Source organism: Bufo gargarizans, chromosome 6, assembly GCF_014858855.1.
Source record: "Bufo gargarizans isolate SCDJY-AF-19 chromosome 6, ASM1485885v1, whole genome shotgun sequence".
Classification (NCBI taxonomy): domain Eukaryota; kingdom Metazoa; phylum Chordata; class Amphibia; order Anura; family Bufonidae; genus Bufo; species Bufo gargarizans.
The window spans coordinates 334,633,105-334,705,193 of NC_058085.1; the positions used below are offsets into that span (position 1 = coordinate 334,633,105).

Here is a 72,089-nt window from a genome sequence, read left to right on the forward strand (position 1 = left end):
GCAGTTTTGGCATCTCGGATGCGGACCCATTCACTGCAATGGGGCCGCAAAAGATGTGGACAGCACTCCGTGTGCTGTCCGCAAAACCGAACGGAGCGACGGATGCAGTTATATCAATGGCTGTCCGTGCCGTTTGCGCAAATTGCGCAAAACACGCAACGGTCGTGTGCAGGAGGCCTTCACCTAGGGGGGGGGGGGGGGAAAAAGTATGGCTCTTAAAATGCAATAATCAACAAAGAAAAAAATTCTTTGATCGCTTATTAGTATTGTTGTTCTTGTCATAAAAATGTTATTGTTATAATTATTACTATAGTTTCTTTCATTATCATTTTTATTATTGCTGTTATAATTGTTTTTTCTGTCATTATCACTGTTATGAGGAGGATGTTCGATGTTATTGTTCTCCTTATCACAATTGTTCTTATCATACCAGATGTTATTGTTATTCTTGCTGTCGTTATGATTCCTGCGATCACTATCATCCTTATTTATTACTGTTTTCATTATTACTGTTCTTATTATGATTATTGTTGTTGTTCTTCTTCTTGGTTGATCTTCCTTCTCTTTCTTCCCTCTAGTCCTTACATGCCTCCCTCTTCCTTTGCACTGCAGAGCCTCAGTATCAGCCCAGTGCTGCTCACAGCCAAGAGAAGGAAAGCAGATGACACAATCCCTGCAGCCAATCAGTGCAGCGCTGACATGGAAGTTGTGCACAACTAGTTCAGCACTGTGCAGGCCAATGGCTGCCTGTGATGGGTGTCTATTGGAAGCTGGCCCTACACCACAGTGGGTGGGAGCTGCAGCCAGCTAATCAGATGCTGGCTACGTGGGAGACGTCATGCTTCCAGCTTAAAGCAATAACAATAACAAGCCCAGCGACAAAGACAGCTGCAGCAGCTGTGTCCCTGTGTATGAGAGCGGTGCGGAGTCAGGGAACCAGGGTCTGAGCCTACAGAACTAGCAGCATGTCCCACAGTGAAGGGCAGAACCTTCAGGATGAGCCCCTGCAGGGTAAGAATATTTCCTTCTACCCTATGATCTTCCAAATAAAAAAAAAACAACAGACCTATAATCTCTAGCATGCGTCTATAGCACATATCGCATGTAGCAGAGACGAGTTTGTCATATAAGTCTTTGGGTCTGAATGGTTTGTGAAGATACCATAATTACCTGTTATACAATCAGCTCTACTACATGAGCGCAGGTATAGCAGATTGCATTGTGTACATTAATATTTGCTTTCTTTAATCCTTGTTCCTTTGGTTGGTGTCGTTTGTCCGCTGCGGTCGGTCGCTGGCATGTCAACAGCATGAAGCGTGATTGCTTTTCCCAGGCGTTTGTTGACATGCTGTAGACCCAGGCAATGGAGTTGGTGACTTGTATTTCCCAATAGTCAGCAGAGCTGCATTCCTGACATCAGCGACCGGCGACGTCGCCTGCTCGGAAATTGTCCCCAATCTGATGAGTCATGTAAATGTGCAGCAGAACCGAGTTTGTCATTATAGCAAGGACCAGGTGGTTTATTTGTCATTTGTGCTTTTACATAGGAATGTCGGTAAACCTTCTTGTACAAACGAAACAGAGGACTAACGCAATCAGCTCTGCTACATCTGTGACTGTGTTGGGCTGTGTGTGAACGAGGTAGACAATGGCTTCATGAGGACTGTCGGCTCAGCACTGCTGCATGTGCTTTTTTTTGTGAAAGCTGTTTTTGTTGAGCGAGCGACGGTTACAAGGAATTTCTAGTGTGTGTTAGGGATAGTTTTCTGTGTACTTGTGTCCAAGAAGCAATAGAATATGAAGCGGCGCAGCCGTCTGCAACCTGCGGCTTTCCTTTTTTCAAAGCTGGAATTGCAGCCAGTAAGATGCTTGGAGTTGTAGTTCAGCAACCTGTAGGGATTCACTAGTTTTCTGTAATTATCAATACCAGTCGTATGTTGTTAACATATCGGTCCTGCTAAAATAGTGTAAAGGGTTGAAATTCTAGTCCGAAACATGACACATAGAAGAAATTCTTGAAAATGTAAACTGTTCAGAAATCATAGTACATGGAATTATCCGTCATCACATAGATAATCTCAAGGGGGTCCTCCCATCAGGAACAATGAAGTCACCCTGGGGTGTGGGGTACAAATCTACCGACAGATGCTGTGATGAATACCACCCCTCGTGTCCGCTGACGTCAACCACGTCGAGCTCACGAGACCTGGTATGATCACGGGGTTTACCAAAAACGTGAAGTTACGCCCTCCAGAGGAGCACGTAAGGTCAGGCTGGTATAGTTTACACATACACCTCCTGTCCACGCGGGCACAGAGAGGCAACAAGCTGGAAGGGCCTTTTCACTGCCGCAGTGAAAACAGCCCACACTCAGCCCGGGTAACTGCCACCAGTTTCTCGTTTGATATAAGCCCGGTCCGCTAACGGGATTATATAGGGTCAGAAACCAACCCGCGGTAGCTTATAACTAGGCCAAAACACGGACGTGGGGATTCGTGATCGAGATACAAGATAGCACAAGATTAAATTATAGATTTAATCGCTATAAGAGCACACTAGATATAACACACTATACACAGACAATATATATACAGTGGTCTGAGGTTACAGATTACAGGGTATATGGTTACAATAGGATTAAGCAGGGTGAAAGTAAGTTACCAAGTATGATGAAAGTTCCTTGGCGATGTCCTGAATCGGAGGCCACACGAGGGGCTGTGCTCTCCTGCTATTTCCTGGGTCCCTCTAAACACATGTGTAGCATGTGACCCCTCTTCAGAGAAAAGACGCCCCCTACTTGCTGGCACCAGGCTTTTAACCTGGAGCTGGCCCACCCCCTCCCTGCCTCAGGGAGGGGTCAACTCCCCCTCTTCTGGGCTGACGGTGAATGACCCACAAAACCCTTTAGGGGTCATAGCTCCAGACCAGAGGGTCACAGGGAGATGGTTCTGGGACTAATGGACCTGCCTGGGTTCCGGCTACAATTAGAGCCCAAACCTGGTACCGGTAGGTGGCTTCTATGGGGAGATATGGGTATCTCCCTACCCCGACTGGGTACGAGTAAACAAAGACCATGGGACCGTACCTCGTGGCCACCGGGACACAAATATGTATCCGGTTTGCGTCTGCGGTGGCCAGGTGATTCATAATTCCTTATGAGAGGTAGGTGCCAATATGTCTAGGAAATCTCATTGATCCAGGCCAAAGCAGATACCCCCTGCTGGGGGGTTTTCCTGCAGATTCAGGTGGCTCCCAACTGCTGCACAGAGGTGTGAACTTCTCCTTGAAGCTTGGACCCCCTGAGGGGTGTCTTCCTGGCCAACTGAGTCATGCCAAGAGGTGCATAAAATTACAATCAGGGCTGGGGGCTTTGAAGCAGGGAAATCCTGTCAGCAAATGGGGGGTGTGAGGACATGGCTGACAGTAAATATTAATCCATATTCCTCACACCTCCCCCTTTTAGAGGGCGCCAGGGGGCAGCACATTCCTGTGCTCCCCCGTGCGCCCATCCGCGCCCTCCCTGGTGGTTAATGGCAAAGTGGTACGGCCGGAGAGCCAGGCTCCTGCGTACCAACCTCCCATTCGTTCCTGACCCAGGTGGTCACCTGGATTGAGCCTGACCCTGAGGCCACAATGGCTGGCCTCAGACGGTACCATAAACGGCCGCACGCAGTCGGCTGCCTGTAGTACCGGGAAGCTGGAAAGGGCATGCTCCAGCGCCTGGAAGGCCGTCTCGCATTCGTTGGTCAAATCGACTGCGGAGGGCAGCTTCTTCCTGGTGCGGTCCGTCAGGGGCCTCGCCAGGCTACTATAGTGGGGTGCGAACTCCCTATAGTACCCGGCGGAGCCCAGGAAGGATATCGCCTGGTGCTTGTCCCGGAGGGTGATCCAGGATGAGCTGGCATCCCTTCTCCCAGGTTCCGGTTCCGAGGCTTCCCTGCCTACCCGGGGCCCCTCACTTATGCCCAGCTGGCACTTTCCTGGCGTAAGGGTCAAGCCTGCCTGGCCGATCTGCCCGAGCATCTGCGCCAGATGCTCTCGGGGATCCTCCCATGTAGGACCGAAGACGGCAATGACCTCCAGGTACGCAGCCGCGTACCCTTCAAGTCCCTTAAGCAGCTTGACCATCCGCTGAGAAGTGGCAGGGGCATACTCCATGTCCAAGGGCATCTTGGTGGACGCAGTCCTTCCATGCTTGTTTGCTAACATTTCCCGGAAGGGGTGGCCTTCTGGGAGGGCACCTGCCTCCCGTGCCTTCTGCCTTCCCCGGGCGTGGTCCAGGGTGACCAGGTGCATCCTGGCATTGAGCTGCTGGTGTGCGAGGTACGGTCCCTCCCAGGCCGCCTGAAGCTTAGTCTGAGGTACCGAAACCAGTATCCATGCTTGCGGACCCACGTGATGGGTCCTCTCACAAGCTAACTGGTCGTACCCCTGCTTCTGGACGGTCTGGGCCTGCCCCATACTGTCGTGCACCAACCGCGACAAGGCCGGCGCTTTTTCCTGGAAGCGCATGACACACTCGATGACCGACGCCCCAGGGGTGGCTAGGTCTCCACTCCAAGCCTCTGCCTTAGCGGCCCCTGGGTATCTGGTTACCGGAGTCTCATGCACAGTCCACAGAAATTCTGCCCTGTACGGATAGGATACCACAAATGGTCGGTCCCTAGGCCACGCCCCTGGTGAGCCCTGTGGGACCGTTTCCTGGCACAACCGACCTTGGTCCCAGACCGCCCTCTGGAGGTCTGAATCCAAGGGAGGCCGTGCCATATGCTCTGTGAGAGCTTTCAAGCTGGCGCTAGCCCCTAACGCCCCCTGAAACCCCTGGTGGGACGTGGTCAGAATGGATGAGACTGCCACGTCCCCTGTCAGTTCTACTAACTGCTGGTCCCTAGGCCACTCCTCCGGTGAGCCCTGCTGGACCGTGACCCGGCACAGCCTTCCTTGGTCCCAGACCACCTGCTTGAGGTCTGAGTCCGAGGGAGGCAGCGCCGCTTGCTCCCTGAGAGCGTTCAGGCTGGCGTCAGCCACTAACGCCACCTGAAACCCCTGACTGGACGTGGTCAGAATAGATGAGACTGCCACGTCCTCTGTCAGGTCCCTGGGACCTGTCTCTGGGCCTCCATCTGACTTGGCAGACACTTGGTCGGAAGGGGGAAAGCCATCAGACCCCTGAGGGGCCCCTAGGGCCCCAGCACTCCCACTGCGCGTGACAGCCGCTGCCACCGCTGGTAGTGCCTGCTTCCCCTCAACTCCCGACCAAGTCGCCAGTCCAGGCGGACTAACCTGGCCCTCTGACATCCCAGTGGTGGAGGAACACTGCACTGAGGCTTCACCTGGCAGTCCCACTTCTCCTGGGACAGCCCTGACCTCATTTGCATCCTCCCCCCCTGCAGCTGTCTGCCCCCTGCTTGTCCCCCCAGTCACCACACTGGAGGACAACAGGTCCCAGCATGCTTGCTGGCTACATCCTGGGGCTTCAGCCCAGCTGACAGGAATGACCCCCTCCCCACTGAGGGGAGAGGCACACATTACATCCCCCACATCCCCATCAACATGCATAATAGGTACATTCACAGTATTATCAGGGGGGGACATTGCATCACATTCTGGGGAATTGGACCCTGGGGCGTCAGCGGCCACATACTTAGACACAAGCCGCCCCAGGTCCGTCCCCAGCAAAACACTGGCGGGGATATTTGCGGATACCCCCACCTCCCTTACTCCTCGACCGGCGCCCCAGTCCAGATAGACCTTGGCGACGGGCAGCGCCGGTTCCACTCCTCCAATCCCGGAGACAGTGAGGGATCTCCCGGGCAGTAAATCATAGGGGTGTCACCAGTTCAGGCCGTACCAGTGTCATTTCAGCGCCGGTGTCTCTAAGTCCCATGGCCACGGCCTGGCCCACGGTGACCGGTTGAACATTGTCAAGGGACCTCCCACCACCCCCACCCACACACAACACCGTGGACGGTTTCCGGGTTGATGACTGGGACGGATCCCTCGGGCGCTGGGGACACATGGCTTTGAAGTGTCCTGGCTGCTTACACAGGTGACAAAGTCGGGGTTCCCCCACCGACGTGGAAAGTGCAGCAGGGGCCGGTGCCCACTTGGGCCTAGGGGCAGGGGTAGCAGGTGCAGCGTGCGTCTTACCCCCTCTCCAGCCGACAGGTTTCCGGGCCTCTGAAGTCCTGTTGTTGGTGTATTCATCGGCCAGGGCTGCGGTTGCGGAGGCCCCCTTTGGCTTCCGGTCACGGAGGTACTGCTGGAGATCCTCTGGGCAGTTCCACAAGAACTGTTCTGTGGCGATGAGCTCCTTCAGCTGCTGGACGGTGGAGAGCTCCAATCCTGTGGTCCATTGGTCGACCGCTCTCAGCAAGGCCCGCATGTGATCGGCCCAGCTCTGGGTAGAACCCCGGTGCAAATTCCTGAGCCTTTTCCGGTACGACTCAGGGGTTAAGTTATACTGCCTGACCAGAGCCTGTTTGATGTCCTCATAGCTCAGGATGGTCTCGCTGGGCAGGTACCCGAAGATTTCAAGGGCTTTTCCCCTGAGCCGTGGCGTGAGGAATCTGACCCACTGGTCCTCTGGCAGCTGGTATTGATGGCAGGCTGTCTCAAATGCCAACAAAAAGGTGTCCAGGTCCCCATCTTTGTCCAGTAGGGGAAAGTCCTCCGCCCGCAGTTTGGGAATCCGGACCTCTGGAGACTCACATTGGGCTGGGGATGGCTGCTGGAATTGGAGCTTTAGCTGGAGCATCTGTAGCTGGTGCTCACGCTCGGCCCGCTCGCGACGCTCTGCAGCCTCTGCTCGCTCGCGACGCTCTGCAGCCTCTGCTTGCTCGCGACGCTCTGCAGCCGCCAGTAGGAGCTCAGAGGCTGCCTGGTCTCCAGCCTGGAGACGGTCCATGGCAGCTTGTAGGAGAGCAGCTGAGCCAGCTTGGCTGGGGGGAGGGGCAGGTGGAGCGAGGCCCGCCGCGGACCTCACCTCTGGCGACTGGCTCCTTGGGGAGCTTTGGTTGTGCTCCCCCTCGCCTTCCACCTCCTCTCCGCCCCCATTTAAAGCATCGGCCATCTCCTTCGATTTGCTCCTTGTGATACTGGCCGTCATTGCAACGGGTGGTCACTGACACCACTGCAACCTGATGCACACACACCTTATTGTATCTGCCCTCAGACAGTCTAGTGTCGAACTGATCTTAAGACTCCAGCAGCAAGAGCTACTGCTGGTCGTCTTTAGTGTCTGGGAGTATGGGTCTCACACTCACACACACTAGTATCTCGATCCCACTTTGCTGCCACCAATATGTGATGAATACCACCCCTCGTGTCCGCTGACGTCAACCACGTCGAGCTCACGAGACCTGGTATGATCACGGGGTTTACCAAAAACGTGAAGTTACGCCCTCCAGAGGAGCACGTAAGGTCAGGCTGGTATAGTTTACACACACACCTCCTGTCCACGCGGGCACAGAGAGGCAACAAGCTGGAAGGGCCTTTTCACTGCCGCAGTGAAAACAGCCCACACTCAGCCCGGGTAACTGCCACCAGTTTCTCGTTTGATATAAGCCCGGTCCGCTAACGGGATTATATAGGGTCAGAAACCAACCCGCGGTAGCTTATAACTAGGCCAAAACACGGACGTGGGGATTCGTGATCGAGATACAAGATAGCACAAGATTAAATTATAGATTTAATCGCTATAAGAGCACACTAGATATAACACACTATACACAGACAATATATATACAGTGGTCTGAGGTTACAGATTACAGGGTATATGGTTACAATAGGATTAAGCAGGGTGAAAGTAAGTTACCAAGTATGATGAAAGTTCCTTGGCGATGTCCTGAATCGGAGGCCACACGAGGGGCTGTGCTCTCCTGCTATTTCCTGGGTCCCTCTAAACACATGTGTAGCATGTGACCCCTCTTCAGAGAAAAGACGCCCCCTACTTGCTGGCACCAGGCTTTTAACCTGGAGCTGGCCCACCCCCTCCCTGCCTCAGGGAGGGGTCAACTCCCCCTCTTCTGGGCTGACGGTGAATGACCCACAAAACCCTTTAGGGGTCATAGCTCCAGACCAGAGGGTCACAGGGAGATGGTTCTGGGACTAATGGACCTGCCTGGGTTCCGGCTACAATTAGAGCCCAAACCTGGTACCGGTAGGTGGCTTCTATGGGGAGATATGGGTATCTCCCTACCCCGACTGGGTACGAGTAAACAAAGACCATGGGACCGTACCTCGTGGCCACCGGGACACAAATATGTATCCGGTTTGCGTCTGCGGTGGCCAGGTGATTCATAATTCCTTATGAGAGGTAGGTGCCAATATGTCTAGGAAATCTCATTGATCCAGGCCAAAGCAGATACCCCCTGCTGGGGGGTTTTCCTGCAGATTCAGGTGGCTCCCAACTGCTGCACAGAGGTGTGAACTTCTCCTTGAAGCTTGGACCCCCTGAGGGGTGTCTTCCTGGCCAACTGAGTCATGCCAAGAGGTGCATAAAATTACAATCAGGGCTGGGGGCTTTGAAGCAGGGAAATCCTGTCAGCAAATGGGGGGTGTGAGGACATGGCTGACAGTAAATATTAATCCATATTCCTCACAGATGCCCTTTAAGTTTCCCTCTTAGGGCACTTTCACACTTGCGGCAGAGTATCCGTCAAAACGTGTGCAAACTGATGGCATTTGTCAGACGGATCAGGATGCGGATCCGTCTGACAAATGCATTGAAATGCCGGATCTGTCTCTCCGGTGTCATCCGGAAAAAAACGGATCCGGCATTTAATTATTTTTTTTCACATTTTTTTTGTGGTCTGAGCATGCACAGACCGCAAAGCCGGATCCGTTTTGCCGAAACACTCGGGCCGGATCCAACATTAATGCCTTTCAAAGGGAAAAAATGCCAAGCGTTCCTGCCATGCTGCGGTATTATCTCCGTCCTGAAAAGGCAAAATGACTGACCTGAAGACATCCTGATGCATCCTGAATGGATTTCTCTCCATTCAGAATGCATAGGGATATGCCTGATCAGTTCTTTTCCGGTATTGAGCCCCTAGGACGGAACTTTATGCCGTAAAAGAAAAACGCTAGTGTGAAAGGGACCTAAGTCCACCAGGACAGAAGGTACTCTTTGCAAGAACTCTCTGCTCTGTCTCATAAGGCCTCTTTCACACGAGTGTGGCGGATTAGCTCCGGATGCGTTCAGTCAGTTTTGTCTGCGATTGCGTTCAGTTTTTTTCCGTGCGGGTGCATTGCGTTTTGACGCGCGTGATAAAAAATGGAATGTTTACAAACAACATCTCTTTTAGCAACCATCAGTGAAAAACGCATCGCACCCGCACTTGCTTCCAGATACAATGCGCTTTGCACTGAAGCCCCATTCACTTCTATTGGGCCAGGGCTGCTGGAAAAAACGCAGAATATAGAACATGCTGCGATTCTCACGCAACGCAGAACTGATGAGTGAAAAAGAAAGCTCTGAAATGAATGGGTCAGGATTCAGTGCGGGTGCAAGGCGTTTATGTCGCGCATTGCACCTGCTCGGAAAACTCGCTTGTGTGAAAGAGGCCTAAGGGTGGGTCCAAATTAGGCGTTCCGTGACCTCCTATAACGTTATGTGACCTAATGGGGCATACACGCAGGGGTTAATGCTGAAGAAATTTTTAAGGGGGGTTTCAGTTTTAGGCCATTGTTTTTTGCGGCTCAGATGTGGACCTATTCACTTCAATGGGGCCGCTAAAGATGTGGACAGCATAGTGTTGTGAAGCCTGGTACATTACCGCCTCACCACAAACGGGCCTTGCCCTGCGTGATGCAGCACAAGGCAAGGGAGTGAAGGATAGCTTATGTCCGCATTCAGCCCTGAACCCGGACAACCCCTTTAATCGTGGTATAAGAAAAGAAATCTGCACATTTCCAATATATTTGCTGGTTTAAAGGGGTTGGCAGGTTTTCTGATATACAGGCCATCAATGTCAGAAAACCGGACAACCCCTTTAATTCCTCATCTGCTTGCTGTCAGTGAAGGAAAACATTTTTATTTAAATCCAAAGACTGAAAACCTTCTGATAAACTGCTTCAGTTGTATCCAGTGAGAAAAGTGCACAGAAGGAAATCTCTCTTCTGTGCGGATTGTTACAATGTATCGGTCTGGAGCTGAGGGATTGTCTAGACTGGATGAACTTGCATCTACTTCTATCCTGTGAGCAGGACTAGGACTGTTACTTTCACACTGGCGTTTTGGCTTTCCGTTTCTGAGATCCGTTCAGGGCTCTCACACGCGGTCCAAAACCGATCAGTTTTGCCCTAATGCATTCTAAATGGAAAAAGGATCCGCTCAGAATGATCACCATTCCGCTCTGGAGGCGGACACCAAAACACTGCCTGACACACAATGTAAGTCAATGGGGACGGATCCGTTTTCTCTGACACAATAGAAAACGGATCCGTCCCCCATTGACTTTCAACGGTGTTCATGACGGACCCGTCATGGCTATAGAAGACATAATACAACCGGATCCGTTCATGACGGATGCATGCAGTTGTATGATGGTAACAGAAGCGTTTTTGCAGACCCATGACAGATCCGCAAAAAACGCTAGAGTGAAAGTAGCCCTTAGTTGTTTAGTCACTGCATGGAGAGTTGAATGTTTTAGTTCACTAAGGGCTCATGCACACCAACGTATTGTCTTTCCGTGTCCGTTCTGATTAATTTTAATGGGTTTGCAAAAAAAAAAACGGAAGTTACTCCGTGTGCATTCTGTTTCCGTATGTCCATATTTCCGTTCCGCAAAAAAATAGTCCATGTCCTATTATTGTCCGCATTACGGACAAGCATAGTACTGTTCTATTAGGGGCCAGCTGTTCCGTTCTGCAAAATACGGAATTTACATGGATGTCATCTGTATTTTTGGCGGACCGCAAAATACCAACGGTTGTGTGCATGAGGCCTAACAAGCAGAGATCTTGAAAACTGTAAGGACATGAATAAACAGTATATTAGAAAGTTGCAAAATTTGTTACACAACCCCTCCCTTCAGTTTGGAGGAACCGTTCCGGAGATAGGAGTGGGTCCTAGCAATATGCCATCAATACCACCAATATGCCATTAACCCTTTAAGGGGTTAAACTTCATTTACACAGAACTTTTTTAGGCAACCTTAACACAACCAGGGGGAAGCGCCTGCTTTGGGGCCCTGACTCAGAAGGGGGCCCATCCAGGAGGAGGAGGACTAAAAGATTTTGTCAGGGCCCCCTCAACAGTATTAGGCCTCTTTCACACGACAGTATGTCCATTTCAGTGTTTTGCGGTCCGTTTTTCACGGATCCGTTGTTCCGTTTTTTGCTTCCGTTGTGGTTCCGTTTCCGTTCCGTTGTTCCGTTCCGTTTTTCCGTATGGCAAATACAGTATACAGTAATTTCATATAAAAAATTGGGCTGGACATAACATTTTCAATAGATGTTTCCGCAAAAAACGGAACGGATACGGAAGACATACGGATGCATTTCCGTATGCATTCCGTTTTTTTGCGGACCCATAGACTTTAATGGAGCCACGGAACGTGATTTGCGGCCAAATATAGGACATGTTCTATCTTTCAACGGAACGGAAAAAACGGAAATACGGAAACGGAATGCATACGGAACACATTCCGTTTTTTTTGCGGAACCATTGAAATGAATGGTTCCGTATACGGACCGTATACGGACCGCAAAAAACGGCCCGCAAAACGGAAAAAAAAAAACGGTCGTGTGAAAGAGGCCTTACACAATGAAATGATAGACAGTGACAGTGTAGACAGCGTATAAAACGGATGGAGCAGCTGCCGCGCCTGGTCTGAGAGAGCGATCTTTACTAGCCACAGGAATGGGGGCGGCATGAAAGGAAGGGGTTGCGAAAAAAATTACTGGGGGTGGGGGCCCCATTCAAAAATTTGCTGTGGGGCCCAGTCATTTCTAGCTACGCCACTGAACACAACCATATCACGGCTCCACATAGAAGCCAATATATTTAAACATCAAAGATGGAAAAGTATAAAACAAAAATTTGGGGATTGCATTCACATGACAGGATCCACATTTTACACTCAGGTCACACTGTGGTCGTATGAATGAAGATGTGCATGTCCAGCCCACTCTTGAACACAGTTTTTTTAGTTTTTTTTTCAGGATAATTAAATCTAGACCAAGCAAAAATGGAGCAGTTTCCAATACCCACAGGTCAGATTTCCTAGGAAGAATTAAAGGGACATCGCTGGAAACCTCTCCACTTTTCCTTTGCCCTAGTTTGGATCAGTTTCCGCATTATTATTTAAAGGGGTTCTCTCTCCTTTTAGCAAATGGCATTTATCATGTAGACAAAGTTAACACAAGGCACTTACTAATGTATTGTGATTCTCCATGTTGCCTCCTTTGCTGGCTGGATTCATTTTTCCATCACATTATACACGGCTCGTTTCCAGGGGTTATGACCACCCTGCAATCCAGGAGTGGTGGTCGTTACACACTATAGGAAAAATCACTAGCCTGCGTGCACTCCCGTGGTCCAGGCCACCATACAGGCCAAGCACGGCCACTGCTGCTGGATTGCAGGGTGGTCTTAACCCATAGAAACATGCAGTGTATAATGTGATGGAAAAATGAATCAAGCCAGCAAAGGAGGCAATATGGACAATCACAATACATTAGTAAATGCCTTGTATTAACTTTTTGTACATGATAAATGCCACTTACTGAAGTGAGACAACCCCTTTAAGTAAACAGGTCAGAAAGACCTTTGTGAAAATAAATTCAAAATTGTTTCAGTTTTGGCCACAGTTGGGCAATGGCTGTGTGCATGAGCCCTAAGTAATGCTAGTCGGAGGACTTTTCCAGATCATGGATACACATGTCCTGACTTGTCGGTTTGGTAATCCTTGTCGCACTGTGTTCTTGAAAGAAATGTGTAGGAAGCTGCTATAAAAGTGTGGGGTCACAAATATTTAACAAAAACTTTTTGGGAAACTTACTCCGTTCAGAGCAGAGGTGGCTCTTCATAAGATGATCAGGCATTTGTACCATCATCACCTCTCCCACAACCGGCTGTGCATACTTCTCAACTGTTCCATTTTTGGTAGGACAGTCCCTTCTTTACACCCACATCCTTCATCCCCTTAAAGTCATCATCATAAGTCCAGTTTATAGCTAGACTTATATTCACTCACAGCTGTCAGTATAACAAGTAGAGCTGCAGTATAAAGCATGGGGAAGGGACAAAGCTGCTTTCTGATCTGACAGGTGGTAGATTTTTTGTTTGAAGTGTAGTTACTGATCATTCCTGTGTCCTAAAGGCCGTTAAAAGGTAAAAAGGACCCAGAATGATATATATATATATAAACATGCAATATGAAGATTATTTCCATACAAATATAACACATCATGCCTACAAGCTATGGCGGTTACCATCATGGTTCTCTTGGTCCTGCAGCTTGTCATGTCTCACTGTGTTAGCAAGGTGCCATATAAAAAATGTTAGGGCTGTAGAAAGAAATGAAGCTTGCAAACTGTCATAGTCTGTTTTGTTTGAATCTCGTCAGCTGACGGCTCATGTGTAGCTCTTATCTCTGATCCTCTAACCTCATAAACACATATCAAACTGATAAGAATATGGCTTATAAGAACTGAGCTATAATGAGTGTTTATGAGGTCAGGAAATCAGAGTTAAGACTTACACATGAGCTGTCAGATGATGGGAATAATTGGTGACAGTTTGCGAACAGACTGATTTTTAAGAAAAAAATGTGGGGGGTTCAGCCCGCACAACCCAGTATGCAGGTGCACATTGCTATGGCGAAATACAAATACAAACGCAAAAGCAATCGCACTCTGCAAACCAGCACTGTGCCCTGCCTTTATGCTGGATGTTGAATAAGGCATTGGTGTACATTTTGGCCAAAGCATAATAAGCCACTCACCACGTCAAGGTTGCCTTCATGAGTGGTCCCTAACACTAGTTCCTACCTGTTATGGGCCACGACAGCCACATAAAGTCCAGGGAGCGCAGGTACAGCATGCACGCCAGGCACACTCTGCTTTTAACCCCGTCCGGTGCCATTACAGCTTTCCTCGGATCCAGGGATGCAAGTACCAACATGCATGCTGAGCCCACTATCTACTTCTCCTGGAGCCAAATGGCTACTGGTAGGTGCTATATAAGCAGACTCAGTTTTAGGCCTCTTTCACACGGGCGTCAGTTTTTTTGCCCGGATAAGAGCCGGGTGCGTTGCGGGAAAATGCGCGATTTTCCCGCCCGAGTGCAAAACATTGTCATGCGTTGCACTCGCGTGAGAAAAATCGCGCATGTTTGGTACCCAAACCCGAACTTCTTCATAGAAGTTCAGGCTTGGGATTGATGTTCTGAAGAACATCTCCTTCTGTATCCTCTGCGCTGAACAGGACCTGGGGTGAGCTGCTCCATTAAATACAGGTTAAGGACCTTCGATGACGTCACTCCGGTCATCACATGGCACGTCACATGATCTTTTACCATGGTGATTCACCATGGTAAAAGACCATGTGATGACCGGAGTGACGTCATCAGAGGATACAGAAGGAGATGCCGGCTTCGCGATCAAGTAGACTAAGGTGAGTTAAATTATATATTTTTTTTTTAACCCTTCCAGCGCTAGTTTACTATGCATTCTGTATTCAGAATGCTATTATTTTCCCTTATAACCATGTTATAAGGGAAAATAATAATGATCGGGTCTCCATCCCGATCGTCTCCTAGCAACCGTGCGTGCAAATCGCACGGCATCCGTACTTGCTTGAGGATGCCATCCGATTTTCACACACCCCATTCACTTCTATGGGGCCTGCGTCACGTCAAAATCGGACAATATAGAGCATGCTGCGATTTCAACTGAACGCACAAGTGATGCGTTAAAAACATCGCTCATGTGCACAGCCCCATAGAAATGAATGGGTCAGGATTTAGTGCGGGTGACATACGTTCACCGCACGGATCGCACCCGCACGGAAAACTCGCCCGTGTGAAAGGGGCCTTATACTGACTTTAAAACCAGCCTCCAGGGCAAACTAACTGGTCAGGTGTGCATGACTGCATGGAGATCGCCACGCCTCCAATATATACTACAAAGAAAAAAAATGTGGGGGCGAGACAGGTGTCTCTTTAAACTTTTGTAAGGGGTTTTCCGAAAGTACAGTATTGATGACTGGTCCTCAGGATGGGTCAACATTGGCGGGGGTCCAACTCCACCGTTCAGCTGTATGAAGAGGCTCCGGTGAGCGCTGCCGCCTCTTCCTAGGCTAGTCACGTCATGTTCATCGGTCATATGGCCTAGGCACAGCTCAGTCTCATTCAAGTGAATGGACTGCAATACCAAGAACAGCCACTATACAATGTATGGCGCTGTGCTTCGTAAGCTGTGAGGAGGCCGCAGCACTCACCGGAGCACCGCAGCCTCTTCAAACAGCTGATTGTCAAGGGTGCTCTGCGGATCCGCAAAACACGGACACCGGCAATGTGCATTCCGCATTTTGCGGACCACACATCGCTTGCACTATAATATAAAATGCCTAATTTTGTCCGCAATTGCGGATAATAATAGGACATGTTCTATTTTTTGGGGGGAATGGAATTGTGGACCCGGAAGTGCGGATCCGCATTTCCAGATCCGGACAGCACAGAGTGTGGCCCCATAGAAATGAGTGGGTCCGCAATTCCGTTCCGCAAAATGTGAAACAGAATTGCGGACGTGTGAATGGACCCTTAATCTGCACTTATTGTCTTGCTGCCTTCTGTAAGGGTTCATTTACACGACAGTATGACTGGGTCGGCATCCATTCCGCAATTATGGGGCCACAAAAGATGCGGACAGCCCACCGTGAGTTGTCTGCGGCCCCGCAAAAAATATAGAGCCATGTCCTTTTCTTGTCCAATCATACTGCCGGCGAAAATGCGGAACGCAAGCGGCTGGTATCTGTGTTTTGCAGACCGCAAAACACTACGGTCGTGTGAATGTAGCCTAATAAGAAGAGCGTGGTGAAGATAGTGCTGGGCAGGAAACATTTGATCTCAGGTTTTCCACTTTTGGCAGCGGCTTCTCCGAGCTGTATGACAAGCAGGGGAATCCCTCCCCTCCCCCACTAGGAGCTCTCTACAGCTGCAGCGTCAGCTCTTGTCCTGGACAGACCCGTCCTCCCCACACGAAACACTATGGATCATGTGAGCCTTACAGCAAGTCAACAAGGCCAGGGAGAGGTACAACTTGGAACTTGCTAATTAATCTCATAGATTCAAGTTTCCTCCTCCAATTGTGGCCGGCCCCATAAGTCTCCATATACACATAGGGCAGTGTTGGCGAACCCTTTAGAGACTGAGTCCCCAAACTGTAACCCAAAACCCACTTATTTATCGCAAAGTGCCAACACGGCAATGTGCCCTGAATACTACAGTCCGATATTGTATATCCTCCATGTACTTTATCATTTAGCTATAATAGCCGGCCTACATTCAGTGCGCCGCCTGTGCTGTTCATGCGCGCCCTGCGCTGATGAAGGGCAGGAAGAGTCTAAGGCCTTACAGCATTTGTACAGGGGTCTGCCATGTGCATGGGATTGAGATCTTTTTTATATGGACTGTAAGTGGCCATACGGCAAAAAATATAAGAAGTTTATAATTGTTTTTTATATTATCTTTCATTACTTCTACCCCCCGTCTGTAACCACAGCTCAGCTGCCCTCTCCCTATACATAGTAATACGTCTGAGGGCTTGTTCACACAAACGTATGGGTTCCGTTCCGTGCATTGGGTCTGCAAAATGCACGGAGAACGTTCGTGAGGCCTCCGGGACTGATCCAGACCTGTTCAACTTGAATGGGTCCGCATCCCTCCGTTCCGCAAAAAGATAGGACATGTTCTATCTTTCTGCGGAACGGAAGTACAGAACAGAACCCCACAGAAGCACTCCGTAGTGCTTTTGTGGGTTTCCGTTCCGTGCTTCCGTTCCGCACCGCTACGCATCTCCGGATTTGCGGGGTCATTCAAGTGAATGGGTCCGCATCCCTGATGCGGAATGCACACGGAACGGTGTCCATTTATTGTGGATCCGCATATGCGGTCCGCAATACGGCAACGGAACCCATACGTTCGTGTGAACAATCCCTGGTCCTATAGAAATGGATGACGTGGTCACTGTATGGGCACTCTATGGAGAGGGGGGCAGATACAGGTTGTATATGCAGCTGCAGGAAGATAACAATTTTTTTTCAGTTTTGATGAATAAGGAAGCCCCTTTAACTACACCAGTGGAGTACTGGTGACCACCCAGCTGTCCCAGCAACAGATAAAACTAAATGCATCAATACATTTTCTAGCAACGTGACAGAACAGGACGACCCAATGACTTATCCAAGCGTAGGCAGAATCGCTCCGCTTGATGAAGCACTGACCAGACGAATACGATGTGGAAAGTGCACGATTGCAGCAAGATCTCCGCTCATTGCATCACTGGCCACGTATCCGGGTCACGGCAGAGGAAAACTTTCCATTATCTTTTGTAATGTGCACCATAGTCAGCATGAGAAAGTGCATTTTCAAACCATATGCCAAGGTGGCCATGCACCTTAGATGGATGTCAGCCAAGTCTGCCCAGATTGACCAGATTGACCGACCCTGTGCATGGGGTGACTATCCCAAGGTGGCAGATGTTGGGGAGGGGGGGAAGAAGGGTCAACATTAGAGATGTGGGAAGTTTAGAAAAATTCAATTTGGCTGATTTGCCAAACTTCGTCAAGAAATTCATTTCATTACAAATTACTTTGTCACAAATTGCTTTCCATTATATGGAGCAGGCGCAATGATGGGGGACGGCGATCGCGCTGCCATCCATCATTTAACCCCTCAGATGCTGCGTTCAACGCTGATTGCTGTATCTGTGACTCAGGGGTTAAAAAAAAATATATATATTCCACTTGTTCGCTGAGAGGCCAAAGGACCGGTGGACAGCGTGAAGATCACCGCACTCGTCCGGCATGATCACGTTGTGAGATCATCACGCTCGCCACAGGTCCTTTGCCGGGTTTTCTTCAGGCTGGGTTCAGACCTGAGCGTTTTACAGCGCGTTCCTACGCGCTGTAAAACGCTCAACAGGCAAGAACCAATGATTCCCTTATGGGAATGGTTCTCACCTGAGCGTTTTACAGCGCGTATGATCGCGCTGTAAAACGCCCGACGCCCCAAGAAGTACATGAGCTTCTTTGGGGCGTCTTGTCGCGCGTTCCCGTACATAGACTTTAGCGGGAACGCGCGACAATGGGCGTTCGCTTGTCTCTGTATGCGCGATTGCAAACGCCCGTACAATCGCGCATACAGAGCGTACGTTCAAGTACGCTCAGGTCTGAACCCAGCGTTAATCAAGACGGAGGCGAGTATCATTTTTTTTTATTTTTTTCACCCACCATTTTAGGAAAATAGGATTCGTTACCACAAAGTGCAAGGAGATTCGGCTTTGTGACAAAAGTAATTTTTCCTGAAATTCGGATCGAAGTCCACTTTGATTCGTTTAACACTAGTCAACATATTTACTTTCAATCCTTTGGTGTCCGGCACTGCAGTTGTTTCTTAACAATTATTCTATTTTTTTGAGGGGGAGGACAATAATGTAGAGTAATACCGCCATAATACTGACCTGATAATAAATAGATATACTGTGCCATAGATTGTATGTCCCTATATAATAGTGCCATACGTCTAACACATAACAGTGCCATATAGGGGCTGAATATTATTTCTATACAGTATCTAAACATCCAATGCCCAAATGATAGTGCCACAGTGTGAACACATACAAGAGCCATATAATGGGTAAATAATACTGCTATATATTTAATGACCTTGCTTCTGTCCCACTATATTAATAGAAAGAGCTGCTTTTACCATAGGAATAAAGCCTCATTCACATTTCTGTGTTTGTTTGACGTCCGTGTTTCATACATGAGAAAGTCTGTGTGTCAATTTTTTGGCCTCTGCGTATCATTTGTGTTTCTCGAACACTGATCAGCTGAAAGTTAATTTCCAGAGCATCTCCTATTAGGGGTCAGTGAAAAACGGACCAAATACGGATCCGTGTTCCGTCCATGTTTTTTCATGGACCCATAGACTATAATGGGTGTATTCGGACCGACTCACAGGCCAAAAAAGTACATGTGTGATGGGTGAACAGACACATTAAATTCAATGGGTACATGCGCTGTCCGTGGAAAGTAAGGACAGCACACGTCAGTGACAAAAGGAAATGTGAATGAGGCAGCTGCATCAGGCTCTTCAGGATGTCAGACATATCTGTGGCAGTTGCTCCATGGTGGCATCTCAGGCGGAGATGGGGGCATGTGTTGCACTCTGAGATGGGAATACCCCTTTAAATCTCCTAGGACTCAATACAAAGGGGTCTTTTGGGTTCCCTCAGGTACCAGGGCCAAGGCATGAATGCTACTTCTGCAAGTATGAAAATGCTCAGGGGTGAGGGGCACTCATAATAATTTTGCACTGGGCCCAGCTTTATGTTAAAATGGCCTTTGTACGCGCCATTATATATAGCGGTGTATTTATTTATTTTTATTAACAGAATATGAAACATCCCATTCCTCTGGTTTAAACTCAACATAAGATATTGATACATTTGCTACGTTGGTAGTATGACTGTGAACGTGGAGTTGGCACAGGCTGAGCCTCCGCGGCATAAACAAAGCTGGCTGCCAAGTTTTTCTCTGGGCTATTAAAGCGACGCAACCTCCAACAATGGACTAAGCAAAGGCTTCAGTCCCTTTAATGAGCTAATGAGCAGGTTAAAGATTTCCAGGTCTATGACTCACCGTATGGCGGTTGGTTTTCTAGTAACGGCAAAGGACATATTCTATTGCTATTTTTAAGTGAACTTTTGTTCTCTCGCCTCCGGTGTAAGGTGAAAACAAATGGCATGTGACTGGGAATCAGTTGATTTCCACATACTGTACAGTGCGTTTGCATGGAGTGGAAAGATGACTGTGATAACGCAAGATATGTGTGACTCGAAGCATGTTCTCATTGCTCCTGGTAAATATTGTCACTGTTGGGCAGGTTAATAATAAAGCTAGGGATGCTTGTCCTGAGACGTGAACCTGAGTAAACTTTATCTCCCTGTTTATTTGTCTGAGTAGAATTTATAAAAGCAGAAGAAACCGTCTTAGTAATTTACCAGGATGTAGAAGACAAAATGTCAGTATATGCTGAAAATCCATTATGTTTACTGCATTTTCCTAATTGTTGCTTCCAATAGACGTAATCAGAGTCCAGATCCATGTAACAGATCTATATTCTCCCCTCGGAAGGCAGTGGAGTCCTAAAATATAGATCTGAAGGTCGGACTGCATTCTGTACAGATGTTATCTTGCCATTACACTCCACATGGGTCATCTATAGAGACAATATAGATACATAAATGAAACATGCAGTGGTGCCGCCTCCAATGAGGCCAGGTGAGGCGGGAAGACCTAGAGACAAGCTGTTAAAATTTTCGCCTCAGGCAGCAGAAAGGCTAGGTACATCCCTGAAAATGGGTTCTCCTGCCAAGGGACTGACAACCTCAATGGTGGTAGCCTGTGGGCAGGTAAAAAAATATAAAACTCCCGCGTCTGTGTCCTGCCGTACACATGCCACTGCCTCGTTCCGGGCCACTTCATGTGTCTGCCAGACACTTCCGGGTCTGCAATTCCATTCCCGAAAACAATAGAACATGTCCTATTCTTGTCCGCAATTGCGGACAAGAATAGGCATATTCTTTTAGTGTTGGCGATGTGCGGTCCGCAAAATGCGGAACGCACATTGCCGGTGTCCGTGTTTTGCGGATCCGCAAAACACGCTACGGACACGTGAATGGACCCTTAGACTACATTTATTTCTATCCATATTAAATATTTTGCTGGTTGTGTGCTCCTGCCACAAAGGCTTTTAAATAGCACATTTTATATCATTTTAGCCATTTTTTCAAGATCTCGGTCCTGATCCTGTGATGGATACACAGCTCGCTACAGTCTCTTGTAACGAGTCTTGCACCTGTGTAAAGGAGGAAAATCGTCTCTCTAGTGCCACCTATAGGTTGCTAGCCTCCAAGCTGCAACTAGGCCATGTGACCGATGTACGATGACGTCACTTGGCCTAGGAAGAGACCGTGATGCTCACAGAGCGACCGCCTCTTCTTACAGCAGATTGGCGGAGGTCCTGGGTGTTGGACCCCTCTGATCTGAGGATAAGTCATCAATATAAATTTCCAGATAACCCCTTGAAAACGTGGCTAGAGATATCTGTCTAACAAGAGATGCCCATCTATAGACAGATGTTCCGGGGTTGTTGCTCCTGATCAGTACAGAGCAGGGTGCTGGTTGGCTGTTGGAAACGCCTTTGTTGTAGCTGCTGGGGGCTACTGGTTCTCCAGCTGGTATACAGAGTATTATGAGCAATACTTCTTAACCAACAAAATTGAATTTGCATACTTTTTCCTAAAGTGCATTGCCATTAGACACCCTACACAAGCTAGATCTCCACAAGAGAACCAACACCCCTGACAACTGTAAGGCAAGAATGAATCTATGGTTTTCCTCAAGTGTGACTCTTGTAATAACTCTCCTCGTGCTCTTGTGTTCTGACCAGCAGGTTCCTGGGTAGAGCTACATTTCAGCAATAATGGAAATGGTGGCGTGGGGACAGTCGGAGCACAAGAACAGGTGCCAGCCTCCATCTCCATTCACAATGGGGATATGGAAAAGATACTGTTGGATGCCCAACATGAGTCTGGAAGGAGCAGCTCCAGGGAGAGTTCTCACTGTGATAGGTATGGTAGTACTACATAGATACTCAAAGGTCTAAGATATAGGACTTATAATATTCCTGGACATTTCAAATGAGACTGTCTCTGACTTAAAATGGAGTTTGTGCCGTAAATGTCTGGTAGATGCAGAATCTCTATAACTCACACCTATGTTGAGGATGGTGGTCTCCTGAACCCTGACCCAAAATCTGCTGTGCCCTAGTGAGGTAGGAATGGAGAGTTGGACAGGCAGCATGGCTCTTCGTTCTGTGAGTGTTATGACTACAGCCAAACAGACAAAGCCATCATGGGAGCACCTTCTAGACATAGCGATGAGTCCTGGAGATGGGACCTACATCTGTTAGACATTCATGGCACACCTGGTGGATGAGATGAGAATACCCCTTTCATGGTCCTATGTAGTTCTTGAATGGTAGGTTTCAAATAATTTGATTAAGCTCCATTGGTCTCGAACCATATCATAAAGCGATCGGTTGTCCACCTTGGTCCACACTTGTGCAGCGGCTGCTTCTACTGAGAAGCAGTTGAGCCCCAGCCAAAATCAACAGCCAAGTAGCTGCTTAGCAAAGAAATGCTGAGGGGCAAGGGAAACATTGTGTGGCTACCATAGAAATCGAAGGGTTCCCAATCTTTCTAGTCAGGGACCCTCCAACTATTAGAAAATGGCTGTTTAAAATGTACAAACCCTGTAATTGTATTCCATGGTGGACCCAGAGTCGTAGAAAATTTGGATATTCCAGGTCACACTATTTGAAATTATTCAAGTGACTTAGGGTTATTATGTCAAATTGCTGAAGAGTCAAAGTGCTACACTGCATATCTAGCGTTATTCTGTGACCAATTATAAGAGTTTATAAAGGATTTCTCATATTGTTCTAATGTGTTGGATTCTTTCTTGACTTTTTAAGCCCACCACGATCTCAGACCCCTCAGAGCATTCAAAGACTGAGCGACACCGACACCCATGGGAGTAAAGAGAAGAGCAGTTCTCAGGTAAATTAACGGTGAAATTGTGTAATTCTAAATATCATGCTACAGTGCTAATATGTGTATATACACAAGCAAATGTTATCAGTTTAATGACCCGGAAAAACTTTCACTACCATAAAGAGCACAAACAGACTGTGATTCAAAATGCACAATATAAGTCTGTAATGTACAGTTAATTATTTTTACAGGGTTGCATTAGTAAGACATGGCTGCATACTTCCAGAAACAGCGCCCCTCTCGTTGCCTGTGTCTGGTATTGAAACTCTGCCCAGTTCACTTAAAGTGGACCTGTCACCTCTTCCATGTCTGTTATAGTAAATGACTATTTTCTCCATAATAGAATAATTCGGAAGCATTTTCTCTTCTTCCATTCCTTTGTCACCCCTGCAGTACCCCAGAACAGGGTCAATGCAAATTTATGTAAATGGTTTTATTGTTATGTTCCAAAGTGAAATATTCTGATTTGCTGTATTTGCATACCTTATAGAACTGTATGGAAAAGCATGGGTTAACACATTGGCTCATCCTCTTAGGTTGCCAGGAGGTGGACCTGGGTCCGCCCCCTGGTTAGTGTTTCAGTGAGAGTTTAGTTCTGCCTGAGGAACAGGGAGGATCTACACATGCAAGCTCCTCAGATAAGTGCTTCAGAGAGAAAAATAAACCAGAAGGTGCTGAATCTACAGTGCCACAAATTGGAGTCAGTCAGCAAGGTATTGTGCATGTTTATGGCAGTGAGGGCCCTTACTGCTGTGAGAGGGGATCTTTCTAGCGCATTCTTCCACACTTTGACACGGTTTGGCCAGCCATACCTTAAATCCGTACCCCTCAGTCTGGGAATTACAGAAACATCTACAAGGAACCTCATTGCATGCCTAAGGTTCTGCTGAGATAAAAGGAGCACCCTCCACACACGGGTCATTTCGCAGAACTGACTTTGTAGTGTCCCACTACGTAAAGGTGGGCACTACTAAGGGTCATGTTGCCCCCACCTCCTGTGGGAGATTGGTATTTTGTATTGCATTATAATGTATATTGTCATGTTATATCCTGTGTACCAGGCCTGTTAGGGGGTGTAGTTTCTCCTCCCAAGCTGTAGAGGGAGCTAGGGAACCCCCTAGTATATATAGTTAGGCCCAGACAGGAAAGAGTCAGTCCAGTCTAGTCCAGGAGGCTAAGTAGTTCAGTCTAGCCTGCCTGAAGCCCTGAGCAAGTGAAGCTCAGAAGTTAGTCCAGGAGAAGAAGTTTCCTCCTGAAGTTATCCTGCATCTTGCAAAGTACAGAGCAGTGCTAAACCTTAACCAGCCAAGTAGAAAGCTGAAGGGCAGAAGGTTATTAACAGCAAGTGGATTTATACCAGAGGAAGGTTTCCCTACCCAAGGATAAAGCCAGCTATTAGGCATACGGGCCTTGGAGAAAGCCAGACAGGATTCTGCAGAAAGTACAGCCTGATCTGTGAGTTTATTCCCTCTGAGTTATCTTGTTAGGATTCTACCTGCCATTTATGTGAAGCCTGCCTGTTACCAAAATCTTTCATGTGGAACTGTTTGAAGCCTGTATATAGTTGAACTGTTCAGTAAAGAGGAGTTTTAGTTCACTACCAACGTGTGTACCTCCATTATTCCTCCAACAAATCTGTGTGCCACCGTTACCGGCACTGGCGTCACGAACTATAAGGGATCTTGCCACCGGCACACTAAACCTACAACACCCAGGGCACCTCACCTACCACCCGGCCTGGTCCCTATATCCAGAGAGTGCCCCAGAGGATCTATGTGCCAGCCTCTCCATCACTGCTGTACGCCTGCCCAGGGTATCCTACAAATTGTGAGTACCAAGAGCAACCCTCGGTCTGTTAACTGTCCCCTGTGACCTCACACTCGCTCCCCCTGAGGGACTGGCATACTGCAACTTGGCTTTAGCTACTTCTGATTTTCTGTTTGCAGTCTCAAGTTTTTCCTAGGCTCCCAGGGAATATGTGACCATTCTGTCCTTATGCTAACTATTTTGATGGAGCCCTTGTAAATCACACACATTAATGCGGCACATGACCATTCAGCTGTATACCGATACGTCACCTCTGCAGTTTGTAAACAAGTAGCAGCAGGAGGACTCAACCAGATAATTACGCTGGTAAAAAGGGCGAGTAGAACATGATATTTTTATTTTAGGCTTATTTTAGGCTTTTGGAGGGCTTGTCTGAGATTTTTAATTATCTCGGACAACCCCTTTAAGCCTTGAATGCTGGAGATATTTGACTGGGCTTATAATGGGGTGTCCTTCCTGACTCCATGAGAGAGGCTCTTATTCTTGTTTTATTGAAACCAGGGAAGGAAACTCTGACCCGCACACCTATCGCCCTATCTCACTTCCTAATTCGGACGTTAAAGGGCTTCTGTCACCCCACTAAATCGTTTTTTTTTTTTGTTTACTTATAATCCCTATACTGCGATTTATGGCTACATAATCTAATTAATCATTTTGGTCCAGTAGAGTGTGTTAAAAACGTACTTTTAAAATATGCAAATTACCTTGCTACCAGCAAGTAGGGCGGCTACTTGGTGGTAGCAGCCGCATCCTCCGATCCTAAAGACGCCCCCTCCGCATGTTGATTAACAGGGCCAGGGAACAGGATCGTCCTCTGCTGTCCCTGTTTGCATTCAAAATATCGCGCCTGCGCCGTAACGGTATTCAGTCGCTCCATCCTCAATGCGCCTGAGCCGATGACGTCACATCTACACCCGGCGCAGGCGCATTGAGGATGGAGCGGCCGAGCGAGCGGTCGCCTCTCAGTGCGCCTGCGCCGATTGAAGACAGGTACGGCGCAGGCGCAAGATTTTGAATGCAAACAGGGCCAGCAGAGGACGATCCCGTTCCCTGGCCCTGTCAATCAACATGAGGAGGGGGCGTCTTTAGGATCGGAGGATGCGGCTGCTACCAACAAGTAGCCGCCCTACTTGCTGGTAGAAAGGTAATTTGCATATTTTAAAAGCACGTTTTTAACACAATCTACTGGACCAAAATGATTAATTAGCTTATGTAGGCATAAATCGCAGTATAGGGATTATAAGTAAACAAAAAAAAAAAAAACGGTTTAGTGGGGTGACAGAAGCCCTAGGAACTCGCCGTGCCCCTCACGGAATACCTTGGGGTGTCTTCTTTCCAAAATGGGGTCACTTGTGGCGTAGTTATACTGCCCTGGCAATTTAGGGGCCCAAATGTGTAAGAAGTACTTTGCAATCAAAATCTGTAAAAAATGGCCTGTGAAATCCAAAAGGTGCACTTTGGAATGTGTGCCCCTTTGCCCACCTTGGCAGCAAAAAAGTGTGACACATCTGGTATCGCCGTACTCAGGAGAAGTTGGGGAATGTGTTTTGGGGTGTCATTTCACATATAACCATGCTGGGTGAGAGAAATATCTCGGCAAAAGACAACTTTTCCCATTTTTTTATACAAAGTTGGCATTTGACCAAGATATTTTTCTCACCCAGCATGGGTATATGTAAAATGACACCCCAAAACACATTGCCCAACTTCTCCTGAGTACGGCGATACCAGATGTGTGACACTTTTTTGCAGCCTAGATGCGCAAAGGTGCCCAAATTCCTTTTAGGAGGGCATTTTTAGACATTTGGATCCCAGACTTCTTCTCACACTTTCGGGCCCCTAAAAAGCCAGGGCAGTATAAATACCCCACATGTGACCCCATTTTGGAAAGAAGACACCCCAAGGTATTCCGTGAGGGGCATGGCGAGTTCATAGAATTTTTTTTTTTTTTGCATAAGTTAGCGGATATTGATTTTTTTGGTTTTTTTCTCACAAAGTCTCACTTTCCGCTAACTTAGGACAAAAATTTCAATTTTTCATGGACTCAATATGCCCCTCACGGAATACCTTGGGGTGTCTTCTTTCCGAAATGGGGTCACATGTGGGGTATTTATACTGCCCTGGCTTTTTAGGGGCCCTAAAGCGTGAGAAGAAGTCTGGAATATAAATGTCTAAAAATGTTTACGCATTTGGATTCCGTGAGGGGTATGGCGAGTTCATGTGAGATTTTATTTTTTGACACAAGTTAGTGGAATATGAGACTTAGTAAGAAAAAAACAAAAACAAACAAAAAATTTCCGCTAACTTGGGCCAAAAAAAATTCTGAATGGAGCCTTACAGGGGGGGTGATCAATGACAGGGGGGTGATCAATGACAGGGGGGTGATCACCCATATAGACTCCCGGATCACCCCCCTGTCATTGATCACCCCCCTGTAAGGCTCCATTCAGACGTCCGTATGATTTTTACGGATCCATGGATCCATGGATCGGATCCGCAAAACACATGCGGATGTCTGAATGGAGCCTTACAGGGGGGTTATCAATGACAGGGGGTGATCAGGGTGATCACCCCCCTGTCACTGATCACCCCCCCTGTAAGGCTCCATTCAGACGTCCGTATGATTTTTACGGATCCATGGATACATGGATCGGATCCGCAAAACACGTGCGGGCGTCTGAATGGAGCCTTACAGGGGGGTTATCAATGACAGGGGGTGATCAGGGTGATCACCCCCCTGTCACTGATCACCCCCCCTGTAAGGCTCCATTCAGACGTCCGTATGATTTTTACGGATCCATGGATACATGGATCGGATCCGCAAAACACATGCGGACGTCTGAATGGAGCCTTACAGGGGGGTTATCAATGACAGGGGGTGATCAGGATGATCACCCCCCTGTCACTGATCACCCCCCCTGTAAGGCTCCATTCAGACGTCCGTATGATTTTTACGGATCCATGGATACATGGATCGGATCCGCAAAACACATGCGGACGTCTGAATGGAGCCTTACAGGGGGGTGATCAATGACAGGGGGTGATCAGGATGATCACCCCCCTGTCACTGATCACCCCCCCTGTAAGGCTCCATTCAGACGTCCGTATGATTTTTACGGATCCATGGATACATGGATCGGATCCGCAAAACACATGCGGACGTCTGAATGGAGCCTTACAGGGGGGTTATCAATGACAGGGGGTGATCAGGATGATCACCCCCCTGTCACTGATCACCCCCCCTGTAAGGCTCCATTCAGACGTCCGTATGATTTTTGCGGATCCATGGATACATGGATCGGATCCGCAAAACACATGCGGACGTCTGAATGGAGCCTTACAGGGGGGTGATCAATGACAGGGGGGTGATCACGGAGTGTATATGGGTGATCACCCGCCTGTCATTGATCACCCCCCTGTAAGGCTCCATTCAGACGTCCGCATGTGTTTTGCGGATCCGATCCATGTATCCATGGATCCGTAAAAATCATGCGGACGTCTGAATGGAGCCTTACAGGGGGGTGATCAATGACAGGGGGTGATCAGGGAGTGTATATGGGTGATCACCCGCCTGTCATTGATCACCCCCCTGTAAGGCTCCATTCAGACGTCCGCATGTGTTTTGCGGATCCGATCCATGTATCCATGGATCCGTAAAAATCATACGGATGTCTGAATGGAGCCTTACAGGGGGGTGATCAATGACAGGGGGGTGATCAATGACAGGGGGTGATCAGGGAGTGTATATGGGTGATCACCCGCCTGTCATTGATCACCCCCCTGTAAGGCTCCATTCAGACGTCCGCATGTGTTTTGCGGATCCGATCCATGTATCCATGGATCCGTAAAAATCATACGGACGTCTGAACGGAGCCTGACAGGGGGGTGATCAATGACAGGGGGGTGATCAATGACAGGGGGGTGATCAGGGAGTTTATATGGGGTGATCATGGGTGATCAGGGGTTCATAAAGGGTTAATAAGTGACAGGGGGGGGGGTGTAGTGTAGTGTAGTGTGCGACTTTACTGACCTACCTGTGTCCTCTGGTGGTCGATCCTAACAAAAGGGACCACCAGAGGACCAGGTAGCAGGTATATTAGACGCTGTTATCAAAACAGCGTCTAATATACCTGTTAGGGGTTAAAAAAATCTGATCTCCAGCATGCCAGCGAACGATCGCCGCTGGCAGGCTGGAGATCCACTCGCTTACCTTCCGTTCCTGTGAGCGCGCGCGCCTGTGTGCGCGCGTTCACAGGAAATCTCGCGTCTCGCGAGATGACGCATATATATGCGTGACTGTGCGCAGGGCTGCCGCCTCCGGACCGCACATCTGCGTTAGGCGGTCCGGAGGCGGTTAAAACCTTAGCCAAATAGTTAGCCAGCAGACAAAAAACACTGTTATCTCATCTCTTAGGCTACTTTCACACTAGCGTTTTTTGCAGATCCGTCATAGATCTGCAAAAACATTTCTGCTACAATAATACAACCGCATGCATCCGTCATGAATGGATCCGGTTGTATCATGTCTTATAAAGCCATGACAAATCCGTTATGAACTCCACTGAAAGTCAATGGGGGTCGGATCCGTTTTCTATTGTGTCAGAGAAAACAGATCCGTCCCCATTGACTTACATTGTGAGTCATGGCAGATCCGTCTTGCTCCGCACCACATCGCGGACAGAAAAACGCTGCTTGCAGCGTTATTCTGTCCGCAATTGGAGCGCAACCAAACGGAACAGAATGCATTTTGGAGCCTTCCCTTTCATTCAGTTCAGTTATGTCCACATTGACAATGAATGGGGGACAAAACTGAAGCGTTTTCCCCCGTTATTGAGATCCTCTGACGGATCTCTATAGCGGAAAGGGAAAACGCTAGTGTGAAAGTAGCCTTATACACCCTGACCAAACTGGCTTTATGCCAGATAAGGCTACTTTTACACTAGCGTTTTCCCTTTCCGCTATTGAGATCAGTCATAGGATCTACGAGATCTACTGTACGAGTCTTCTCTCGTGGGGTCTGAACAAATTTGGATGTATCTATGCCCTTTCCCTTGGAAGGGGGAACATGGCAGGGAAGCCCACTCTTTCTCAGGGTAACAGATGACCTGGCCTAAATCTGCTTTGTTCCCTTTAATCTCAAACTGTTCTCCCACTCAATCTCTGCCAGTGCTTTTGCAGTTGTACTTGGCTTTGCTAGTTTCCCAGGATGTTGGTTGTTATGCGGCTCTTAACTGGGATCCTTTGTTGGCTCTCACAAGGAGATAACCTTAGATAAGTGTTGGCAGCACTTGCTGTTGTCGCTAATAGGGCGGATTAACACAGTCAAAATTAATTATTTCATGTTCGCCTTTCTTAATTTCAAAAAAGATGTTTAGGCTATTGGAAAGTGTACTATGGTTAAAACATCTGGTAGGCACGGCAGCCGCTAATATGTACTGTGTACTTCTACTTTTTGGCCTCTCCATTGGTCTATGCCTGTTGGTGCATATTGATTTAAGCAACTAGTGGGGGCTGTGGTGGGCTCCTATTTAGTGGTTACTATTTCTTATATCGGTCTAGATCCCCCTCTTATATCCTGTAACTTGTCAGAACTGCCACTGAGGCATGGAGGAATGATCATAACCTAATGGTTGGGGCGCCTAGTCAGATTTACTCTCCCAGATCACTGGTGTAACACTCATCTTCCTCATTTGCAATCTTTACAGGGTGTGACTCTAGGGGTAGATAGGGTGTTAAATTTTTGGCTCACCTGCTCATTGATGGTTCATTATTCCTTACTTTGAAGAGATAGAGTATGGAGTTGCACGGACTGCATTCTTTCATTATCTTCAGTAGTGGCATACTTTTAAGGCCATGTTTGGCACACCTCTGGTTGGCTTCTCCAAGGGTGAGAACCTATTGGGTTTCCTCATTTACATCAGGCATACTCACCCCTACAGACTACCAGTGTAAACCCCTTTGATAAGGCTCATGCTAAGTTTTATGGTTAGGCCTGATCCATATGTCTGTGCACAAACCAGGAAACATGGCCTGTGTATTGGCCACATCTCCATGATCGACCAGGGCCGTCTTTAATATTGATTGGACCCTGGGCAAAAATTTACTTGGGCCCCCTGGATCCAGCCTTCCCACACCCTTGCATGCAATCACGCCTTCCACCACAACACACACACAAAAAATCCACACACCTGGTAGAGTACAGTGAATGACTGTAAATACTTCCAGTTCTGAAGACTCCAGCGGCTCAGGATCAGTGTTCTGGGCAGCTGGGCTCAGGCTGGAAGTGGGCACCGCTCTGCAGGAAGGAGACCATGGCTCGGCTCACCCTAGTGTTACAGTGCACCCCAGCACCCCAGCACCCCACAGTATGCAGTATAGCACCCTATAGTATACAGCACCACACAGTATGCAGTATAGCCCCCCACACTATACAGTATTCCACAGTATATAGTAGAGCAGTATAGCAGCCCACAGTATACAGCACCCCACAGTATACAACACCTCACTGTATACAACACCTCACTGTATACAGCACCCCAAACTATACACGATACAGCCCCCCACACTATACAGTACAGCAGTATAGCACTCCACACTATACCGCACCCACAGTATACAGACCCCCACAGTATACAGTACAGCAGTATAGCACTCCACAATATACAGCCCCCCACACTATACAGGCCCCCCCACACTATACAGGCCCCCCCCCCCACACTATACAGGCCCCCCAAGTATACAGGCCCCCACAGTATACAGGCCCCCACAGTATACAGCCCCCCACACAGTATACAGGCCCCCACACAGTATACAGCCCCCCACAGTATACAGGCCCCCACACAGTATACAGACCCCCCACACTATACAGGCCCTCCCAAGTATACAGGCCCCCACAGTATACAGCCCCTCACACAGTATACAGGCCCCCCACACAGTATACAGCCCCCCACAGTATACAGGCCCCCACACAGTATACAGGCCCCCCCCCACACTATACAGGCCCCCCAAGTATACAGGCCCCCACAGTATACAGGCCCCCACAGTATACAGCCCCCACACAGTATACAGGCCCCCACACAGTATACAGCCCCCCACAGTATACAGGCCCCCACACAGTATACAGACCCCCCACACTATACAGGCCCTCCCAAGTATACAGGCCCCCACAGTATACAGCCCCTCACACAGTATACAGGCCCCCACACAGTATACAGCCCCCCACAGTATACAGGCCCCCCACAGTATACAGGCCCCCACACAGTATACAGACCCCCTCACACTATACAGGCCCCCACAGTATACAGCCCCTCACACAGTATACAGGCCCCCACACAGTATACAGCCCCCCACACTATACAGGCCCCCCCCCACTATACAGGCCCCCCCCCCACACTATACAAGCCCCCCACAGTATACAGGCCCCCCCCCCACAGTATACAGGCCCCCCCCACAGTATATAGGCCCCCCACACAGTATACAGCCCCCCACACAGTATACAGACCCCCACACAGTATAAGCCCCCCCCGCAGTATACAGCTCCCCACACAGTATAGAGCCCACCACACAGTATACAGCCCACCACACAGTATACAGCCCCCACAGAATACAGGCCCCCCACAGTATACAGCCCATCGCACAGTATACAGTCCCACACAATATACAGTCCCCCACAGTATACAGGCCCCCACACAATATACAGCACCCCACTATACAGTAGTTTACAGTATATTAACATAACAGCCCCTCTCACCTTTTTCTGATGTAATCTTCACACAAAAAAGCTCCACAGTTAACTTCTGCAACACTCCTGCTAGGACCTGTGATGACCTCATAGCCATGTGACCAGTAATTGCTAGGTTACTGGTCACATGGTGATGATGTCATCTAAGGTCCTAGATCACAACGTTAAAGTACACAGACAGCTTAAAATCCGGGGCAGTAGCTAGCAGGGCTCAAGAGCAGCTGCCTTGGGCCCCCCAGTAGCAACTGGGCCCGGGGCAGCTGCCCCTTTTGCCCCTTGGTAAAGACGGCCCTGGTTAGATTTCTCAATTTTTCCATCAACCTCCTCATCCTGGTGTCTCCACAGTGTCATCCTGCTGCCACCCCCAATACTGTGCCCGTTGTGCTCCCCAATGCCCCAGGAACTATACTGCTGAAAAAATAGTAACCCTGATAGATATAATTGGGGTAATTTATCAAACTGGTGTAAAGTAGAACTGGATTTCCAAAAGAGCTGTCAAATATGAAAGGTGGAATCTGATTGGCTGCTATGGGCAACTAAGCCAGTTCTGCATTACACCAGTTTGATAAATTACCCCAAATGTTCTTATAGTGTCTACAGCAGTTATAATGTCCCCTAGAGTGCCCGAGTAATAATAACACCCTCTATTGTGCTCCAGGCAATAATCCCTGTATAGTGTCCCCAGAAATAATAGAATTGCCCCCTACAGTGCCTCCCCAATAGCAACACCCCCATATAGTATTTTCCACCACACTGCCCCCACATAGTAATCCCCCCATAGTAATTTGCCCCCACACAGTAATTTGCCCCAAACGGCCCCCATATAGTAGTTTGCCTCCACACAGTAATTTCCCCAAAACTGCCCCCATATAGTAGTTTTCCCCCACACAGTAATTTGCCCCACACTGCCCCCACATAGTAATTTCCACCACACTGCCCCCACATAGTAATTTGCCCCACATAGCAATTTCCCCACACTGCCCCCACACAATCGTTTTCCCCCACATAGTAATTTGCCCCCACATAGCAGTTTTCCCACATAGAAATTACCCCACACTGTCCCCACATAGAAATTACCCCACACTGTCCCCACATAGAAATTACCCCACACTGTCCCCACATAGAAATTACCCCACACTGTCCCCACATAGAAATTACCCCACTGTCCCTACATGACAATTTACCCTACACTGCCCCCACACAATAGTTTCCCCCACACTGCCCCCACATAGTAATTTGCCCCCACACTGTCCCATATAGTAATTTGTCCCCACATAGCAATTTCCCCACACTGTCCCCACATAGCAATTACCCCCACACAATAGTTTTCCCCCACACTGCCCCATATAGAAATTTGCCCCCACATAGTAGTCCCTCCCATAATAATTTGCCCCCACACTGCCCCCACATAGCAATTTGCCCCCACACTGCCCCATCTAGTAATTTGCCCCCACATAGTCCCTCTCATAATAATTTGCCCCCACATAGTAATTTGTCCTCACATAGTATTCCCTCTCATAATAATTTGCCCCCACACAATAGTTTTCCACACACTGCCCCTACACAATAGTTTTCCCCACACTGCCCCCACATAGTAATTTGCCCCCACATAGTAATTTGCCCCCACATAGTAATTTGCCCCCACATAGCAATTACCCCACACTGTCCCCACATAGCAATTACCCCACACTGTCCCCACATAGCAATTACCCCACACTGTCCCCACATAGCAATTACCCCACACTGTCCCCACATAGCAATTACCCCACACTGTCCCCACATAGCAATTACCCCACACTGTCCCCACATAGCAATTACCCCACACTGTCCCCACATTGCAATTACCCCACACTGTCCCCACATTGCAATTACCCCACACTGTCCCCACATTGCAATTACCCCACACTGTCCCCACATTGCAATTACCCCACACTGTCCCCACATTGCAATTTGCCCCCACACTGCCCCCACATAGTAATTTGCCCCCACACTGCCCCATATAGTAATTTGTCCCCACATAGCAATTTACCCCACACAATAGTTTCCCCCACACTGCCCCCATATAGAAATTTGCCCCCACATAGTAGTACCTCCCATAATAATTTGCCCCCACACTGCCCCATCTAGTAATTTGCCCCCACATAGTAGTCCCTCTCATAATAATTTACCCCCACATAGTATTCCCACTCATAATAATTTGCCCCCACACTGCCCCCACATATCAATTTGCCCCCACACTGCCCCATCTAGTAATTTGCCCCCACATAGTAGTCCCTCTCATAATAATTTGGCCCCATACAGCCACCACATTCCCCCCCATATAATCCATTTATCTTCCCTAATATGTCCTCCTGTGTGTCCCCCCCCCCCCAATAGACACATGAAATAAAAAAAATAAAAAATGAACAAAAAATGAAAAGATAAATACTCACATATGTCCAGGGCCAGGCGTTTGCTCGCAGGGGAAGGCGGGATGAGTCAGGCGCGTCACAGTGCTGCGTCCCGGCACAGGCGCGCGATGACGTCATCACGCACGCCTGCGCCGGGATTTCACTACCACATAGGCCTCAGGCCTACAAGGCCTACAAGGCCTGAAGCCTATGGCGGTGATCGGCGATGGGACAGGGAGCTATGCGCTCCCGTGCCCCGCCGCAGTATGTGGGCGTTCGGGTCAGCGTTGGGCCCCCCAGCGGTGCTGGGCCCGGGGCTGCCGACCCGAACGTCCCTATTGTAATCCGCCACTGCCCCCAGATGAATTTTAATTATAACATGCCCCATTGGATTAAGACCTGAAGCTCTTAATCTCCTTTATCTTCTTATTTTGATGCTTTTTATTTCGTTGACTCAAACATTATATTAAGTACAAACACAAATGATCTCTAATGGAAAACTACAGGGAGAAATATTAAATGTAAAAGGCAGCGTAGTGCAGGTGCCAGACCTTGAAAGCTTCTCTCTTAGCTTGCTTAGGGCTTGTTCACATTATGTTGGAGGCTCTGGTTTTGGGGCTTCCATCACTGATTCCATCAAAAATACTGGAGAAAAGAGTCCTACATGCAAGAGTTTTTTGTCCGGTAACAGAACAGGATCCAAAATGGAAAATGAACAGACTCCATTGTGGTCAATGAAGTTCGCCTTAGTTATGTGCCGAATATGGCACTTCAGTTACAGTGCCTTGAAAAAGTATTCACACCCCTTGAACTTTTCCACATTTTTTTCCCATTACACCTACAAACTTAAATGCATTTTATTGGGATTTTAAGTGATAGACCAACACAACGTAGCAAGTATGTGTGAAGTGAAAAGAAAATGATACATCGTTTTCATATTTTTTAAATAAAAATCAGAAAAGTGTGGTGTGAATTTGTATTCAGCTCCCCTGAGTTAATACTTTGTACTTGGTGATCATTAAAAAATGTGGAAGTTCAAGGGGTATAAATACTTTTTCCAGGCTATTTTTGTTGCTTTGCTCCTCTAACAGAGCATAAAGACAAAAATATATAAAGGTGGTGTGAACTCACCCTTATTTTAACAAGGCTCCTCGGCGTCTGTACCTGACAACTGACGATTCAGTGTTATCATAGGGACACCGGTCCACATTTTCTAACAATGGTGCATTTTACACCAGTCAATTTGGAGGGAGTAGTTGGCAAGATAGTCTGTGGGTAGTTGGCCCCACCCTACTAACTTACAAACAGGTAACCTCATTAAAACTTATCATTTAATGCAGAATCATTAAAAACAGCCCAAATGTTGCACAGTACAAATGCAAACACTGGTTAGTGTACCTACAGTACAGACCAAAAGTTTGCGCACACCTTCTCATTCAAAGAGTTTTCTTTATTTTCATGACTATGAAAATTGTAGATTCACACTGAAGGCATCAAAACTATGAATTAACACATGTGGAATTATATACATAACAAAAAAGTGTGAAACAACTGAAAATATGTCATATTCTAGGTTCTTCAAAGTAGCCACCTTTTGCTTTGATTACTGCTTTGCACACTCTTGGCATTCTCTTGATGAGCTTCAAGAGGTAGTCACCTGAAATGGTTTTCACTTCACAGGTGGGCCCTGTAAGGTTTAATAAGTGGGATTTCTTGCCTTATAAATGGGGTTGGGACCATCAGTTGCGTTGTGGAGAAGTCAGGTGGATACACAGCTGATAGTCCTACTGCATAGACTGTTAGAATTTGTATTATGGCAAGAAAAAAACAGCTAAGTAAAGAAAAACGAGTGGCCATCATTACTTTAAGAAATGAAGGTCAGTCATTCCGAAAAATTGGGAAAACTTTGAAAGTGTCCCCAAGTGCAGTCACAAAAACCATCAAGCACTACAAAGAAACTGGCTCACATGCGGACCGCCCCAGGAAAGGAAGACCAAGAGTCACCTCTGCTGCGGAGGATAAGTTCATCCGAGTCACCAGCCTCAGAAATCGCAGGTTAACAGCAGCTCATATTAGAGACCAGGTCAATGCCACACTAGCAGCAGACACATCTCTAGAACAACTGTTAAGAGGAGACTGTGTGAATCAGGCCTTCATGGTAGAATATCTGCTAGGAAACCACTGCTAAGGACAGGCAACAAGCAGAAAAGACTTTTGTTTGGGCTAAAGAACACAAGGAATGGACATTAGACCAGTGGAAATCTGTGCTTTGGTCTGATGAGTCCAAATTTGAGATCTTTGGTTCCAACCACCGTGTCTTTGTGCGACGCAGAAAAGGTGAACGGATGGACTCTACATGCCTGGTTCCCACCGTGAAGCATGAAGGAGGAGGTGTGATGGTGTGGGGGTGCTTTGCTGGTGACACTGTTGGGGATTTATTCAAAATTGAAGGCATACTGATCCAGCATGGCTACCACAGCATCTTGCAGCGGCATGCTATTCCATCCGATTTGCGTTTAGTTGGACCATCATTTATTTTTCAACAGGACAATGACCCAAAACACACCTCCAGGCTGTGTAAGGGCTATTTGACCATGAAGGAGAGTGATGGGGTGCTGCGCCAGATGACCTGGCCTCCACAGTCACCGGACCTGAACCCAATCGAGATGGTTTGGGGTGAGCTGGACCGCAGAGTGAAGGCAAAAGGGCCAACAAGTGCTAAGCATCTCTGGGAACTCCTTCAAGACTGTTGAAAGACCATTTCAGGTGACTACCTCTTGAAGCTCATCAAGAGAATGCCAAGAGTGTGCAAAGCAGTAATCAAAGCAAAGGTGGCTACTTTGAAGGACCTAGAATATGACATATTTTCAGTTGTTTCACACTTTTTTGTTATGTATATAATTCCACATGTGTTAATTCATAGTTTTGATGCCTTCAGTGTGAGTCTACAGTTTTCATAGTCATGAAAATAAAGAAAACTCTTTGAATGAGAAGGTGTGTCCAAACTTTTGGTCTGTACTGTATATTTCAGGCACACCAACGTAACCTTAGAAAAGGATAGAGAAGGATAGAAAAGTTGAAAGGACTGTCATCCTACCTAACCCTATGTCTACCTCCTTATATCCTTCACTCTATGTGTCCCTTATTGTCCCTATCAGTGGCCATCGTTGACTGCCCAGCTTCGTCAAAAGATTAGAAAAGGAAAAATGGGTACACTGTTGTCCACTCAATACAGATATCCCGTCCCAACGCGTTTCTTTGGCATAGGCCACATCATCAGGGGACCAATTCTTAAGATAGTATTCCAATGCTCCTCTCCATTGTGTTAGCATAGCACAGCAGTCTGGAGTGTGCATTTTAGTGCAGCTTTGAGTGCTGACCGTGGGGGAACGGGGGGGAGGAAGATAAATAATGGTGATCTGGAAGTGAATTACTACTCATGTAGTAGTGGAGATAAAAGTCCAAGATTGTATTCACAGATTCTCTTTAAGTACATCTCCCAAAAGATTACTTTTCTAGTAACTAGAGAAGAATTATTGTGAAAAACTGGCGTCAACATGTTGGGCTATCGTATGGATCCAGATCCCTTTCCAGATAAATACACATCTCTTGTGTCTATACCTATGCATATTGATGAAGGTCTGGATCCACACGATATCTCTATGATAATACTAAACCCCTAGATTGAAGAACAAGTAACTTCAAGAAGATACAAGAGAAGAGGTGCTTCAGCTTCTTTATGGAACTTTACAAACTGGTGACACAAGTCATGCTCATGCCATAGTCGCTGCCCTGTATAGCAGAACCCCGTATTCCCTCCTTGATACAGACCTGATCAAGTTTAAGACCACTTGAAAAATGGCAAAAAATCATATTTAGCATGGCTGGATCTTAACAAGGTTCCAAATAGAGCTTCAACATGCAACAAGAAGAAATGGGAGTGAGACAAAACATTTTTTGAGCATTCAATTTAATGAAAACAACTAATAAACTGAAACAGGCTGTTTTTCAGCTGATCAAAAGTTTAGGACCACATGCCTTTAAAAGGCCAAATCTGTGCAAAGATGTGGATTTATTGTCATTTTCTGTCAGGTAGTCACACGTTGTGATGGCAAAGGCAAAAAAACTCTCTCTTTTTGAACGTGGTCGGGTTGTTGAACTGCATAAGCAGGGTTTCTCACAGCGCACCATCGTTGCTGAGGTGGGACGCAGTGAGACAGTCATTTGGAATTTCTTAAATGATCCTGAGGGTTATGGAATGAAAAAGTCAAGTGGAAGACCCCAAAAAATTTCATCAGCACTGAGCCGGAGGATCCAATTGGCTGTCCGTCAAGACACTGGACGATCCTCGACCCAAATTAAGGCCCTTACTGGTGCTGACTGCAGCCCCATAACCATCAGACGGCATCTGAGACTGAAGGGCTTCAAAAACAAAAAATGTCTTCAAAGACCTCGTCTCCTTGAACGCCACAGAAGTGCTCGTTTGGACTTTGCAAGAGAGCACCAAACATGGGAAATTCAAAGGTGGAAAAAAGTTTTATTCTCTGATGAGAAAAAATTTAACCTTGATGGTCCTGATGGTTTCCAACGTTACTGGCATGACCAGCAGATCCCACCTGAGATGTTTTCTATGCGCCACAGTGGAGGGTCTGGGTGCTTTTTACTTCAGTGGAACAATGGAGCTTCAGGAAGTGCAGGGGTGTCAAACGGCGCTGGCTATGTCCAGATGTTGCAGAGAGCATTCCTCATGGCTGAGGGCCCTCGTCTGTGTGGTAACGACTGGGTTTTTCAACAGGACAACGCTACAGTACACAATGCCCGCAGGACAAGGGACTTCTTCCAGGAGAATAACATCACTCTTTTGGCCCATCCTGCGTGTTCCCCTGATCTAAATTCAATTGAGAACCTTTGGGGATGGATGGCAAGGGAAGTTTACAAAAATGGACAACAGTTCCAGACAGTAGATGGCCTTCGTGCGGCCGTCTTCACCACTTGGAGAAATGTTCCCACTCGCCTAATGGAAACGCTTGCATCAAGCATGCCGAAACGATTTTTTTAAGTGATAAACAATAACGGCGGAGCTACTCATTACTGAGTTCATGTTTGGGAGTTGGATTTCTGTTTTGGGGGGGTTTAGTTTTTGATCAGCTGAAAAACAGCCTGTTTCAGTTTATTCGTTGTTTTCATTAAATTTAATGCTCAAAAAATGTTTTGTCTCACTCCCAATTCTTCTTGTTGCATGTTAAAGCTCTACTTGAAACCTTGTTAAGATCCAGCCATGCTAAATATGATTTTTTGCAATTTTTTAAGTGGTCTTAAACTTTTGATCAGGACTGTATAATGCTTCTAGAGAATAATACCTCTGCAATATGGGAACCATATGAAATTCCGTCGGTGCCGTCATTTTTTGATTCAGTTAGTATTTAATATGCAAGCATTTCCTTAACTTTCTCATGTTGTACAAAAACAGTCTGCCCTTCAACAAAAACTTCATTTTATTCCTAAAAGAGGAAGTGAATTGGTTTCTTGTGCCTCCTCAACTACAGAAATAGATTGTTTGCCTTTGTGGTTAATGTTTAGTGGGTTTGGAAAAAAGTAGAAAAATTGCATGAAATGTCTCATTCTACTTGTAAGATGACATTGAAATGTCTGGATTCCATGTCAACATCCATTTTTATTTTACTGAAGTATCAGTCACCAGTAAATGAGTCCTTTCCATTGAACCATCCATCGTTGGGATGGCTACACTGCTTGAATCTAGCAATAGGGTCTTAAAGAGCAGCAGGATTAAGTCTATTAAATCAAGATGTACTGTCTGATAGGGTTGATGTTGCTGACTAAAATGATACCTGTCGGTGTTCCCAAGGAAAAAAAAAACTTGCATTCTTTATACAAATGAGGACTTCAATGCACTGAGGGATGTGACCAACACTGGAAAGCTGAGGAACTGAGATGCACTAAGTGCACTGAAGTCCTCATTTACATCTTTTTTTTTTTGGGTGAATAGATTTTCACAAAACATTATTTTAATCACCAGGATCAACCCAGGCAGTAAGTCTAGTTTAATGGAGTTGATCCTGCCGACGGGTGCTCTTTAATGGTTAACTGCACATACAGAATTCTTGTGGCTCTGTTGGTAAATTGGGATTATTACTTAATCACTCTGACCAGGCTGCCTAATAGACTGTTCCACAGGAGAACCAGAGGTTCCTAATGGTCCACGTTCCAATAACAACCCCAACCATAACGGAACCCACTAGGTCCCTCAGAAGACAACAAGATCTGAAGTTGACTTTTGCCCAGATCAATTGCCTTTGGGTTCTTGAACCTCATAATCAATTAGTACAAATGATACGGTCTACGTATTCAATGATAATGGCATCATGGAGTATATGATACTATTACATGTAGACAGGATATCGTCATGTTCTCTACATTTGGTTGATGGGTCCCCAGAATTAGTTCAGACAAAGTTACCCAACTTCCACCAAGGAATCAGAACCCATACAGTGCATATTTTATCTTGCGTTATATTGGACAATCTTTTTGAGCCAAAAAAGGGACACATTTCCCAGGTCAAGATTAAAGCTTGACTTGACCATTGGTATTTCAGGAATTATTTGTACTGTTAAAGTCTGTAAAATTAAACCTAATTATCAATTTTCTTCTATAATACAGTCAGAAGAAGATTACATTGAACGAAGGAAAGAATTAGAAAACTTACTCAAGAAGAATTCAGACTGGATCTGGGATTGGTCTAGCAGGCCAGAGAATATTCCACCAAAGTAAGATATTTGGTATTTTCTTGTGTTTGGCTCTAATGGATGGGTAACGTCTTTCTGAGAATTTATCACCTGGTAGAAGCAAAATGGGTCCCTAACAAACAAGATCCAACTTGTGCAGATAATTTGAACTCTGTGCCCTACATTTCAGCTACCATCTATTGTGCATAATTAACTGGACATAAATGAGAAGGTCCAATAAGGTTTTTTAAACCTATGAAACCACTCTTTATCAGTTGAGACAGGTAATGATTTAGTTATACTAACTTACTCTTCAGTGGCTTTTGATCTATGTGAATTTCTTTGCCCATCTCAAAGTGGTTGCTCCCCTACAGCGCTGCCACTGGAGAAATTAGGCATTACACTTTAACAATAGAAACCAATATGCTGTGGTCCTCCAGAGCGAGATATGCTCTTTGTATCCGCCCTCTGTTCTGCCTAATATGCGGAGAGGGGAGCAGGGGAATGACCCAGTAGGTATCTGAAAACTTTTTGGTTTTGTTTTTACAAAACAAATCACAGTTAAAATAGCAAAACCCTTGAATTTATTTGCAATATTTGCATTACTTATATTGTACTGATTTTAAATTACATGGAGTTATATGCATATAGCCAACCAGAGGTGGATTGATTGTTTGGAATTTAGGGCAAGGAGCGTGGGTTCATTGCCAGTAAATGTAGGGGGTAATTAAGATTTAAAAATTAAGAAAAAACACAAGAAACGAATGAGATAAATGATACCAAACTCAATGGGGGACATCAATTATTACTGTCTTAAATTTACATAGTGTAAAACTAGACCAGGCAGGCCAAAAATACTGCAACTTTATCACAGTGGCGCAAAATGTATAAAAGATTTGGCACATCTTTCCAGACACTTTTCTTTTCTTTAAAGCATACCTAACCTTTCAGCAAAGTTTTTGCATTAATCAATGTGTATACATGAGGACGGTGTGTGAACATGAGGACTAACTTATTTCTGGCCGTTATATGAAGTGTATCTGGCATTTTTTTAGTAGTTTTCTCCTCTGTATGCTAGTTCTTTAGTTTGCAGTTCTTCCATATCTGGTGGGTGGAAACTAGCTCCAATCCATTGCACAAAGAAAATAGAGGAGAATATGCTTTCTAACAGCTCCGTCACTCAGAAATAGCCCCAGGATCATGGAAGACACTGTAGAGAAGTACTGACCTGTATAGATGTGAATAAAGCACTTGGGCTGTCTCATTGGTGTCTTTCCTGGAATTCTGTCTCACTCTTACTCCTCTTACTTCTCCTCCCCTTTCCATAGTCTCCTATGGAATTATATAGTCTGATCCTTTAGTGAGCAGACAGCCCTCCTGCTCTTACCAAGAAGGATTTATGCTAAATTTCAGAGACAAAGTCACTTTAGAAAGGCGGAAAGGAAGGGGAGAAAGAGACAACTGAGAACTGTAGAACAAGGCATTTTTCTCTAGTAAGATAGATATATTACGAAGTTTCTTACAGTCGCTTATACTATTCACTTATGCAAAGCTGTGTGAAAAGTTAGTGACCATTTAAGCCTTCTGTTGGTTGGCTTTCTTTAGAACAGTTTGTACATAGATTAGGGTGAATGCCATCAATACATTTGGCACATTTTAAGAATTCTTATAGCCACATACCTTTTCTATGTACCACCCCCTTTGTCTAGGCACTTTTCACAACTGTCTAGCGAGGTGCAAAAAGTCTGAGCCAGAGTTCTGGGGTACTTTGCGGTTTTATCTCCGTCCAAAATTCTGGAACACTTGCCGGAATGCCGGATCGGGCATTTTTTTCCCATTAAAATGCATTGATGCCGGATCCGGCCCCGAGTGTTACGGCAAAACGGATACGGCATTGCGGTCTGCGCATGCTCAGCCCGAAAAAAAATGAAAAAAAAATAAATGCCGGATCCGTTTTTCCGGATGACACCGGAGAGATGGATCCAGCATTTTAATGCATTTGTCATACGGATCAGGATCCTGATCCGTCTGACAAAATGGCATCAGTTTGCACACGTTTTAACGGATCCGTCAGGCAGTTCCGGCGATGGAACTGCCTGCCGGAATCCTCTGCCGCAAGTGTGAAAGTACCCTTACATATAAACCTGTTATGTCACATGTCTGACTACGAAGATATTTTGTTGTCTGTTTCCAAGATCAAAGAAAGTATTGATACTAATCGAGACGTGATGTTACTTCAGGTAAAGGATTTTCAGAGAAACCTAAAAAGACGTGTAGCCTTTGTCCTATAAGATGCTAACTGTAAAGATGCTGTACACTTGTCCTATTTGTAGAGATCTTAGCAAACGCTAGAAATAAGATGCACATCACAGGGAGTAACATGGGAATTCATTCCGGATTCTTATTACAGACTTTTTTTTTTTCTCACGCAGGGAATTTGTCTTCAAACATCCAAAGCGAAGCGCTGCATTAAGTATGAGGAACACAAGTGTCATGAAAAAAGGTGGAATTTTCTCAGCAGAATTTTTAAAGGTGTTTCTTCCGTCTTTACTGCTGTCTCATCTTCTTGCTATCGGACTGGGGTATGTTTCTACTGCCCATTTATAAATAATACCAAATTATTGTCACAGATGAAGACATGGATAGCAAATCCATATTATACGTTGGTAGGCGAGGAACCCACCTTTGGGCTACCTACTTTTTAAGTAAATGGACGTTTATGGAAATATGTTATCAGATCGTGGCCGTTGGTGGCTCTACATATAAGAGGAGGCAAACTAGACAGCTGGCCACTACATGTAAATGTTCATCTCTCTACAATGTAGTTTGAGAATAAAGGCAAAATGATCATTTGGAACCTCCATACCTGCTCCTCAGGCTTTCCTAGATGCAGAGAGAGCAGAAGATGGATGTGAGGAGTTTGCCTACATGTAGCCCATACATTTTATTGCTGTACGGAAACGGCATTAAAAGGGTTATCTGACCCCTGAAATGCCCTCCCATATGCCCATGCCCCTCACATACAATGTACTTACCTCACTCCCTGTCACTGCTGCATCTCTCCATCTCGTAGATGAAACCATCCGGCATTGGGGAAAGAAGGGTGGTTGGGGAGAGTTGAGGCAGCCAATAGCAGATGTGGACGGCGATGAGCGTGTGGCGCTAACGAGGCTCGTCCCTGTCACCGCCTGCTATTGGCTACCCCCGGCCGGATGTTTTCATCCGCGCAATGGGGAGATGCAGCGACGGCCATGGGAGCGAGTGCTGGGGAGCCAGGTGAGTGCATGGTTTGTGAGGGGCCCGGGGATATAGGGGGGCATTTTCAGGGGTCATAAACCTCCTTTAACGATGACGTTTTTTTAATGAATCAACTTCGGATCTATGAGCCGAAGCTCGATTTGCTCAAGCCTACTGATGATCTATTCGGAGGATAGGCCATAAGTATCTGCAACCCAAAAAACTCCTTTAACTATATAAGAATGGGCAACCTCTGTACATGAAAACATGCCAATGTCAAGGAGGTGACAAATGCGTCCCTTGGTATATCAGTGTTTACTAACCAGTGAGAGCGCTTTATTGCTATTTATATACACACACATCCATATGTACAGTATTTATATAACCCATGTACACCATTATGTTCATGATGTACATGATGTTTGGTCAACCTTGAGCTGTATATACCACATAGGTTGTGTACACTGTACACTGCAGCAATAAGACTCCACAATATCATCTGTGAACTCCGCTTATCGCGGGCTGTGTGCCAATACCAGTAGATCTACGTCATTCTGTGTCCCTATAACCCAATTCCTTGGTGTCGTTGCACAATCGTTCAGAGACAATATGTAATTTCTAAGATCCAGAAATGAGATAGTAATGAGTTAATAACAGATCGTATTTCATAACATGACGGGTGCTGACAGAAGAGATTCTGCAAAGCAGATTTCATAAATGTTTCTTATGGAAACATATATAATACAGAATATATGGACTATTATATAATAATCCACTTTTTGTAAACCTGCCAGAATATGCCTGTTTCATGCATTCAGAACTTCCTGCACTTTGTTTATCCCCCACATTATTTTTAATTAGATGCTTTTTGTTTGGCCGTGGAGAGGGCATCTGGCAGGGGATTGGATGTTTGCCTACAAGAATTCAATTGCATTGTATAAGGCTGGTGGGAAAGGTGTTTCAGGAAAATTGTAGGGAAAATGTATTTTGCCACTAGTACTTTCCTCTCTACCTCCATCATTTACTTAAAGGGGTTGGCCCATCTTAGACAATGATGTAAAACTTGTCTGATAGGTGCGGGTCCCACCGCTAGGCGCACCTACAAGGAGAACGGAGCCGGGGGGAGTTGTGGCTGGAGGACCCCGGGAAACCACTCCTCCACCACCAGGCGCAGCTCCCCGCCTCTCCCATTGAAGTGAATGGGAGCGCACCGCGCATGCGCGGCCACCGCTCCCATTCATTTCTATGGGGCTAGCGCTCTGCTATTTTCGGCGGCTCCATAGAAATGAATGGAGGACGGCTGCTCATGCGCAGTGCGCCCTCCTCAAGTTTCTCCGCTCCGTTTTGCTTGTAGGTGCGGGTCCCAGAGGTGGGACCCGCACCTATCAGACAATGGGGGAATATCCTAGCGATATGCCCCCATTGTCTAAGATGGGATAACCACTTTAAAGGGGTTATCCAAACCCTATAATACCTGGGACCCGCGGTGCTTCTGATGCCTGCACGGCCGCTGCTGCATCTCCCCGTCGCGTGCATCAAAACATCCGGTGACGGGTGGGAGGGGCAGCCAATAGCAGGCCGTGACGGGGACGAGTATCCCTATCATCGCGTGTGATAGATGCAGCGGCAGCCGTGCTGGCATCAGAAGCGACGCAGGCGCCGGGGATTACGATAAGTACAACCTGTCTGAGGGGCCTGGGCATTATAGGGTTTGGATGACCCCTTTAAAAAGTTTGTGCCAAGTTTTCAGTTATCTGCTGTACTCGGCTAACTCCAGCGCTCACACTTAGAATGAAAGGAGCTACTCCATCATAATGGGAAAACCGGACTGGTGGTCATCCTAACGGTCTGACCCACAGCGAGAAGCTAGTTATTCCTAGGGGATAACTTATAAATTGTGCACAACTCCTTTAAAGGGACTCCCAAGGTGTTTTGAAGCTAGATCCTGGCATGTCCGCTCTGCTGGCAGACTCTACAGAATCAATCCATTTGTTACTTTGGTAACAAGGGATAAAGAAACAAGATATTTAGTTCCTATTGTCCTTCAGCAAGAAGGGGTGTAGCTATAGGGGGCGCAGAGGTGGTAGTTGCCCTCGGGCCCTGCCCAGGAGGGGATCACCAGTATTCTAAATAGCAGATGGTAGGTGGAGGGCCTGATACTGGGGCCCAGAAGCCAATGTTGGGAGTAGTCTAACAGCATGCATGGAAAGCTGAGGAGGATCCCTCCAAAAATAATGGGATCACCTATAAATAAGGGTTGAAAAAGCAAAACAGAGCCATGTTAAATACAGGGAGTGCAGAATTATTAGGCAAATGAGTATTTTGACCACATCATCCTCTTTATGCATGTTGTCTTACTCCAAGCTGTATAGGCTCGAAAGCCTACTACCAATTAAGCATATTAGGTGATGTGCATCTCTGTAATGAGAAGGGGTGTGGTCTAATGACATCAACACCCTATATCAGGTGTGCATAATTATTAGGCAACTTCCTTTCCTTTGGCAAAATGGGTCAAAAGAAGGACTTGACAGGCTCAGAAAAGTCAAAAATAGTGAGATATCTTGCAGAGGGATGCAGCACTCTTAAAATTGCAAAGCTTCTGAAGCGTGATCATCGAACAATCAATCGTTTTATTCAAAATAGTCAACAGGGTCGCAAGAAGCGTGTGGAAAAACCAAGGCGCAAAATAACTGCCCATGAACTGAGAAAAGTCAAGCGTGCAGCTGCCAAGATGCCACTTGCCACCAGTTTGGCCATATTTCAGAGCTGCAACATCACTGGAGTGCCCAAAAGCACAAGGTGTGCAATACTCAGAGACATGGCCAAGGTAAGAAAGGCTGAAAGACGACCACCACTGAACAAGACACACAAGCTGAACGTCAAGACTGGGCCAAGAAATATCTCAAGACCAAGATCCCAGATGTAGACAAAAAGCAAAAAAAGAGAAGGCAGCACTCCAAATGGTGAAGAAAAGTGGACGATTTATTCACCCAACCAGCAGCAATGTTTCAGCTCTCACAATGGAGTGTAAGTGCTTGTATGAGTGCATCCATGTATTTGGTGAGTGCCTGTATGAGTGCGTCCATGTATGTGGTGAGTGCGTGTATGAGTGCGTCCATGTATTTGGTGAGTGCGCCCATGTATGTAGTAAGTGCTTGTATGAGTGCGTCCATGTATTTGGTGAGTGCCTGTATGAGTGCGTCCATGTAATTGGTGAGTGCCTGTATAAATGCGTCCATATATTTGGTGAGTGCCTATATGAGTGCGTCCATTAAGTTTGGGAGGGGCCCTGTACAAAAATTTGCTGTGGGGCCCAGTCAGTTCTAGCTACATGTGGTGAGTGCATGTATGAGTGCGCCCATGTATGTAGTGAGTGCGTGTATGAGTGCGCCCATGTATGTGGTGAGTGTCTATATGAGTGCGCCCATGTATGTGGTGAGTGCATGTATGAGTGCGCCCATGTATGTGGTGAGTGCATGTATGAGTGCGCCCATGTATGTGGTGAGTGTGTGTATGAGTGCGCCCATATATGTGGTGAGTGCGTGTATGAGTGCGCCCATGTATGTGGTGAGTGCGTGTATGAGTGCGTCCATGTATGTGGTGAGTGTCTATATGAGTGTGTCCATGTATGTGGAGAAAGTGTGTATGAGTGCGTCCATGTATGTGGTGAGTGCGTGTATGAGTGCGTCCATGTATTTGGTGAGTGCCTGTATGAGTGCGTCCATGTATTTGGTGAGTGCCTGTATGAGTGCGTCCATGTATTTGGTGAGTGCCTGTATGAGTGTGTCCATGTATTTGGTGAGTGCCTGTATGAGTGCGTCCATGTATGTGGTGAGTGCGTGTATGAGTGCGTCCATGTATTTGGTGAGTGCGCCCATGTATGTAGTAAGTGCTTGTATGAGTGCGTCCATGTATGTGGTGAGTGCGTGTATGAGTGCGTCCATGTATGTGGTGAGTGCGTGTATGAGTGCGTCCATGTATTTGGTGAGTGCCTGTATGAGTGCGTCCATGTATTTGGTGAGTGCCTGTATGAGTGCGTCCATGTATTTGGTGAGTGCCTGTATGAGTGTGTCCATGTATTTGGTGAGTGCCTGTATGAGTGCGTCCATGTATGTGGTGAGTGCGTGTATGAGTGCGTCCATGTATTTGGTGAGTGCGCCCATGTATGTAGTAAGTGCTTGTATGAGTGCGTCCATGTATGTGGTGAGTGCGTGTATGAGTGCGTCCATGTATGTGGTGAGTGCGTGTATGAGTGCGTCCATGTATTTGGTGAGTGCCTGTATGAGTGCGTCCATGTAATTGGTGAGTGCCTGTATGAGTGCGTCCATTAAGTTTGGGAGGGGCCCTGTACAAAAATTTGCTGTGGGGCCCAGTCAGTTCTAGCTATGCCCCTGCTGAGGGGTACAGGGTCCTGTTCTTGTGAACTGTTGGGGTCCCAGCGGTAGGAACTCTACGACCTATCCTGTGGATAGGGGATAACGTCTCACAACCGGCATGCCCCTACATAGTACTTTGAAAAAAGACATATGTCCATCAAGTTCAAGCAGGAGATGGAAGAAGATTTGAATTAAGGGGAGTGAAAAGCTAGAATTCTACCCATTTTCATGAGCATTAATGTTAAAAGCCGATCACAGGTTGTCCTGCTATTGAGACCCCTGCGATCAGTGGTCAGCTGGGTGGAAATCTGTCAGCAAGTTCTCCGTTTTCTTTCCGCACCACTGCAGGGAAAATTCTTCATTATACATTTCAGAATGAAATCAGTTAGGCGTGGAGGACTTTTTCTCCTATCAAAAATAACGGATCTCAGATGGAAATTACTAAAACTGATGCAAAATAAAGGATCCTTTTTTTATGTTCTTCTGATGGATAAGAAGAAAGGGAAACGAAACAGTGATGTGAACCCGGCCTTAGCTGCCTGGGTAATGCATGGACGTGCCGGATCCTCCAGAATAAAAGGCGCTCTTTGTAGCAGCTCTGTAAGGATTTCCAGCGTAAGGACCCTGACAAATAACTCCACCTAGATCAGCTTCCTAAAGCCTTGCAAATCTGTAGGAGTGAAGGACAGAGAGACCTATTAAGGTGGATTTAGATGCCCAGATAATCGGGCAGACGGGTGGACTGACCATTTGGGCACTCAAGCATGGACTGAGGGTCTGTGGCCACTAGGGGGCCCTGTCAGTCCCCGCTAGCCACTGCCTCTGCTCCGCCGGCTCCATGTGTGTCCCGATCCCTTCCTTCACTATGCGAGCTGCATGGCTCGCATAGTGAAGGACTCACCGTGGATACTAATCAGCGCTTCCATTTTGGAAGTGCTCATTAATACCGGGAACCGGTGAAGGATTGGTACTCACCGCTTCCTTGTCCTTGGCTGTTGGCTGTGCAGGGCTGCGCACAGAATGAAGCGCTCTGTGACGTGACGCTGTGTGTGCCAGCCGACAGCAGGAGGAAGAAGATAGTGGTGCCGGTGAGGAGCGGCGGAGTCCAGGAGCCGGAGAGGTAAGTGTTTTATTTATTTTTGCTGGAGGCATAATGGCAAGGCTGCTGGGGCAGAGAGGCATAATGGGGGGCCTGAGAGGCATAATGGGGGCCAGAGAGGCGCATAACGGGGGCTCAGAAGCATAATGGGGGCTGAGAGACATAATGGGGGCTGAGAGGCATAATGGGGGGCCTGAGAGGCATAATGGGGGGCCTGAGAGGCATAATGGAGGGCCTGAGCGGCATAATGGAGGCTGAGAGGCGCATAATGGGGGCTGAGAGGCATAATAGGGGGCTGGCTGAGAGGCATAATGGACGCTGAGGTACAATAGGGGTCCTAAGAAGCATAATGGGGGCCTGAGAGGCATAATGGGGGCTGAGAGCGGCATAATTGAGGCTGAGAGGCATTATGGGGGCTGATGAGAGGCATAAGGGCTGATTATGGGGGCTAATGAGAGGCTTGGGGCTGATATGGGGGTGATGAAAGCCATGGGGCTCTCATCTGAGGTCTGATTGGGGGTCAGTTACATTGGGGTCTGAGCTGCGGTCTGATTGGGGGTCTTATTTGAGGTCTTATTGGGGTCTTATTAACATTGGGGCTGTCCGCTGAGGTCTGATTTAACATTGGGGGTCTGAATGGTGGTCTGACCTGAGGTGTAATTAAAAATATAATTTTTCTTATTGTCCCCCCTCTAAAACCTAGGTGCGTCTTATAGGTCTCCTTCCTGAACTGCAGAGCGGTGCCCACTTCCAGCCCTGAGCCCAGCTGCCCAGAGCACTGATCCTGAGCCGCTGGAGTCTATATTATATATATTACTTTTTTTATGTGAGTAAGGGTGCTGGGTGGTTGGAGAAGGGGAGGGGTGGATGGAGGGGTTAGTAGTACAGTACTATCTGCACATTGTAAAAAATAAAGTAATCTGCAAAATACTATATATTTGTGTCAGAAGTTGTTCTTTTTTTTTTTTTTTTAATAATGATACAGACATTTTATTTGATACTTTTGTGCTGATTCTTTTTTTCCCTCTATATTATGGGAGAACTATAGTCACCAGAACCACAACAGCTAAACGTAGTAGTTCTGGCGTCTATAGCGCGTCTCTGCAAGCTTTTTAATGTAAACACTGCCTTTTCAGAAAAAAGGCAGTATTTACATTACTGCCACGGAACACCTCTAGTGGCCACTCATCAGACGGCCACTTATCAGACGGCCACTAGAGGTGCTTCCTAGTCCAGTGTTGCACAACGTGGAACACTAGCATTCACGCTAAACACTCCTCATAGAAATGCATTGATTCAAAGCATCTCTATAAAGCCACGCATGCGCAATAGCTTCCCAATGCTTCCCTATGGGACAGCAGTGGGTTAGCTATGATATACTCACACACTGCTCATTCCTGTGCATTGTACTGATGAGTTGATCTGTAATACACTCACACACTGCTCATTCCTGTGCATTGTACTGATGAGTTGATCTGTAATACACTCACACACTGCTCATTCCTGTGCGTTGTACTGATGAGTTGATCTGTAATACACTCACACACTGCACATTCCTGTGTCTTATATTGCTGTACAGCTTGCGATACTCACACACTGCACTTTTCTATGCATTTTATTGCTGATGTGATCTGTGATGTACTTGCACATTGCACAACTGTTGTTCGTACAAGAACCTAAATTATCGTTCCCAGGCACCAAATCTTGCAGTCTAAACAGAGATCTGCTGCCTAGAAATAATGCAGCTGTATGAGAAGGAGCGATAGCAATAGCGATCCTCCGTTCTCATACTGTGGAGGAGATCACTGCATGTAAATAAAGCACTTCACCTCCACTTAATGAGCAGCTGACTGTCAGGAAGGAACACTTCCTCACTGACTATCTGCTGCTCATCGGCCCATCTAAATGCACATTTAGGTTTAGTTAATTACATGTTAGTTAGGTTACTAGAGTCTTGCTTGAACATAATGTGTAGATCTTGATGCCGGCTAGGCTATATGCACACGATGCGTATTATGCGTAGATTTTCTGGAAGGATTTTTGTGTGAAAAATCTGCAGTGTAATACAGTACCAGCTAACTACATGAGATTTTCAAAATCTCATATACATGGTGCGGAAATTTTTAGTGCAGAAATTGATCTGTGGTGTCGATTTTAAAATCCACAACCTGTCAATTGTTTGTGTGGATTTTCAATGCAGATGTCACCTTTCGCGAGGCAAAGGGTGAGACCTGGGGAAAATCCGCAATAAAATCTGCAAAATAAACACATGCAGATATTGGTGCGGATTTGGTGTGGAAACGCAGCAAAACCTGTAGGAAATTTGCACAGAAAATCGGCATAAACTACATTGCTTTATGTGGTCGCTCAGAGTAGAATGATAGTGATTTTCATATTAGACTCCTGTATAAACTATAGTGATTATAAATGATATGCACATAGTCCATGCCATCTCTCTCCTCCTGTTCCTTTCCATCCCCCCTTTTTATATCACTGTTGTCCAGCATGGTCCTAAAACACCAGTGCCCTGATTTATCACACTGGTTTTGTCTTTATTTTGGAGAAATTTCACTTGTAAGACAAATTTATCAATAGTCTGTGACAGGCCAGTGTTATTTTTTCTACCTGCTAAGGCTACTTTCACACTAACATTAATATTTTCCGGGTCTCAATCCCGAGAAAAAAATGCTTCAGTTTTGTCCCTATTCATTGTCAATGGGGGCAAAACGTTAAAGAAAGGAATGCTCAAAAATGCATTGCGTTCCGTTCTCATACTGGAGAGCAAAACGCTGCATGCTGCGGTTTGCTTTCCGTCCTGGGATGCGGAGCAAGACGGATCTGTCATGACCCACAATGCAAGTCAATGGAGATGGATCCGTTTTCTCTGACACAATCTGACACAATTGAAAACGGGTCCGTCCCCCATTGACTTTCAATGGTGTTCATGACGGATCCGTCTTGGCCATGTTAAAGATAATACAACCAGATCCGTTCATAATGGATGCAGATGGTTGTATTATGAGTAACAGAAGTGTTTTTGCTGGACCCTGCGGATCCAGCAAAAACGCTAGTGTGAAAGTAGCCTAAGTTAATTCTAGCAGTTTTGTGGTTGTTCCTATGGAGTGTGTTAGTTTTTGGCCTCGTGTATCATTTAGGCACTTGGAAAAATAAAATAAAATTATCTAACTGCACTCCAGTCCTGATCTGCTATGGCTGGCGAAAATATTCAGAAAGTGATGATTTTTATACAATTACCATTACCTTTCCACAAACAGACAATTGTGAAGACAGACTGCCATTTGTTTCCTGCTAATAAATCAAAACCTGAGGAGGACACTTTCTAAATTTAGGAGCAGTTGGCAACTTATTGTCTCAGAAACTGCATTGAAGGACAGATCGCAGCTTTTATGTTTTATCATTCTTTTAAATATTTTATACATTTACCTAATTTAAATAAGTGCATTATTATAAATATTTAAATCTCCTTATTCTATAATATGTTAATCTAGTTATGAGACAGGATATGCCACCAATGACTGTCCTGCCGAGTCCAACTGCTGTGATCTCCCTGCAAAAAACACCGCTCTCCAGTGCATAGAAAATAGTCTCTCACCCACAGCCCCAGCGATTCCACTAATAACTAATAGCACTATGGTATGATATGCCCTTCCTCCCAATTTCCTTCTCCTTCAGAATGTTGGCCCACCACTGAATGCAGGAGAAGGTGGACCAGAATCAGCAGGGGACGCTACTTGAGATGAAAATGTATATTGCAATAATTCTTTATTTGAAAGGCCCTATTCATTGTATAAATTCCATGGAATAATCCCTTTTAATATAGCTTTATAGCAGTCAGAGCTTTGTTTTTTATAATACAGAGCTCCAAATCCCCTGCAGAGACTTGGAATTAAAGGATACAATTCAGGTGATCTTAGGAGCCTGCTACATACTGTTTATACATTGAACTGAACAATAACACAGTATGCAGTTAGCACCTCCTAGTGGTGGCTGCAGGTAGTCAGAATTTTATCATTCAAAGAGGAATTCAGGATTTCCTCGGGATAGACCATCAATATCTGGTCAATGTAGCTCTGCTCCCACTGAAGTGAATGTGAACTGTGTAGTTCTGGTACCAACTTCTGGTACCAGAGCTGCTCGGGAACAAGTGATCTGGGGGAGACCTCCAATCACACCGAGATTTTTATACTGATGAACTATCCTCAGGATAGGTCATCAGTATCTGATCGGTGGGGCTCCGAACCTGGGACTCCCACCGATCAACTGTTTGAGAAAGAAAGCACCGGCTTTCTCACCGCTTACCAAGCACAGCGCCGTACATTGTATAGCGCCTGTGCTTGGTATCGCACTCAGCCCCTTTCACTTCTCAAACAGTTGACCCCCACCGATCAGATAATGATAACCTATCTTGAGGACATCAGTATCAAAATCTTAGAAAATACCTTTAAAATCCTGGAATACCTCTTGATAAAGTAAAGATTTTGAGCGGTGTATAAAGAAAAGGGAGCTCTGCGGCAACAAATCAGCAAAGAATGTTGGACCTAAACATGACCTGGCGTTAATAATACAAGTTGACAAACAAAACGGTAGAACCCCATTTATTATTCTATCAGCTCCATTACCCTGATGCACATATTTGTGTTTGTCTCTTTATAGGGTGTATATTGGAAGGCGTCTGACAACTTCTACGGCGACGTTTTAGATCAGAGAGACGGCCTCAGAAACGAGAAGACACCGGAACCTTGGTCATACAGTATATCTAGTTCTGTTGAATGTTATGTAAAAGGTCTGTCCTCCTTAGGATGGGGGGGTAGTAATCTCTATACCTAAGGTATCCCATTTCATTCAGTGGGCATGTTTAAGTAGATTTTCTTCAACTGTGAATTGTAGTTGCTTAAGTATTGGTCAATATTATGTAAAAAGTAAAAAAAAAAAATCCTAGTGCCTATCCTCAATAGTGAATTTACTGGCCCAAATGGTTGCCAGAATGAAAATTGATCAACATGTCAATACTGAAGGCCATATGCCTTTATATAAAGCAAAACCCTTTCTTTAAAGGGCTACACAATACCCTCCTTTTCTGTACACATGTTCCTGTTCTCCTGCATGTTTTCACCCTGAAACAACGTGATTGTGCTTCTTTCTATTGTAAGGGATCTAAAACAAACCCGAGTAGTGCAAAGCGGCATCGTATTGTATAACAAATAGAACTTCCTGTGACAGGAAACAAAGACAGGAAACAAAGTGGTTGCGAAGCAACCTAAGTCAAACAGCCAGCAGAATATATTGACAAAGGAATTTCTAAAAGGGAAATAACCGGAACTTATCTGGAATGTAATAGATCTGATGTTGATGTTGGATCATCTTACTCTGGAGGAGAGTGAATAGTGCACAAAATATCGAAGGATATTGTCATTATTATCAATAAAGGGAGGATTGTTACTCAATGCAAAGCCATTTTGCTCCAGTTATCTCCATATATCCAATATGGCTGTAAGTAACGGATCCTCCATTAGTGGTCATTAGGGATGAGCGAATCGACTTCAGATGAAGCATCCGAAGTCGATTTGCATAAAACGTTGTTCTAATACTGTACAGAGCAGGAGCTCCGTACAGTATGAGAATGTATTGGCTCCGATGAGCCGAGGTTATTGCTTCGCGAAGTCTCGCGAGACTTCTCGTAATAACTTCAGAAATTGATTTATACTGTAAAAAAAAACATTTCCTGAACTCGGGTTCAGTTCCAAGTGGTACCTTGGAACCGAACCCGAGTTCAGGAAATGTTTTTTACAGGAGTAATTGATTTATGAAGTTATTATGAGAAGTCTCGCGAAGTAACAACTTCGGCTCATCGGAGCCGATACATTCTAATACTGTACGGAGCTCCTGCTCTGTACAGTATTAGAACAAAGTTTTATGCAAATCGACTTCGGATGTTTCATCCGGAGATGATTCGCTCATCCCTAGTGGTCATGTTTATAGTGGCACCAAAGAATGTAACAAATGAGAAGAAAGAGGGAGGTCTGAGGCCATAGTAGACCAATGCATAACCTCAAACGGTCATCCAAAAAGTAGGGTTTTTACCTAAGGTGTGAAAGGCACCATTAAAGAAAATGATAGGCTGGGGTGATTTAAAGGGGTTGTCCGGTTTACTTTGCTAATGACCAATCCTCAGGATAGGTCGTTAATATCAGATCGTCAGAGAATAGGTCTTCAATACAGGAAACCGGACAACCCCTTTAAGTTAATGTCTAGTTGCATGAGACTAGAAAAATATGTTTTCTTTCAGAAACGGCACCACTTTTGTCTGTAGACTGTGTGTTGCAGTGCAGCCCATTTCACATAAATGTTTTCATATAAGAATAGTGAAAAAAATAATTATGTTGAATTCAAGTGCCAAATCTGGACACCTATGCAATGTTATAAACATCCCCCCTAACTATCCTATTTTGACCTTGTGGGTCTTAGCAAGAGAGTCTGTAAATACAGATACTGGAAGCTGACAGCTCTGGGGCAAAAACATCTTATGTTTTGTATCCTGATCCCGTGCACTTAGAGGGAGTCTATCAGGAGTTTGGACCATGCAAAACTGCTAACAGCACTAGAGCTGAAAAGTGCAGGAGAAAAATACCTTTTGTGGAACTTTTATCATCAGGAGTAGTGTGAATATGAACTTTGATTCTGCATCTCTCTGCATTTAGCTGCTTCACAGCTCCTCCCCTGTGCTGTGATAGATGTTGCATCCAACCAGTAGACCACAACAGCTGTCACTCAGAGCAGAGGGGATGGACTGTGAAGCAGTTCAATGCCTAGAACACTTCACAGTGAAGCTCCTCCACCTCCTGGTCACTTGTAGAAGCAGAAACTGGCAGAATGAAACTTTATATGCACAATACTCCTGATAAAAGCCGAACAAACAATGTCTTTGTACAGTTTTGCATGGTTAAAACTGCTGACAGACTCTCCTGAAATTGCCTGTTTATGAAGTAATATGAAGTATGGGACAATTAGCATGGTAGAGTTATATCCACAAATATCATAACTGCAAGGGAGACTAGAGGTCCTCCAGACACAGTGGCCAAGGTACGATGACAATTACTCATGGACATACACATTATTCTGACTGTATACCCTGTACAACAGAAACCATTACCGGTATATGGCAAAGTGCAATTAAAGGTTCTCTTAGCAAAGACAGTGACGGCACATCACTAGGTTATACCATCAATGTCCAACTGGTTGGGTCTGACCTCTGTGACCCCGACTGATTGTTAGAATGAAGAGAACAAAACACTAAAATTGCAATGTGACAGTAGAATGTATATTTAATGCTATATTTAACTTTTTATGATGTGAAGTCAACTATATGAATGGCCCCAAGTGTCTGAAGAGGAAACCTTAGGCCCCTGGATACTAACAGCTCAAAATCCAGCAAATTAAAGGGGTTTATTGAAGAACATATAGGAGGCGATAACATTATATAATATTTAATGTGTCACATGCAGTCATCCCCTAAGGACAGTGTTAATCTACTACAAACATATGAAGGAACATAAGTATCTATGGATAAGAAACATCATGATTCTTCATGTTTTTAGCTAGGAATTAGATTGAAGAGCTTGTCCATAAAAATGTTAATAAAGTTTATTGAATACAACAAAGTGCATGGTAAAGAAGCACTCCGGCATTTTTTCCTTTGCCTATATAGTGCAGGATAGGCTGTTATTAGAGAATAAGATAGAGGGTCGTGTGTATACCTGTTTTATTTGATGTGTAATTTGTGGGTTGCCAGCCATCTTGATTCCTTTTCCTCTGAGATATGGTTTTCCTAGTAAATCCTACATTTCCCATCCTGCTTGGCTTTGCAGAGTCTCACCACACTGCACTGCTCTGGGTCCTGTGTAAGAGAAGCCATGACAGATTCATGATACAGCTGCTGTCCTCCATGTTCTCCTATGTGATGCAGCTTGAGCCTTTCCGCCCGTCTGGCTTGTTATCTCTCTCTACCCTGTCAGCTCATAATGCAGGGAGACCAGTGTGAAGCTACATCCCATAGAACTGCACTGGAGAGTCAGCACACACAGATAGTACAGACAGTCTGGGTGAGTCTTCAGGTTTATATAACTGCAGCTAATCACTGTATACACTTACCTACTACATATCTGCAGTAGGTAGATAGAGGAGACATTATATCTTCAACAGAATACAGAGATTTACAGAAGAACATGGAAGGCAGGGAGGCGCCTGGGACCTGTCAGGAGAGATTTGATTGGTGATGATGTCCTACTATAGTTCACAGGAAGTCAACCACATGGCAGAGAGCGAATTCCCGTTTATACATTAGAGCAAGGAGTCAGACTTCAGGTCACATGACCAGGTTCCCATAACGAAAAGGTTAAAAATGTATGGATGCAACCGAGTTAGGGTGTAACATTACACTGCTAGAATACTGGTGGTGACTTAGTAATATATGTAAAAAAAAACAAAAAACGGAGTGCTTCTTTGGGTCACAAGTGGTTTTACCTGCAAAAACTGCACCAATATTAACAATCACTTGAACACTGCTGATTTGTGTTAAAATTGCATGCGGGCGCAGTTAAATATGTCTGTTAACCTAGAATGCCATGTACTTTCTTCAGTAAACTTTAATTCGGATCATTTCATACTACAACCCTTCAGATTGTGAGGCTTTAAGAGAGATTTTTGATCTGATAATCCTCTTGGGGCTCATAGTTCTGCAATATCTTGTGGCAGAGCAATATTGCCCTTTAAATTAGTAAAATCCTTTACAGAATTTACAGGCCGTCAAGTTCCTGTGACCTGCGTGTCAGTAAAGGAATAAGGCCAGGGCTACAGGACGAAGATTACGAGTTGTGATTTTAGCAGCGCGATATTTGCGATGTTGCGACATCACAATTCACCATGTAGCCCTTTATATTGTAAAACATTACAAGTCAACTGCTCTTAGGTTGGCCACCGATAGTTGGTGAGACATCTGGTAAACCAGTCATAAGAATGATGGGCCTAGTCAATGCCAGAAAACTTTCTAATAGGGATGAGCGAACTTGCTGTTAGCAAATTCGGATTTGGGTTCTGGATCCCGTTATCACGGAATATAACAGAATTCTATGGCCCCTTTCACACGAGCGAGTTTTCCGCGCGGGTGCAATGCGTGACGTGAACGCATAGCACCAGCACTAAATCCTGACCCATTCATTTCAATGGGTCTGTGTACATGAGCGTTTTTTTTTTTCACGCATCAGTTCTGCGTTGCGTGAAAATCGCAGCATGTTCTATATTCTGAGTTTTTCACGCAGCCCTGGCCCCATAGAAGTGAATGGGGCTTCAGTGAAAAACACATCGCATCCACAAGCAACTGCGGATGTGATGCGTTTTTCACTGATGGTTGCTAAGAGATGTTGTTTGTAAACCATCAGTTTTTTATCACACGCGTGAAAAAAACGCATTGCAACCGCGCGGAAAAAAATTAACAACTGAACGCAATCGCAGACAAAACTGACTGCGAGTTTCACCGAACGCACCCTGAACACATCCGGAGCCAATCCGTCACGCTCGTGTGAAAGGGGCCTATGATGAAATGCACCACGGAAGCCTTTAAGCCTCCGTCCGTTATGCAGGACTCCTGCATAACGGAAACTGGTCGGATCAGTTATGCTGCCCATAGACTTCTTTTATGACGGAATGCCTCTTAAAGGCTTTCGTTTTGCCTTCTGTCATAGAATTCCATTATATTCCGTGATAACGGGATCCAGAACCCGAATCCGAACCTCGAACCCGATCTTGCAAACAGCAAGTTTGCTCAACCCTACTTTCTAACAGATCGGAAAACCAATCTGGTTGACATTGCTAGAAATCTTGATAATACTGTCTCCACCATATACACGGTGACTAGCCCAGGATTATTGGACCATTATGTCGAGGTCTAAATGATGAGACACAGGACTCATCATAAATTGGGTGCATCCTCCTCCAGTCCGTGCACATCTACTCCAGGCCTTAGCTGGTGTAGATTTCAATCGTCATTTACTCCAGAAAACCTGCATAAATGATGGTGAAGGTGCCAGGGCCGATGACTGAAATAATTACATTGTTTCAAAGGGATTTAGGAAGCCATCCACCATCTTAAAAAACATAAGTCCTTACCCATCATGTCATGAGGCATTCCAGTGGTGGTAGTGCGGGTGGCATGATCGTAATATGTGTCACAAGCAGAATGTCAATGTCATGTAGAAGGGGATCCGCTCTAGCATTAGCATCCAAAAAAGGGTAAGACTTTTTCTTTTTTCATGGGCTGTATCTGGTATTGCAGTTCAGTGCTATTCAAATTCTGACCTACAATACCAGCTCCTCTTTGTAGTCCTCGAAATTACTGTAGCTACCCATTCTCCTACTTTTAAGGGGTTGAGCCAAGTTTTAAACTCATTCCCCATCCAAAGTCCACAGTATAGTGAATGAGTGTAATTGATGGGGGTCCTACTTTTGGTATCCCCAACGATCACAAGAACAGGGGTCCTGGGTCTCCCTGTATGAATAGAGGGCTTAGAAATTCCTATAAGGATGGATAAATCAGCAGTGCATTTGCTTGACCACCGCTTTCTTCATATGGGGAGACATGGGACCCCTATTCTAATGATCGTGGGGATCTTGACGGGTGGACCCCCAGTGATCAGACTCTTATCATGTGGATAGGGGATGCGTTTAAAATTTGGCACAGCCACTTTAAAGGCTATAAACTCCTTCGAGGGCACTTTTTACATGGCAATTGAACTTTATACAATCATTGTTTATTACATTTTTAACAGTTTTTTGTCTTTCAAGGTTAAAGGGGTTATCCAAAGTCTAAAACATACCCCCCAATGCCCGGGGCCCCTCATATAGATTATATAAGGATACGGGGATCAGGAGTGAAGCGGGTGCCGGGGGGTCGCTCCTGATCCCCGCAGGCCGCCGCTGCATCTCCCCATCACGCGGATCAAAACATCCGGCAACGGGGGGAGAAGTCAATAGCAGGCCACAACGGGGACGAGCCTCCTTAGCATGACCCGTAATGCTAGGGAGGCTCGCCCGCATGCGGGGATCAGGAGTGACACGGGTGCTGAGGAGCGGGGTAAGTATAATCTATATGAGGGGCCTGGGCATTAGGAGGCATGTTTTAGGCTTGGGCTGAATCTTAAAGGGGTTATCCAATCTGCAGAGTATCTTGTTTTCAGTCTCACAGTGAGCCATCAGGTTGCTGTTCTGACAGCTGGATGTATAGCCATTATCTCTGAATTCCTGAGTGCTCATAAACATTCATTTAAGCCATATTCTGATCAGTTTGATAAGAATTTAGCTACAATCAGTCTTTATGAGTACAACTTGACAGCTCCCTGGGGGACTGAAAATAAGATACTCTGCAGATAGGCTGAAACTTAACCCTGTAGGACAAAAACTGTTGAAAATGTAATAAAAAACAATTGAATAAATGATTTTTAGCCCATTCAATCATAGAAAAATTGCCCCCAAAGTTGTGCATAGCCGTTAAGGAAATTTAGACTGGTGAAAGACATAATGACTGTCTGACCTAAGAATGCTGCAGTGGCCAATAGATGTACACAGTATAAGGTCCAGTTAAAAGACCACTGGAAAATGTCCCACTGCAGTTTTAACTGTATTATAAAATGTCACATTCAGATATATAGATATGGCAGTGCTGAATTTGTCATTTATATCTGGCCTGCACTGTTTGAGCCTCCAATATTGCTATTAGAGGAACAGTTCAGGCGGACTGAAACGCGGTGTTATACCTTGTGCAAGGTATAACACGGATCTGATTTTCATGCAGTGTTCCTTTAACAGAACTCACTTGTGTTTCCTGCAGCCCTATGCAATAACACATTGTGATACCATGGAATGGCAAACTGAGCTCTGCTATACTTGTAGTGTTCTAGTGCGAAATCAGAACCAGACTTGCACTTGCACAAAAATTCCTGGAAAGCACCTTAACATCTAGGAAAGAATCCTGCACAATGTAAAAAACAAGCAGATTTTTATTGTAATGATACGTGTGATTATATTCTATAGCAGTTAATCTCTTGTATATATACATATTGTAAATGAATGTAGAAATGTTCTGTCCAAAGTTTTAAAATTTTATTTTATTTTTTAAACCAAAATATTTTGAGACCGACTGTCACCAGAAGAGGCTCACTTTAGGTTTGGTCATCTGTACCATGCCCTATTGAAGTTGATCTTGTGGGCACAATTGCAATCGTACCAATCATAGGAGTCCAGACTACAAAAGTCCTTAGAAGAACAGCTGTTTGTTTCTAGACCTGCATGGAGTATGCCATGTGCCCTCTGTAGGAGAGCTCATATACACAGGCTCTCTAAGACTCTTGGTGAGACATCTGGTAAACCAGTCATAAGAATAATGGGCCTAGTCAATGCCGGAAAACTTTCTAATAGTTGTGCAGAATATTCCTACGGTTTCATACAGGGTCTATTCTGTAAAATTCTCTATGAATCTAACAGAAAAAAATTGTGGCATGCATCAGAAGGAACATTTCTGGAAAAGAATACTGTGCCATATGGAGACGCGCGCCTATATCATCATACTATGGAGCCATAGAGACTTGTGCCATTTTTTGGTATTCAGTGCACAAAGCTCTACTGTGCATGGAGCTAAAAAGCTCATATACATTGCACAAAGTCTATGAGGACTCCATACTGGACACAATTGTACCCACTAGTTCAATTTCGACAAGGCATCCAACAGATCTCCAATCTAAGAGGATATCCTGGTCACAGGGTCCCTTTAAGGATGTAGTTATCTAGCTTACCATATTGAAGGAGGACTTGTCTCCTATGTAAAAAGTCTGTTGCAGTAAATATTTGTTCTGGAGCGTATTGTCTTCGATTTTTGCATTGTGTTGTCCCTCTGTTATTCCTCCTGGAAGTATATGAACACATTGGCAACTGGACAATACCATTACCTTTCAGCACTGATTTTGTGCAGGGACTTACCTTACTGACATGCAGTTATCAAGGTCTCTGCACATTTCCAGGAGGAGTAGCAGAGGAATGGCAGTTTGTTATTTCAAGGGAAATACAAGTATTGACTAAAACAGACATGTCTGGAGAGAGTAGAGATCCTCATCAATATCTGTAGCTGATTGAATCATACTTTTTGATATCATGTTGTGCAGCATAGTAATGCGTTAACCACATGTAGTCATTCTGTATCTGTCGCCTTAAGGGCAATTATGTCTTTGCCTAGATTTGCTAACTTTAATATTCTGGTTAGTTTTTTCCTTTACTAATCTGCCAGTTAAGAAAAGTTGTGCATTTCTGATGTAAACCGTGAATGTTCTTCAAGTAAACATATTGAATAAAGTTTTTAGTGCTCTCCATGCCGATCTGTGTTCTTTTCACACTTCACGCCTTCATCCGCCGTCTTTTTTCATTTGCCTGCAAACTGCTGTCTGTTTTGTAGTGAACACACAAACATTAGAAGCTACAGAAGGAGCGTTGCGCATCCTTGTGATCTGTATGTTGGATATGATTTTAGAAAAAGGCTCTCTATTTATGTACGGAGATTTGTGCACGTGCTATTTTTATTACATAATATGTTAAAAGGTGTAACAGTCATATGATGAGATAACAGTCATGGTAAGGCTCCGGACTGATCGTATTAACCAGTTCACTGCTAGTTCCCAAAAAAGAACTGTGTTTGTATTACCGTGAATTCAGAGATCCGGGAATAAAATAGGCTTGACACGGATTAGGTGAATAAAACATTTACTAAATTATGATAAAATATACAACTGACCCCTTCTAAAGGTCTTCAGTGTGCAGTACACATGTAGTTACTTCAGACTTCAGGAACGCAGCCTGGTACCACTAACCAACTACTTTACAAGGACTCAAAGGGAAGGAACTACTAAAATAAACCTTGCCACACAGTGTGTAACACTTTAAAGAGTCATTCCTATCTTGTACAGTTATGGCATATTGTTAGGATATGCCTTATTATCAATAGGAATCTAACCTGTGGAAACCCCCCTCCTCTTAATGAAATGTGCCCAAAGGTGATGAACAAAGGAAAGGAAAGGAGTGATAGTTGCAAGAATAATGAGACTTTCCTGGGCAGTCAAGTTATGGGAATGGTGCATAATTCTCCCTATTGGGGCACACCCTGATCTTGGGGTTCTCCTGCCTGATGGTGGTTCAGGGTGGCTTTGATAGATTTAAGTTCAGCTACATCAGTTTCACTTGAATGGAGAAAGTACTTCACCCGCCACCTACTCTTCGAACATCTGATTTGTTTGTGTGTGTGTGGGGGGAGTCCGACCCCTGCTGATCAGATGTTGATGACCTATCTCGATGATAGGTAATCAATGTATATACTGCCTGCACAACCCTTTTAAGGTCACCTGTGGAATATGCTGAGGGTTTCAGCTTCACTTAAGGCTGTGAGTGGGGCACTGAGGGAGCTACTTGCTACCAAAGTGGCTGAAAACTGTTTTTATTTTTCTGTTTATTGCTCAGAATAAATACAAGCCTTTGATTTTGCAAGACTTGGAGCGAAGACTTTTTATAATGGCACATTATTGCACTGTCCATACAGACACTAGAAATGTGTGCCTCCAAAATAACAACCCCAGGAAAATTTGTTAAAAAAAAATTAAAGCTGCTCTAAGAGGCCATTTTATTAAGCAATCTTAACATGAAAAGACATGTAGATTGCAAAAGCCTTTTGATATACAATTTTGATTATGTAGCTTCCATCATTTGAATAAACAATCCTATTGCCCAACAGAGGCAAAGGAGATTTCTAAATTTAGCCATCAAATCTGACAAAACCCTCATATAAACTGATATATAACCTTTACTAAGCTTTTAAAAAACACACACACAAAAAAACACAATTAAATTATATAATACATAATAAACAAATTATACAGGTACAGGATAAAACCAGTTCAAGCAGATGCCCGGAGGCAATTTGTTTGTGTCTGTCAGCCATGTCCCTACACCCACCATTTGCTGAAAGAGGTAGTGAGCTCCACAGGGGTCCTGGCTTCAAGCAAGCCACTTGTTTACAAATTCACATGTCCTCCAGTCAGCCAGGAACCCAGCTAATCAAACAGGAAAATCGTCCCTTCAGGGGGTCTAAGCCATTCCCCAGTTCAATTAAATCTAGCAGACAGCAAAGAACCGGCGATTTTTAAGGAATTATGAATCGCCTGGCCATCACAGGCGCAAACCGGATACAAATTTGTGTCCCTGTGGCCACGATGAACAGGCCCGTGGTCATGGTTTGGTGGTTGGATGCCAGGGAAGGGAGATTATACATATCTCCCCACAGAAACCAAATAACGGTACCATGTTTTGAACCCAGGCGGATCTGTTGGTCCCAGAACCATCCTCATGTGACGTTCTGGTCTGGAGCTATGAACCCTAAAGGGTTTTGTGAGTCATTTAATGCCAGCTCAGAAGAGGGGGAGTGGACCCTTCCCAGAAGAGGGGTCGGCTACAGTTTAAAAGGCTTGTGCCAGCAAGCGGGCGTGTCTTTTCTCTGAAGGAGGGTCAAATCGTGCCATGTGTTTAGAGGGACCTGCAACCAGCTGACATCACTGCCCTCCATGTGAATACAGCAAAGGACTAATTATAACCCAAAGAAACCTTCATCTACCCGGTAACTGACTTGTGCTCTGTGTAATCCTGTTTGTACCATATTACCTGTATTTGTAACCTCAGACCACTGTATATATTATTTGTGTATATTGTGTTATCTAGTGTGCCCTTATAAATAAAATGGGAAAATTTGTCTTTTAGAGAGATATTTCTCTCACCCAGCATGGGTATATGTAAAAATACACCCCAAAACACATTGCTCTACTTCTCCTGAGTATGGCGATACCACATGTGTGACACTTTTTTGCAGCCTAGGTGGGCAAAGGGGCCCAAATTCTAAAGAGCACCTTTAGGATTTCACAGGGCATTTTTTACACATTTGGATTTCAAACTACTTCTCACGCATTAGGGCCCCTAAAATGCCAGGGCAGTATAAATACCCCAAAAGTGACCCCATTTTGGAAAGAAGACACCCCAAGGTATTCCGTGAGGGGCATGGAGAGTTCCTAGAATATTTTTTTTTTTGGCACAAGTTAGTGGAAAATGATATTTATTTATTTTTTCTTACAAAGTCTCATATTCCACTAACTTGTGACAAAAAATTAAATTTTACATGAACTCGCCATGCCCCTCACGAAATACCTTGGGGTGTCTTCTTTCCAAAATGGGGTCACTTGTGGGGTATTTATACTGCCCTGGCATTTTAGGGGCCATAATGCGTGAGAAGTAGTTTGAAATCCAAATGTGTGAAAAATGCCCTGTGAAATCCTAAAGGTGCTCTTTAGAATTTGGGCCCCTTTGCCCACCTAGGCTGCAAAAAAGTGTCACACATGTGGTATTGCCATACTCAGGAGAAGTAGGGCAATGTGTTTCGAGGTGTATTTTTACATATACCCATGCTGGGTGAGAGAAATATCTCTCTAAAAGACAACTTTTCCAAATTTTTTTTATACAAAGTTGTCATTTGACAGAGATTTCTCTCACCCAGCATGGGTATATGTATAAATACACCCCAAAACACATTGCCCTACTTCTCCTGAGTACGGCGATACCACATGTGTGACACTTTTTTGCAGCCTAGGTGCGCAAAGGGGCCCAAATTCCAATGAGTACCTTTTAGGAGGCCATTTTTAGACATTTGGATTCCAGACTTCTTCTCACGCTTTAAGGCCCCTAAAATGCCAGGGCAGTATAAGTACTCCACATGTGACCCCATTTTAAAAAGTAGACAACCCAAGGTATTCCATGAGGAGCATGGCGAATTCATAGAAGATTATTTTTTTTGCCACAAGTTAGCGGAAAATGTATTTATTTATTTTTTTCTCACAAAGTCTCCCTTTCCGCTAACTTGGGACAAAAAGTTCAATCTTTCATGGACTCAATATGCCCCTCAGAGAATATCTTGGGGTGTCTTCTTTCCAAAATGGGGTCATTTGTGAGGTGTTTGTACTGCCCTGGCATTTGAGGGTCTCCGCAATCATTACATGTATGGCCAGCATTAGGAGTTTCTGCTATTCTCCTTATATTGAGCATACGGCACAGATTTCTTCATTCGCATCGATTAATGTGGATGAAAAAATCTCTGCCAAAAAATGTGCAAAAAAAAAATGGAGGGGAAAGGCGTCTGCCAGGACATAGGAGCTCTGCCCAACATCCAAACCCACTCAGCTTGTATGCCCTCGCAAACCCGATTTCTCCATTCACATCAATCGATGTGGATGAATAAATCATTGCCGGAATTTTTTATTATTTTTTTTATATACAAAGTGTTTTCCAAAGCATATGAACACGGCCCCTCAGCTCATAAGCCTCAGCAAACATATATTTTTTACTGCAGAGGAAAAATCTCGTCTTGCAGCGCCGCATACACCGACTTTTGTGTATTCTGACAGCAGCGCAATGCTTCTGTAAGAATGCACATCAGTGCTGCAGCTGGTCAATTGGTTGGTCCACCTAGAAGGTAAAAAAACCAAAACAAAAAAAACCCGCAACGCAATAAATTTATTAACATTAACTTTATATAACATTTGAACAGAACATTAACTTTTATAAACTTTATTGAAGTTTTGGAACATTAACTTTTTTGCTTACCTGTGATTTTTTTTTTTTTTACCTTTATAGGACAAACCTCTCCTTCCCCATGGGACAATGTGCAAAGCGCAAAGAGATGTGGCGAAGTACATTATGCACTTTGTCCCAGGTGAAAGGAGAGGTTTGCAGCAGCTGTGAGTGAAAGGGCCCTAAGACCCCTGTGTGCCTGTCCTGTGTCACGCAATCCCTATACTAAGTGTACCTGTGTGTGGTACTTCCGGAAACACTCCCCTAAGCATAGGGCAGGGTGGTCAGGGCAGTCAGGACAGAAATAGCGGGTCTCACGCCTTATTCCACTCCTGCTACAGACACAACATCTTTTTCGGGGTGACGCTTTGGTTGAGGTACCAGCAACGACATTGGGGAAATGTCGCTCGTGTAGACGGCTCACTACACTGGTGGATGGGGCCACGGAACCTTCTGGATACAGGAGGTTCTCGATGATCTCTTCCTGAAATTTGAGGAAGGATCCTGTTCTCCCAGCCTTAGGCTACATTCACACATCAGTATTTTTCTATATCCCGAATTTCGGTCCGTTTTTTGCGGATCCGTTGTTCCTGCAAATGTTTCCGTATGTCATCCGTATGTCATCCGTTTTTTGCGGATCCGCAAAAAACGGAAACATGTATAAATTTCACAAAGCAAATAAAGTTGTTTGGATTTCTTTGAAAAAAAAAAATAAAAAAAAATGTGAATAAGTGATTTCTGTGGGCAGGATTTAATTTCCAGGAACGGATTCCGCATAAAATGGATGACATACGTAATGACATACGAATGTCTTCCGTTTTTTGCGGAACCATTGACTTTGTATTGTACCAGGATCCGATTTTTGCGGAAAAGAATAGGACAAGTTTTATATTTAATCGGACATGCGGAACGGAACAACGGAAACGGACAGCACACATTGTGTTGTCCGATTTTTTCCAGGACCCATTGAAAATGAATGGGTCCAGAACTGGTCCTGATCTGTTCCGCAAAAAACGGAACACATCAGGAAAGAAAAAACGGATGTGTGAATGGACCCTTACTGTAGAGAACAAAACTATTGTACATCGCAAATTGAATTAGATATACAGACACCTTCTTATACCAGCGTCTGGTTCTGCGGGAAACTAAATACGGAGACAACATCTGGTCATTGAAGTCCACCCCTCCCATGAGCAAATGATAGTTGTGGACACAGAGGGGCTTTTCAATGACACTGGTTGCTCGTTCAATTTGTATTGTCGGGTCTGCGTGAATGGAGGAGAGCATGTAAACATCACGCTTGCCTCTCCATTTCACCGCGAGCAGTTCTTCGTTACACAAGGCAGCCCTCTCCCCCCTTGCAAGACGGGTGGTAACGAGCCGTTGGGGGAAGTCCCGGCGACTAGGTCACGCGGTGCCACAGCAGCCAATCTGTTCTAGAAACAAATGCTTGAAGAGGGGCACACTTGTGTAAAAATTGTCCACATATAGATGGCACCCCTTGCTAAATAAGGGTGACACCAAGTCCCAGACTGTCTTCCCACTGCTCCCCAGGTACTCAGGGCAACCGACCGGCTCCAGGGTCTGATCTTTACCCTCATAGACTCAAAATTTGTGCGTATAGCCTGTGGCCCTTCACAGAGCTTATACAATTTGACCCCATACCGGGTGCGCTTGCTTGGGATGTATTGTTTGAAGCCAAGGAGCCCGGTAAAATGTATCAGGGACTCGTCTACGCAGATGTTTTGTTAAGGGGTATACAAATCTGCAAATTTGGTGTTAAGGTGGTCTATGAGGGGCCAAATTTTGTGGAGCCGTTCAAAAGCTGGGTGGCCTCTGGGACGAGAGGTGCTGTTGTCACTAAAGTGCAGGAAACGCTGGATGGTCTCAAATCGTGTCCTGGACATGGCAGCAGAGAACATGGGCATGTGATGAATTGGGTTAGTGGACCAATATGACCGCAATTCATGCTTTTTTGTCAGGCCCATGTTGAGGAGAAGGCCCAGAAAAGTTTTAAATTCGGAAACTTGGACGGGTTTCCACCGGAAAGACTGGGCATAAAAGCTTCCCGGGTTGGCGGCTATAAATTGAGTGGCATATCGGTTTGTTTCTGCCACGACTAAGTCCAAGAGCTCCGCAGTCAAGAACAGCTCAAAAAACCCCAGTGCCGATCTGATCTGTCTCAACCCGAACTCCAGACTGGGCAGTGAAAGGGGGAACTACTGGTGCGGCTGAAGTTGGGGGCTGCCAATCAGGGTTTGCCAGCACCTCAGGGACTCTAGGGGCTCTACGGGCCTGTCTGTGCGGTGGCTGCAACGGGGGAACTAATGCACGTGCCACCGTACCAGCTTCAACTGCCCTTCTGGTGCTCGCCACTTCATCATGTTCTACGGCAGTGCTGGTACTAGGTCCAGGATGGGTTGCGCTGCTGGTGTATGCCTCACCACGTAATCCGCCAGCGCCAGCCCCACTGAAGCCCTTGAAGCGGATCCTGCACAACCTGTGGTCTAGCAACACGGGGCCGGGTACACCTGGTGGTATCAGGGACCTCAACCTCATAGTCTGAACTTTGGGTCAGAGAGCCACTGCTTTCTACAGGTTCGTATTCTGACCCGCTAGATTCGTCAGATGAGGGTTCCCATTTCTCATCCGACTGGGTCAGAAGCCTGTAGGCCTCTTCAGAAGAATACCCCTTACTTGCCATTTGGTCAACTAAATTTAGGGGTTATTCCCTGAGACTACCCAAGAAAAAAAGCAAGCCTGTCTTACAAATGGGAGGCTAGCGAAGTACAGGAAGCCGCTGCGATTGATAAAAAATATCAAAACGGATTTTTTTTATCGCTGCAGCGCTTGTGAAGTAATTGTGCAGTGATAAAAAATAAATAATTATTTTGTCACTGCGGCGGGGTGGGCGTGGGTGAACGCACATGTGGGCGACCGATCAGGCCTGATCGGGCAAATACTGTGTTTTGGGTGGAGGGCGATCTAAGGTGACACTAAGGCCCCTTTCACACGGGCGAGTTTTCCGTGCGGGTGCGATCCGTGCGGCGAACGTATGGCACCCGCACTAAATCCTGACCCATTCATTTCTATGGGGCTGTGCACATGAGCGATGTTTTTAACGCATCACTTGTGCGTTCAGTTGAAATCGCAGCAAGCTCTATATTTTCCGATTTTGACATGACGCAAGCCCCATAGAAGTGAATGGGGTGTGTGAAAATCGGATGGCATCCGCAAGCAAGTACGGATGCCGTGCGATTTGCACGCATGGTTGCTAGGAGACCATCGGGATGGAGACCCGATCATTATTATTTTCCCTTATAACATGGTTATAAGGGAAAATAATAGCATTCTGAATACAGAATGCATAGTAAACCAGCGCTAGAGGGGTTAAAAAATAAATAAAAAAATTTAACTCACCTTAGTCCACTTGCTCGCGAAGCTGGCATCTCCTTGTGTCTCCGCTGCTGATGAACAGGACCTGGGGTGAGCTGCTCCATTAAATAGAGCTTAAGGACCTTCGATGACGTCACTCCGGTCATCACATGGTCTTTTACCATGGTGAATCACCATGGTAAAAGATCATGTGACGTACCATGTGATGACCGGAGTGACGTCATCGAAGGTCCTTAACCTGTATTTAATGGAGCAGCTCACCCCAGGTCCTGTTCATCAGCAGCGGAGACACAAGGAGATGCCGGGCTTCGCGAGCAAGTGGACTAAGGTGAGTTAAATTATTTTTTATTTTTTTTAACCCCTCTAGCGCTGGTTTACTATGCATTCTGTATTCAGAATGCTATTATTTTCCCTTATAACCATGTTATAAGGGAAAATAATACAGTCTTCAGAACATCAATCCCAAGCCCGAACTTCTATGAAGAAGTTCGGGTTTGGGTACCAAACATGCGCGATTTTTCTCACGCGAGTGCAACGCATGACAATGTTTTGCACCTGCGCAGAAAAAATCGCGCATTTTCCCGCAACGCACCCGGCTCTTATCCGGGCAAAAAAACTCACGCCCGTGTGAAAGAGGCCTAATACTATTATAGATCTGACTGTAATCAGTTCTGATCACTTACAGATACTATAAAAGTACCAATGCTGATTAGCG

At 45.7% G+C, this 72,089-nt stretch overlaps 1 protein-coding gene across 2 annotated transcripts; it reads left to right on the forward strand.

Annotated features, from left to right (window-relative positions):
- Nucleotides 1–834: 834 nt before the first annotated feature.
- BNIP3 (BCL2 interacting protein 3) lies at nucleotides 835–55,203 on the forward strand. 2 transcript variants are annotated; one of them, XM_044299151.1, is made up of 6 exons: nucleotides 835–1,011; nucleotides 21,686–21,866; nucleotides 22,772–22,856; nucleotides 41,487–41,593; nucleotides 43,984–44,133; nucleotides 54,938–55,203. In XM_044299151.1, exons 1-6 carry the CDS (start codon nucleotides 966–968, stop codon nucleotides 54,981–54,983), a joined length of 615 nt encoding a protein of 204 aa, XP_044155086.1. In that variant the 5' UTR covers nucleotides 835–965; the 3' UTR covers nucleotides 54,984–55,203. The 2 variants fall into 2 exon arrangements, with proteins under 2 accessions (XP_044155086.1, XP_044155087.1); XM_044299152.1 differs by having other exon boundaries at nucleotides 842–1,011; nucleotides 21,689–21,866.
- Nucleotides 55,204–72,089: the final 16,886 nt, after the last annotated feature.

Excerpts from the sequence above, each read along its gene's own strand:
- BNIP3 (XM_044299151.1), top strand. The coding sequence starts at position 966 with ATGTCCCACAGTGAAGGGCAGAACCTTCAGGATGAGCCCCTGCAGG. Across the intron at positions 1,012-21,685 it reads TCAGGATGAGCCCCTGCAGG|CAGGTTCCTGGGTAGAGCTA; the intron begins GTAAGAATATTT and ends TGTTCTGACCAG. Across the intron at positions 22,857-41,486 it reads AAGAGAAGAGCAGTTCTCAG|TCAGAAGAAGATTACATTGA; the intron begins GTAAATTAACGG and ends TCTATAATACAG.